This window comes from Cupressus sempervirens, chromosome 5 (assembly GCF_028749045.1).
Source record: "Cupressus sempervirens isolate cs-2001-9-10 chromosome 5, ASM2874904v1, whole genome shotgun sequence".
NCBI classification, from domain to species: Eukaryota; Viridiplantae; Streptophyta; class Pinopsida; order Cupressales; family Cupressaceae; genus Cupressus; species Cupressus sempervirens.
This window is the reverse complement of record NC_143122.1, coordinates 209,825,441-209,897,529: the sequence shown is the minus strand read 5'-3', so window position 1 is coordinate 209,897,529 and position 72,089 is coordinate 209,825,441. Positions and strand designations below refer to the sequence as shown.

The 72,089-nt window shown below is 33.5% G+C and overlaps 1 pseudogene; it reads left to right on the top strand.

The window, feature by feature from the left end:
- Nucleotides 1-26,056: 26,056 nt before the first annotated feature.
- LOC149555157 (uncharacterized) lies at nt 26,057-58,329 on the top strand (annotated as a pseudogene).
- The last annotated feature ends 13,760 nt before the right edge of the window (nt 58,330-72,089 follow it).

The following is a 72,089-nucleotide window of genomic DNA, read 5'->3' as shown; positions in this document are numbered from 1 at the left end:
GACTATCTACACTTCCTTATCACACCTAGATTAATTAGGGGGTCTAATAATATGGTTATATGCTTTTATTTTATGCATTTTGGTAGCTTGCTGTCCTAGGTTACACTCTACTTTGTCAGAGTGCACTTGGGCCCCCTAGGAGGCAGTTTTAGGGGCCTAGGAGTCACCATAACCCTTTTTTGTTGTTCCTAACTGTCCAACTATGCCTAGAAACTGCCAAATGTGCCCTTCTAAGTCCCAACTACACCATGGGTATAGTCTACACTATCTAGGCAAACTTGGGTGTATAGGTATCAAAATCTTCAGTTTCTAGGTCTTATTTAGGCACCATTTCCTCATAATTTGCCATTGACCTCCCAACTATGCCCAGAAACTACCAACTACACCCTACTAAGCCCCAAGTGCACCATGGGCATAGTTAGCACTATCTAAGCACACTTGGGGTAATTCTAAGCCATTTTGGCCTTCTAGGGTGCAATATGCTCTATCAGAGTGCACCTGGTTCACAGAGAGCACACATATCACTTAGAATTTGCATTTAGGATTTATGTTTTCCTCTAAGATGCAGCTTGAATTATTTTGTGTTACTAATGGTTTTTTTGCAGCATGTAGTGATCATTGGATGAACACTAAGCATTGAAAACTGCTAATGATTGTTTGTAGGATGTTGTTGAAGACCATTGTGTGTTTGTCAAAACCATGTGTGTGAATTTCTTAGATTAGATAACACTTCGTTTGGTGCTTAAAATGAACTTTTTCTTTTTTTCTTGGTGTGTCTATGGTTTTTAAATCCCTAGGAGTTGCATGGACATATCCTCTCCCCTTGCCATTCATGGATCTTAGGTGTAAGAGAAATCCATGTAACTTCTATAGGAAGCCTACCTTGGACCAAGATACTCGATATTGGGTATGCCAAGGGATGACTTCAGAGTGGTAATGGGTCAAAAGCTAAGTCAACATTCCAACCACTATATAAAACTCGATTACGGTAAAAGTCATGTCAATGGTATCACTGTGTGATAGCTCTCCTCCAATACCCTTGTAGTGCATCAAACCCTGATTCTTAGGACTGGGAGACCTTCTACAAAAGTTTATCATTCACTTGTTGAATGGAATGCCCTTACTAAAAACCATATTTTAGTGGTCAAAATCCTTTCTATCCACTGGCTCAAGGGGTCACCCATGCCCGTGAACACATCCTACATTCTCGTGGTCCTTAGTAGAGACAACAGTCCCTTGGGAAGTAGATCTTGGTAGCCCTGAGAAGTGAGTGCGCTATAAGGGGGAGCCTTTGGTTCCTAGATCCTAGGTTTTCCACTCTAGATAAGTGTGGTTGAACTTTGGTTCATGTACTAATTTAGTGGATACAGTCCTAAAGCCTAGGTTGTGGTGTGTTTGTTCACTTTTAACAACTATTATTGTCTTAATGTGTCTTGTGTATGTGTCAAACATTAATTAAGATAAATCCAACATTAAAATTTACACCTTGGATAACACCAAACACTATCAAAACATTGAAACTATTGTCAAGAGTTTGTGAACTTTGTCCAATACATTCAAGGCTTAGAAAATATGCCAACTTGTGATCCTAAATGTGCTTGGCATAACATAGGTTTTATCCTTGAATAGAACCCACTTGCATTCACCCTATTTTAGGCCTCATAACCAAGAGATGATGCAACATAATCTAAACAATGCACCTAGCATGAGGTTTCCTTCAAACACTTCCCCTAAACATGGGATGGTTCAATGGAGTCCTGACTTTGAACCTATATTTGTGTCAATACCACCCAGAGGTGGAAGTGTACCAACCACACTAGAGGATGAACAAACATACTCCTTTGAATTAAGAAAACCCAACACAAGTACCTTCAACTATAATATGTCAAACAAACAACAAGGTATTGTTCTCCTAAGTGATGACTCTGACACTCACTATGGCATCACTAATGAAGAAATGGCTAGGGTGTGCCAAGACAAAAATTTTTGCTAGAACTTCAAAATTTTGGCAGCCCAAGAAATTGTCAAATTTAACCCAAATGTGGAGGGACCTAAGTCCAAAAATCAAACCAATACAACAATTGAAAACATACAACCCATGATCAATTTGGACTTAGATAAGGGAAAACAACCTTTTGAGTTTTCAAATACAATAATGGCACCTATAAGGTCCCATCAAGAACCAACAATTGAAATCCTCCAAAGTATGTTTGAACACATCAACATTGATCCCTTGTTTGATGAACCACAACCAATGAAGGGAAAAAAGACTCTCCCTAAATATCCCAAGAGGACATTAAGACTTGATTTTAGTCACATGATGCAACAAAAAGACACACCGAAAGGGACTTGTGCTCTAGGGATTCTAGACATACCTCCTTTGGAGACAAATCAACAAAGTACACCTTTTCTCCTAACCCTATCGAGTGTCATGACGTCAAATGTTATGGAGCCTCCCATGAGTACACTATGTGAAACATCAACTACAACAACCCCTATTGATGTCTAAAGGAAAAGTCTTATTGACATTACACCTATTCCCAAAAGGAATGTGTTGGTGTTTGAAAATGTTGGAAGGTTTCCAATTACCCCAATGAGAATATGACACATCTAGGGGTAGCTAACTCCCATCTTTAACATGCCATTTCAAACACTAGGCCAACTATAAGGCATGACCCTTCTTCACTTCAGGCTCTACAAGACCTAGGTGGGTGGACCTTGAGGTTCTGAAGAATGGTACCAGTGCAAATTAAACATAAACCTAAACCTAATAACTATAGATGAAACCCCTTATATCTCCTAATGACTTATGCAATAACAGAGATGTACAATAGCTAAATGGAAATCTATGAAATGCAGAAGCTGAGTGAGGGTTAAACTGTTATAGCTCTTCAACATAAAATGTAATGATCATTTGAATTTGATTTGATTTTATGTGGGTGAGGAAAGCGGGTGAAAACCATGTATGAACAAAAAACTTATGACCCTGTAACAGATCAGTGCCTCATCCATTAGGAAATTCAAAAATCTCCCTCATGCATTTTGGATATCTAGAACACAATTCTTATGCCAAGACTCTAGATCTATCCATTTACCTTGTAAATTGGATATCAATGTTCCATCTAAATCTAATTCTTACCTGATATCCTCCTCAATAAACTTGCAACCCTGTTGAATCTCTAAAGCATTTACATAATTCATTGAATTACAAGCAACAATGAAGCAACATACAACCTTAAGGGACTGCAACTATGATCTAGGCTCTCTATTAAAGACCATAAAACATCACAGGTCAACCAAGAAAGGACACAAGATTTAAACTAAAACTAAACACTTGGTGTTCCTTGTATTGATTTCATTGAAATAATACATAAAAATGCATGACATTAACTCACAAAGAACCTAATAAACCAGACTATTCAATGAACAAATGCTATCATACAAGAGAGAAAATAGTGGGAATGAGAAGCTGATGGGATGGAAAGGGGTTTTACAGCCAAAGCAATAGCTTCATGGTCTGGAACTAACACATCCTAGATCTTCCATTCAGAGTTCATCAATTCTAGGGCTACTTATACTAAAGCTTCATTCCAGAGAAAAATTTCCTAATTTTCCAACCCTTACAAAAGAGAAGAAGAAAGCATAGATAGAAAGGAAGCAATTCCTCGATTAAATTTGCAACTGACATGTGTCCCTTTAGAATTCCTTCCCAAAAGATTAAAAAGCCTCTCTCTACCTCCTCTCTGTAACTGCCTATCAAATCCCCATCATTCTAGTTCTTAAAGGCACAAAAAATCTTAGATATTTGGTAGAAAAGAAAACTATTTTCTAATGTCGAATTTGAACTCAAAGTAAAAAGTGAAAAATTAGTTATATGATCTTTAGAAGCCAAGAAAACATCACAGAATTGATTTTCTTCACTTTCACATTTCACCAAGCCTTCATAACTGTCATTTAACCAATTCTAATGATCAATGTTGAAATTTGCTAGTTTTGCTGAGAACACCCCAAAATTCACAAATTGGCTTATAGCTTGAACTAGTGAACACTTGTGCAAAAATTGACCTAATATTTGGAAATTTCATCTTGCTCCAGTTTCGGTGGTATATTGGAGCACCTGTTTTGGTTAAAAATTGCTCCAATTATGGCCTTCTGAAGATCAGGCTCCCATTCCATGGCTTGGCAAATTATTTTGTAAAAATTTAAGCTTTTACTAAAGTTTAAACTATACGAAGTTCAGACTTTATTTAAAAATTCCTACACATGAATTTGAGGGAGAAATAATAAAATATTAAAAATTGAAAATTCTCAAATTTCCCACCATTTTCTATCCAAGTCAAACCTATTGACCAACCCCATGACACGTGTCAAGATGCGATTGGCTCAGACCTGCACAGCTGGCACCACAAGGCATCACCTCATTTGTCTTTATCATCACCACATCATCATGCCATCTGGATGCCATGTCATACTCACTATGTGGCTATATTAACTGGCATGCAACTTTGCCTTAGCAATAAAGTGATGACCCTTTGATCTGCCACATGGCACAATCTGGCACATTTGAGATATCTGCTCGCCACATCATGGCTTGTTTTGGAATTTGTGCCATGTGGCACCTTTTGATTGGTCCATATTTTTCTACATCATCTCCTCCTCATTGCATCTACTATCCATCTGACACTTTTCATTCAACAGTTCGCTAACTACACTGTGCAAACCCCACAACCACTTTTGCCATATTTTGAGGTTTTTCGCTAGATTTTTGACTTTTCTGGTGACCTACAAATGCTGACATCATCAGCTTGTTGTGCAAGTTCATTCAAAAGTTTTCCTTGTTCACCTCCAACTGTTCTTCATGTGCATGTCGGGTAGGCCCACCACGCAAGCCACTGCCTTTCAAAAAAGCCTTTTCTTAAGACATTACTAATATGGTGTGATTTTCTATTTAAACAACTAAAGAAGAATCTACCCACCCAATGTGGGATATATCACTTTATATTGTTCTCCCTCTACAATTTAACATGCTCTCTATGTGTGGCTTGGCTTTAGAACTTGACGCATCTGTTAGTATATGTGTGGATCTCTTCTTTATTGTTGTAGACCTTCTTGTCTTCATCGGCTTCATGTTCTTTTCATACATTTTTGTTTTGTTTTTCTTAAAGCTCTTTCTATGGCATGAATTCCTTTTAGAAGGTGTCTAAAGCTTCTTTGTTTGCTATAAAATGTCGCTTGTTTTTAATAGTCTGCATATTTCATTTGGATCCAAGGCTTTGATTGGTGTGGCTTTAAAAATTCCATGTGTCTTCTCTTTGTTACTACATGAGAGCTTTGCTATCTTAGCCATGGTTTAACCTTTTATTCAATGTGGAGACTTGCACTTGTTATTTGGCATGGAGACTTCTACTTTGAACACCCAACTCCATTCCTTTTAACCATGCGTGGAGCTTTGTATGTTTGTCACAAACTTTACAACCTTGCCTCCCCCACGAATTTGAATGCATGATGCTCCTCTATTATAATGCCAACTTCTTCTCTGTGTTGTGTGGAGTTTCTTTTATTGGTGCTTTTCTTCATTGATGTGGCTTGCTTTTTTATATTGCTACTATTTCTTTGTTCATATCTATCTAAGGCACGTAATTCATGATACAATTTAGCTATATTCTATGCAAAAGTCATCAATTAATGCATCACTACCTCCATCTCTACTCTCAGTTATTTTTGCAAAGCAAGCTCTATACCCAACTTCTCAAATAGTGGTTCAGATGATGCCATTGAGGAGACTTACACTTTAATTGGTGGCTATTGTGTTTATTGCATGAATTGTTGTCTTGGTAGACTCCTTGTTTCTTCCATGCCAATTTCAACTCTTGGTAGCCTTTCTAAACATGTGGAGCTTCAAACATAGGCTCCCTTCCTTTATTGCAACATCTTTGAAGGGTGGGTCTACTATTCCTTTTACTGGTTGCCGGCTCTTGGATCCTTTGAAGTTGCGATTTCTTCAAACATGTGTTCTTTTAATAGAATGGAACGACTTCTTGTCTACAGGTTTTCTCATTGCATGATCTCCTTTACACTGGCAACCCTGCTTACCTTTTGTACCAACTCTTACTATGATGCCTCCCCTCCTCAAATCCGCTACCTATTGTTCCTTTGAAAATAGCTCTCTTTGTGTTGATTGGTACTTTTACTTGTGTGAATTCCTTTGATGGAAGCTTTCTTTTTAATGCTTGGCTGCTCTGTCTCTACATGTCATGGGTTTCATTTAGAAGATTTTGATACCCACATAAACATATTTCCATGATATGTTTTCATCTTTATTTTTTCCCAAAGAGATTTCTTTTATGAAATGATGAATCATTTGAAGCACTGCCTTCATGTTGTATGCTGGTCTCATGAATTCATAGTTGCCAAAAGAGTGTACTCGAGCATACCATTTTTATATACTACCATGTTACTAAACATGACAAGATAGCTGAAGATCTTTAGCTTTCTTGAAGAATCCTCTACATATGCCTCTATAAGGTGATAATCACAAATTTCAACAACCTTGCAAATACCACTTAAACCTATTCCAAATTTGAAATAATCTGGGTGTCACAACAGCTTGGTGAAATTAGTTGGGCCCAGTGTGGGTCTGCCTAAAAAAAATTTTGATTTCAAACACCTAACTTCTTAAACTAGCCTATTGAACCCATCATACTGATTGGAACCAAATTTGATCCCTAATTGATCATTTAAAACTCACTTTATCACCTTCTTGCAGACTGTCAACTTTGTGCCAGGAGGTCCTTTGACTGGCCTTAAAAACTGATTCGAACACCTAACCAAGCTCTAAAAATTGGAGCATTGATTCTCTATTCCACACACTTGCACCCTGTCAAATCTCATCTCATGAAAAATTCAAGTTCAAAAGGCATTCGCTATCAAAGTTGACCTCTTGAAATTACCTGCAAGTAAACACATTAGAAAGCAATAAACTGGGTTCAAATTTGGCTTTGAAAACTAGGCAAACTGATAGTTGGGGAGACAAAAACTAGGGCATTGGTTCACTGTGATGAGGTAAGTATAAATTTGTGAATTGGGCTCATGACAAAAAATAGGGCACAAATGGTGATCAATCCAAGTTGGCTACTCAGAATTTGTAAACTGGAACCACTGACATAAAACATTTTTGGTGAATGGAATTGACCTAGGAAAGTGTGCAGATGGATTCATCAAAGCTTACAAATTGACACACTTAAAGTATTTTTGGAGGATAGTACAGTGGTACAATCTGTTTAACCTTAGTTATCGTGTATTTTGAGTTATAACATCACGAACAGGGGTTCCAACAAATCTGCAAATGTTGACACCAGTAAAACATAGAAATTGCATTTGGAATCGCATTTGAAATTGATCAAACAGATTCATCATAAGTTGAAACTCGAAACATAACAAGTCTATGGCCACTCCAATACAACACAAAAGGAATTTCAACAATTTGGTCAACTAGCTCAAAATTATTACAGGTCAAACAGGGCTTCCCAAAATTATGAACAATGTGCATCAACATGAAAGTAGTAAACTACCAACTATGAGGGATTCAAAACCTAGTCAAACGGTTTCAAAATGACTCAAAATATGAAACATAGGTTCTTTGGTATGGAAACTAAATACTCCCAAAGTGGTGGGTCATGACATATTTTTGGGTACAAGATAGTTAATGACAAACACAACCTCCTGTTGTTGTTTGACACTTAGGTGAAAATGTAGATTTTGACACTAGCTCAAAACAAGACTTTGCCAAATGACTCAGAATGTCAATTTATCATCATGGAACAAGTGGACAGGCTGAATGGAAGGTGTTAGAAACATTAAACACCTCAGCGGCCTCAAAGGTACAATCAAGTACAATCTCATTTATGGCGATCATAGGGCTCAAAATTTCAAATAGACGCTCAAAATGAGAACACAATTTTGAGTGCCAATAGAATGCACCTCATTTTCAAGTCAATATGATGTCCCAAGGAGAAACTTCTAACACAGAAAGGTGCCAAAGCAACAATACCAACATGGTGGTCAATTCTCTAGGACATAAGCAACTACCTCAACAACATCAGCCTGCAATAGTCCAAGGACTTAATGTTCCCAACAGACATTCAACATATAAACAACAACAACAAAAACCTCAAGTGGTACAAGCATCCAAAATCCCCAACACACAATCCAATGTAAACCCACTTGACTTACACAGAGTGTATCAACAACAATTCCAACAACAACAAGCTGTGTTTTTTAAACAACAAGAGTAGCTCAAGCAATAGTTAGAATATCAAAGATGACTTGAGCAACAAATTGTGTACCAAAAAAATTTGTTACAACAACATTATGTGCCACAACAACCTCAATAGATACCTCTACAACAACAATGACATACATGGTCTCACATACAACAAATAGAGGTATCCCAACAACAACCACAGCAAGTGTCACAACAACAACACATGGTACATCAATCACAGTTGATAATGCAAAAAGTATCACATCAAATACCACAACAAGTACCCCACCATGTGTCATAGTAAGGACCTTTTTTCTTTAAGGTACTAACATACCTCCACCACCTAGTGACACATCATCAAACTCATTAGACACAGAAATGTCAAAATCAAGTAGACATAGCTCCCGCCACAGCAAATGGTCAACTCATAGGCACAAAAGACTTGAAAGGAAATTTTTCATAGAAAACTCTAATGAAGAGCTATTGAAACAATTCAAAGAACTTTCCAAACAAGTTGAGGCATTAGGAGTCCAAAAGAAACAAGCTCCATATACAAAAAGGGACCTATGTCCTAATCCATTTGCCAAAAGTTTTTATATGCCTCCATTCCCAAAACACTTTGAGGCTCCAAGGTTTGAAAAATACTAAGAAAAAGGTAACCCTATTGATCACATCTAAGAATTCTATGCCTCTTGTACCAAACTTAGTGATCAGCCCACTTACCTCATGAGATTGTTCCCTCGTTCTCTAGGTGGGCCTGCACTTGAATGGTACTCCAAACTTCTTGGCACTATCAAATCTTGGTCAGAGCTAGTAGACAATTTTATCTCCCACTTTCCCTGTAACATCAGGCATGAGGTGACACTTTTTGATTTATACTCAACTAAACAAAAGATGGGAGAACCATTCATCACATTCTTACTTTACTGGAGAAGTTTAGTCAATCAATGCTCACTAGACATTCCTAAAGAACAAGAAGTTAACTTGTACATTGAAAACTTAGTCCCAGACTTAATGTATGAAATCAAAATCAAGAGTCAAGCACTATTTCTAAACTGATGAATTAAGGGGCTAGTATTGAAGATACTCTTATCCATAAGGGAATCCTCAATATAAATAAGGAAAACACAAACACCAACTCATCTAATGAAAAGGAAAAAAATTTCTCCAAAAACAAGAGTGTGACTAATGATGGCATTGTGCATGCTTGCACAATTAGCACAACACAATCTCAACTAACTTTGAAAGGTGCAAACCCTATGAATTCACAAACTCCCAATCAAAAATCAACCCCACCACAGAAAACTGAGACTCCCACATGGGACAAACCCTGAAGACATCCTAGAACCAAGGATAGGAGATTCACACCATTGGGGATACCTCTTGAGACTACACTACAATAGTTACTCAATAATAACTTCATACAATTACCCCCAATTAAGGACGAGCCATTAACTAAAGCAGATTGGTGGGATGACAAAAACTTCTATGATTACCACCACACCAAAGGACATAAAACCTCATCATGTTTGCAACTAAAGCATGCAATACAAGATCTCATTGATGATGGTATAATCACAGTTGATTCATCACTGCTAGCATCCAACTTTGATCACACTATCTTCAAAGATCCTTTGGGAAATCATGACAAAGAGAAAGCCTCCAGTTCAAACTCTAACTCACAAGGTAATGTGAACTACACGTGCACTGGATATGAATACACCATTAACTATTTCAGTGAGTCAGATTCACACATATCCACATTCACCTTAAAGGTTGAAGACACTCATTATGCTATCACTCCACGTTGTACCAAGATCACTGTCCTTGGAGCCCCATCTAGATCTACTGCTTCTACTAGACCTACACCCCCTAGTAGACCTGTTGCTCCTACTTCATCTAATTATAGCCTTGTTGAATAGCTCAGCAAGACCCATGCGCAAATATCCATCTTGGACTTACTACGTGCATCTCCCCAACATCAAAAGATCTTGGATCAAGCACTTTAAGAGTCAGTAGTCCCATATAACATCGATATTGCCCAATTCCAAGCCATGGTTGGGAACCTATCTGCATCACAACATATCACCTTTTCCCCTTAGGATATTCCTAAAGACAAACCCAACCACAATGATCCCCTCCACCTTGAATTTTTTGTCCACAATGTTAAAGTTAGACATGTCTTGATAGATGGAGGAGTAGGGCTAAATATCTGTACACTTAAAGTAGTCAAAGGTTTGGGTTATTCTAAAAATGATGTGGATTCCTCTCAAAGGATCATAATCAAAGCCTATGATGATGATGAACACTTCTCTATTGGGATCATCATCTTACCTATCAGAGTTGGTCCAACTACTAAGAATACATTATTCCATGTCCTAGATATAGTAATGAATTGCAACATGATACTAGGACACGCTTGGCTTCATACTATGCAAGTGGTACCTTCTACATATCATCAATATCTAAAGTTTTCCTATAACAACGTGGAGGTTACCATCCCTAGTGATCTAGATCCTTTCTAGTTTTGTGCTAATCTAGAGGTGCTACTACATACCAAGTCCCAAAAAACAATGAAGCACAACCCACAGACTCCTCTAACTAGGTGGATGCTAATATACTCTTCAGTAAGGCCAAGGAAAAGCTAAAGATTGAAGACAATGGGTGTGGAGAATACTTTATGTCTCAAGTATCCTACATTAGAGAGTCACCACTTTCTCCCCAATCTAATGGTAAACCACATCTATTACAAGACTAGCACTTTGGGATCAATACACAAAGTGCAACTTCTATCAATGAGAATACATCTATATGTATTGAGAAAGAAGAAGTAGAACAAAAACCCACTTTGATATCTCCTAGCAAGTATGGACTTGGGTTTACTATCATGCAAAAATAAGGCTATGATGGCTATAGTAGTCTTGGATATCATAAACAAGGAGTAATTGAACCTATAACTACAAAAGGATGACTTCCTAGTTTGGGGCTTGGATTCAAACCATTGTGAATAGGTCCTCCTAGTACTACAGTAAGATTATGGATGTTTTGAACGATGAAAAGGCATATGAGGATATCCAACCTGAAACTAGTAGTCCAACAGCTTCTAAGCATGACCCCAATTATCCCACTAAATTAGATACCCATATATCTACCTCCAATCAAAGTCCATTCAACACTGATGATGACATCCCCTCAAGTTACCATGAACTATTGGATTGGGACCAACATGGACCACCAATTTTTGATCAATTTGAAAATGATGATGCTCTTGAAATAGATTTCAAAATCTATGAAGACATTAAAATTGGTGATCATAAAGAAGGAATTTCTCCTAAAGTGAATACATTGGTATATTTAGGGGAGCCAACTCCACCTTCTAGTTGCGAAGAAAAAAGAGAAAAAAATGACAAAAGTAGGTCTCTTGGTGAAAATTGAAAGGTGCCATTAGACCATGAAAAATCAAAAGCTAAGCAATTCCCAAGGATACAAAATGAAAAATATGATGCCATGAATATCAGTGTTCCAGTGTTCAACATGCCACAAAGTCTTTTTGAGCGCTCTCAATCAACCTTCATGTGGAAGGTCATTGGTCTCAATCCTCCCAATCCTCCCTTATATCCAATTGTTTATTTTCTAATCCTACTACCTAACTTGTCCAACACCCAATATCAAACCTCTATCCAACAGCCCTTTGCACATGTCATCATCAGTGACATCCCACACAACATATCCATTGACCCATTTATCCTTAGATGCCTTGATTCGTGAGAGGTAGACATTGTCTTACATATGGTATATGATGGTATGTCTTGAGGTCTCTCCAATGGTTTGATCTTAGCTACAGACTTGGATCGAATCCTACATAGTTATGGTCAATTGTGGGTCCCAAGATTATCAACTAGTAGCACCAACAAAAAATTTCTTCTTAGCATTCATCATCAACATTTATGATTCTATCTAAAAGTCCTGAAAAAATATCAAAAAAAGGCAAAAAGTCCTTAAAAATATTTTTTAAAAGGCAAAAAGTCCTAAAAAATATCAAAAAAATAGCAAAAAAAGTCATGAAAAAAAGAAAAGAAAAAAAGTGAAAAAAAGTCATGAAAAAAGAAAAGATAAAAAGTGAAAAAAAGTCATGAAAAAAAGAAAAGAAAAAAAGTGAAAAAAATTCATGAAAAAAGAAAAGAAAAGAAGTGAAAAAAAAGTCATGAAAAAATGGACGCCTTGATGAAAAACTAGCAAATAGGTGTCTTGGTATGAAAACTTGAGTCAAGAGAAAAATTTCATCCAAAAGTGAAAACCTAGCAAACAGGCACTTTGGGCAAGTAACATGGTGAAAACCTGGCAAATAGGCACCATGTATAATCAGTTGTTGCTCCTCCATCTATCAGGATTTCATCTAGTATTTTTTCCCTTTTGTCATTCCTTGATCATATCCTTTATCTTGCAAGACATCCTTGTCTCCTTGACCATGGCTCACGAACTGGTTAATGTCCACCATTATGTTACCTAAAGTATCACCAGTCCGTACATACTCTGTCATTGGCCTTTGTACATAGTTTGCATCTTTTCCAAGGGCATATTACCTACACAGTACATGATTTTGAACTTGAACTAGGGGTATATCCCTAAGCATTTTTAACCCATTGGATTTATCGCATGATGGATTGGAGCTAACACTTGTATATGCTTATACGATCTTGAAAAAATTCTAAAAATTCAAATACGATCTTAAAAGAATCCTAAAAACTTAAATATGATCCTAAAAAAGTCATAAAAATTTGAATATGATCCTGAAAAAATTCTAAAAACCATAAAATGTCTTAAAAAAAGAACTAAAAATCATTTAATGTCCTAAAAAAACACTAAAAATCGTATAATGTCCTGAAAAATCACTAAAAATCAAAAAATGTCCTTAAATAAACCCTAAAAATTGTAAAATGTCCTAAAGAAACTAGTTAGACCAAAAAAATCAAATATCCCCAAAAAGCACTAAAAATCAGAAAACCCACCAAAAATCTATAATAAACCTTGTAAATAGTCATTGAGAATTATCACCCCTTTTGTGTGAACATTTGCACATTTGCAGACTGAAACTCAAAGCACTACACTTTCAAGACAATCACACCTATCTAAGCAATGTGAACCAACAATCAATCCAACATGTCACTATGAACCTATCAACTGAATCAACAATCACAACCATCACATGGTCAACCTATCCAACACTATCTGAAGACCTCAAACAGTCAAAAGCAAGTAATAATGGACAAGAATAGCTGTTGGCTCATGCTATTTAGTGAGTGATTTATTTTTTTTATTTTTTTCTTCGATCATGTTCCTATGTCACTCGATGATATAAACTGATCTATGAGAGTGGGTCAAATGGTTCATGGTCATCTTTTATTTTCTACCTATTAAGATGAACCTTTGAGAGTTTGGGGCATGAATATATGCCTTAGGAAGGATAAGGTCATTTTCTGTCTGCATCATGCTTGTTTATGCAAAAGGTTTTCATTTTGCACTCTGGCCCTCTATTCCATGATGCATTGCATTCCATTTTCTATATCAAAATAAAGCTCCATTTGACATATAGTGCACTTTACAAAAGCTAAATTCTTTGCATCATACTAACAATTCCTCATTTCATCTCCTCTATCTTCCATGTCTTCTTCATCTGCTACCTTGCATCTCATTATCGACAAATTGACCTATCATATGCATATCTCAGTCAATTTCTTGAGGGGGTACCCATATATATCATTCCTACTAGGGCATGTTGTTATGACCTTCTCATCATTTTTTCTTTGACACAATGCTCTAAATGACATTGTATCAAAGAGGGGCAAAATGTAGATGCTCAAAAATAGTTTGCATCTACGATTTCACCAGAATGAAGCTCCATTTGACATATAACATACCTTTTGAAAGAAAAAGTCTTTACCTCATTCTAAATAGTCCTCATCTCATCTCTTAGGTCTTCTTTCATTCATATCTTCATTCACCACCATGATCATGTGTTTCAATACACCAAATCATCTTCATCTTGCATACCTACATTCCTGCATCATCCTACACTGTCTGTCAACCTTCTAGGGCTTTCCACCTAGTCCAACCTCGGTCTGACCTTTATTTGACCAAGTTTGACCAAATGTGACCATGAGTGCACTTGGTACTATCATAGTGAACTTTGGCTTACCAAGTGTGCATTAAGTGCACTTGGGTGAGTTTTGGGTGCACTTGGGGTAGTAGGATGCCTAGAATTGCTCCTGGAGCCCCAATGTTACACTCTGGAGCTATCATTTTCATTATTTGGTCACTGTCTTGATCAATAACCCTTGAAAATACTCTTGGGCCCTTGAATCGACATCACTTGTTCATACTAATTCATCCCATTTTCTCATTCTATGAACTCTAATCTTTTGGATGAACTAATCATATCTTAACAATGTCTTTCATCATTCATATCCTCTTTCACATCAATTTCAAATCATTTTGGAACCATTTCAACATCATAAAAAATCATATGAAATCATCTCGCAATCATATCAAACCAACTTAGAATCATACCAAATCAACTCAAAACCATTTCAAATCAACTTGGAATCACACAAAATCATCCATAATCATCATGAAGCATTTCAAACATCCTAAATCAATCATCATTTGTCTGATCCTAGGGATTTTTGTGGCTTTTAGTGCCTTGGAAACCTTTCAATCTATCAAATCTTATCAATCTGGCCTTAGTACTGTCATAGCTCTAAGTGCTAGGTCGAACTATCATTCATGTCATTTGATCTTTGGTATCATTGAGTCTTTCAATGTTAGATCATGGCATTATCAACCATTTTAATAATATTGACTGCATCCATCAATATTATTATGATCAACCCTATCAACCAATCTTGATCCTATAGCATTTTACAATGTCAGTTAAATGTTACATATCTTTAGTTCATGTCATGTGTCCTTGTAATGTTATCAATTTTGATTAGTCAATTTGACCATGGCTTTGGTCTATCTATCACCATCTTATTCGATCAATATCATCATCACATTTTCATCAAAGGATACTGTCACACTTATTTAATCGAATTGGCCAATCCTCTACTAATTTTCTCTATAGGATTAAATAACCCATAATTTAATCCTATAATTCTTACTAATTATTCTTCCTAGTTGTCATCCTCAATTAATTAATTGTATTAATTAATTGGTTCATCATTTGCAAACCATGGAAATTCTCAACTTCCTAAGTCATATTTTCCTTCATTAATTCCATTTTTTACTAATTTCTATTTTCTGAAATAAAGGATTTTTAATTCAAATATTCCATAAAATATTGACATCATCATGAAATTTGGGTATGACGCCTCATGGATTCTCCTTTGACACTTGGCTCAGATATGTCATAATCCAATATTCTTATTCTCCTACGTAGATCCATATTTGGCTTCATTCATCATAGATTGTTGGCTTTAAGTGGGTTTGAGGTGTCCTATGATGCATCATAGATTCTCTTCCCTCTTTAGCCAAGTTTGACTTCCAAGCATCATAGAATCCTACACTTGGCATCTTGTGTCATATGCATAATGGATTCTCCAAGGAATCTCTTGCTATGTCGCATATCCAAGGTGACAATTTCAATGCTCTCATCCTCAGCGTTGATTATAAAATGAGCATTCTTTCTCTGATTTCGGGTCCCTAATTCTTAAGTCTTTTCAAGTCCCTATTTTTCTCATATTTTCACTCTTACTATCACATTCAAATCACAACTTCAAGTATTCTCATAGCACCATCATTATCATAGAATTTTGCTTCATAATTATGTGCATTATAGGCAATTTGGAGCTACGTCACATGGAGAAGAAAGAAGGACATGGGAGCTACAAATAAAAGAGGGAGTTTTAGATTTTCTTTCTTGTTTTGATTCATTTGGCTTTCACGGTAGACTACAGGGTGTTAACATATGATTATTGAGTTTGTGATTTGGTCATAGTATGTTAGATATTAGCCCATTTTCTAGGTCCTATAGTAGAACCTGATCTAGTTTTGTAGAACCCGATCTTGTTTCATAAAACCTGATCGAGTTTTGTTTAACTCGATTGGTTTCTAAATGTATTTTTTATTTTTATAACCCGATCGAGTTATTTGAATCCAAAAAACCCAATCAGGTTATGGCATGGTGATAGCCTAGGAAAATGATCCAAAGTCTTGGGAGACTATTTTCCCTCATTTTTTTTTTCCTTTAAACATTTTTCATCTTTTAAGATGAATTATCATCTTTTTCTTCATTGAGTACACTAAAGGTGAAGTGGGTATCTCTAAAATCACCACCATAATCTTACACGTCTGCTTAGAATTCTAACTATATAATTTTTTTCTTTTTTGGACAACATTGACATTATAAAATTTAATTACTTTTACCAATGCCTTCACATTCCTCACAAACATATATGTCTACCATTTTTTTAACAACTTTTGATATTTAATCAAATTCAAAATAAATAACATATTACTATTCTACACTTGATTATACATACATTTTTTTAAAAAGTTTCCATTTTCAATTATTTTGATGCAAGTTATGCTTAGCACATGAACACGTACCAAAATTTTAGGATGTATTCTATTCAATAATTCATAACAAAAAAATACTCATCATAAAATTACAAAAAAATACACAACTTCTAGATATGAGTCTTAACTATCATCCTACCAAAGGGATATTGAAAATATTAAATATAACTATGTATTTTGTGCTGCACACGAAAACAACTATGTTATGTTTTCTAAAAAAAATTAGCAACTATTTTTCATGTGCAAAGGGTTTGACTCACCTAATCTTATCTATTTTGTAAAAACTCTAGTATTTTAGAAAGTAGATTCATATTACTTAAATTTATATGCTTCACACATCTTGTCATTTTGAGTGGATGACCCTCAAATGTCTCATCCAAGTTTAGGTTTCTCTGATTTTAGAAATAAGGTGTCCACTCATACCCCCCCTTTTGTACACCATCTTGGTGCACTCACCCCTACAACCCATTAAAATTAGTGCAGAACATGCAATAGAAAATTATAGTTTATATAATTTTAAAGATCTTTCCAAAATGACAAACTGTAGACTCATAGTAACAAGTATGATACATTCAAAGTGTGCAAAGACTTTTCAAAGGAAAAAGGATAGAAATTCATAAAAACTATGAGAAGACACCCAAAAGACATGAACCAAAAAATAGAAAGTTACTCTAATCCCTTTCCAACTTATACTAACCATTTCCTTATGTTTTAACCATGTAACTTGAAATAGCTCATAGTTAGTTCTCATAGAATTGGTGGCTTGGAGTATGTTTCCTTGATAATGTGTATACATTTTGTTAAATTGTCAAGACTAGGTGTATGACAAGACTTTTAATTTGATCTTTAATAATTAAATTAAAATTCAAAATTTTAGAAGCCTCATCACATGCCATTTGTTTCTAGCATAGCCATCTCCTGCAAAAATGCCTTTGTAATTATCAATTTGCAAAAGGTCAAACTAAAAAAATTACCCCCACGAAGACCTTTTGACAAAATTTGACAATCCAACCATAGGGAGTAACCTACATGAGATGACACATTAGCATTTTAATTAAAAAATTATGCCTAATGGTAACATGTTTCCTTATTTAACATTTATATTGAGCACAAATCTAATGAAATCAAGGAGTCATTTTTCAATGTTAACGTGCCCATATTTAATTAACTATTTCTCACAAAATATTATGTCAAACCCTACCTCGTGTTATTGGTAAATGGGTTAATTCTTTAGGACATCAAGAAGTATGATTAAATTAGTCTACTAAGGTCATCAATGACTTAAACATCACACACAAAGACCTAATTCCTAGGATAAGAATGTTAAGAGATCAAATTTGACTTATTTTTTTGAGCTTAATTTTTCCTCAATGTGTGGTGTTTAAGGGTGGTCATAAGATCCAATGATTAAGTAACACAGTTGTAATGAGTCTCCTCAAGATTATGCCTCCCCCAACCAATGCCTCTTGTGTGAAAATATAATGAAACTCACATTTATTCATTTTTTATATATACCTATCGTTTCTTTAGTTCTTAATCATGTAAGCCAAATATTGTATTGTTTAGCTTGTCTTAATCAACTCAATTAGCCATATTAAGTTCTAGTTCATTCTAATACAAACAAATGTTCAAACACAGAACAATATTCATCACTTTCTTAGCCCATGTAATTCCAAATAATTTTTTTTAATTTTATTTTTGTGTGTGACATCATTTCAATCTCTTAATATTATGTTAATGGTTTATGATGACCAATCATGCTATTGGATTAAAATATAAAGATCGTGAGATGTGGTTCGACACATAAACCTACCTTCATAAATTTTCAAAAAGAGTTTGATAAATAAGTGATTATGGGATGTGATAGTCCAAAATATTTGATAACTGATATAATATACAAAAATTTGATTTGTTTTTGCTAAATAACAAAAATAAAAATATTTCTCTATAAATATAATCCTTATTGAATGAACCACATTAAATATCCATATCATTGAAATTTGGCATTTTCATTGTTATTAGGAAGAGAAATCTACTAGTGAGTTTAGCTAACTTCGCCCTTGTTAGGTGCCAAACAACATTAAAAAGATTAGTTTTTCTATTTCTTGTTGTTCTTGTATGCAACTTAATTTATTAAAGATAATGTTACAAGTTCTCACCAATAACATGCACTCTATAGAAGACATTATGCATGAAAGGGCCCAAAAAAATTGTTCATGATACTTGACCCCATTGCACCAATAATTTTTCATTCAATCATTGTAGTGGTTCACAAAATGTCAAGTAGTGTTTCACAAATCTCCAAGAGTGGTTCATAAATCACAAATAGTGGTGACCAAATGTACTTGAAAAATAGAACAAAAAATTAAAAACCAAAGAGATTAAACATGAAGCTTGTTATTACTCATTGGTAATAGTAATTACAATATATAGTTAGATGACTTCATCAGGATCCTCTAATTATGCTACTACAAATGACAACATGGTAATACAATTGACAAGAAACTAAGTGTGAGTGACAACTAACTTCTATTATTGACAACTAACTCAAACACATGTACAATCTAGTTTTATTAATTTTCTAACTCTCTAATTGTTAGAACATTAATTTCCAAGAAAATGAACCAATAGATAAAAAAAAGAAGAAAAAAATACAAACCATTTATATATAAATGATGAAGTGACTAGACATCTTTTAAACTCTCATTCAGTAATGAATATCTTCTCCTATCAAATAAGGGGTCAAACTAATCTCCATTCAAAATGCACTAAAGACAACAAAAAATCAAAATTATTATTTTTCCAGAGTCACCAAAACGTAGTGATTTTTTTTCCAATTTAAAAATCTATGATGTATTCAATTTTTTGGAAATTGGTCAAGGATAGCCATGTCCTCAAATAAGTCCAATCTATGAGTCCTCAAATAAGTCTAATTGACACTCCTTTTTTTCGCTCTGCTAGGGTTTCTTGCTTCATGCAAACTTTTAGTTTTCTATGTATGACTTTTCATCTGAACTTTCTTTCTACAAGCATCACTTCTCACACCACATTTATTGTGGGATTTTTTAAGGCTAGGATATAATGGCTTTGGCAAGCGGTGAACCAGTATTTTCTTGTGTCCATGTTGCTACTTCAGTTTGTCATGGCGCCGCCACAGAACAAATGCCCACACAAGTTTGTCCTGAAGGTTTCTCATGATGTAATCCTGAAATTATCCTTCCTTTGCAAGAATTTGATGATGTATGTGATTGGTTAGAACAACACACCTTGATAGGTTATTTTTTGGGTAGGACTCCTCCTGAAGCTATGCTCCGAGAATGGGTTAACAAGAGTTGGACTCCTCATGGAGTCCACCTTGACACTATGCAAAACCTTACCAAAGGTTTTTTTTAAATTTCACTTCACTAACTTGTTGCGAGCAGACACATTCTTTAACAACAGACCTTGGTATGTGTGTTCTTCTTTGCTGGATTTTCAAATATAGTCATGAGACTTCATAGTCTTAGATGATAAAAAGCTTAGGGTTCATGTGTGGGTCAAGTTCCTAGTTTTACCCCTGCCATGTTGGCCTTTCATTGAGTCCATTGCCAAAGCCCTTCAAAAAGTTGTGACCAAGGAGCCTAATAAATTTTTTAATGCCTGCCTGCAATGACACATTTGCATAGAGGTGGATCTTTCCAAGGATCTTAAGGATTCTAAGAAAATTCAAATTTGGACTTAAACCTTCTCCTAGAAGGTGCTTTACTTGAACCTCCCCAACACCTGTTATAGGTGCCAATCTGTAGAACACAAGATCAAGGACTGCCCTCTAGCTATGCCTAGGGTCAAGCCCATGCCTAAAGAGGCACCTGTTAAACAAGCCAAAGGGAATAAAGAAGAATGGGTTACTATTGGGCGTAAGGGCAAGGCTCCCTTGAATTCCTTTCCCCCCAAGCAATCCTACGCTGCGGTTTCCACAGTTCCTCCTATCCCTATAGGAGTGTCAATTCTAGCCAGTGTAGGGATGCAAGTGGCAAAAAAAGAAGCTACTCTCAAAGTTTTGTAAGTTTCAAACCCTACTAGCACATAGGGGATAGAGGCAGACATAGGGGATAAAGGTAGCTGCCAGGGCTTTTGCCTTGGCTGGGGTGCATACTACTCTTCCTGCTTCTTCCATAGCACCACCAATGATGCGACATTCTTGTAGTCCTCCTAGACATGCAGAGATACTAGAGGTGAAATGTCAAGCTATAATTTCAAAGGGATTTTCATCTGAATTCAAACATGTTTCTACCTTCTTGCAGAATAGCTACTCCTCTCTTGAGGATGAAGATGATATGGAAGAGTTCTCATGAACTTCCTATCATGAAATGTTCAAGGTCTCATAGACCTCCCTAGAAAGTACTATGTTCGGGATGTATGTCATAGACTTGGTAATTTAGATTTTCTCTATCTACATGAAGTTAAAATTTCTAGTTTCATGCTTTCTTCGGCATGCCTCGTAATTTGTCAAGATGGCATGATGTTTTCTTCCCAGCATGAAGCTGGCCGAGGATGTGTAGTTACTCTCCTATCACCTTGCCTTCATTTTGCTATTATTTTGCATGGTTCTAACCCCATGCATAGATTAATTTGGATTTTTCTTTCCATTAACAATCATTATTTTGGAGTCATTAATGTTTATGCTTCCAATGATGCTATGGAAAGATCCTAGATGTGGGCCTGGTTGGCTGACAATTTGCCTCCAGCTACTTGGGTCATGTGTGGGGACTTTAATATGGTTGAAGTGGCCTCTGAAAAAGATGACATTCTATCTTTTCACTAGACAACTGGGAAAAGACAAGCCTGGTATTACATGCATAGTAAATTGGGCCTTTTTGATCCCAATACCAACCGCTACCAGGATAGTGGGGTTTGGCACACTTGGTCCAACTTTTGAGCTAGCTCTGACTGCATATTAAAATGCCTCGATTGTGCTATGAACATTATGTAATCTTTTTTCTCTTTGTCTAAGGATCAAGATCTACTTGTCATTCCCCTACCAGATGTGATGTTATCTGACTAGTATCCCATTTATTTTGTCATTTCTTGACAAATAACTGTCCCGAAAGTGGCCAAGTCTCAGTTCTTCCTCAACACATTTGTGTTGATGCATGCTTCCACCATCTCACACATCCTAAGTGTCTAGAATTTGGATCCACATCCACATTCTCAAAGGGGATGGATTCAATGGTGGAATGATGCCATTACCAGAACTACCTGGTTCCTGCACATTTATGGGTGACAATTAGCTATGTTTAGAAAATGGTCATATGAAGCCAACATGCTTGCCTTCAAAAAAGCCTCTGAAGCCCTCACCCTCAATCCCTTTGATGTGGACTTAAAAATTCAGCTTGCCAAACTCCTCCATGGCAAACAAATTGCTGATAATTTTGCTGCTCAGGGAGCCCAGATCAAAGCCCATCTCCACTAGTTGGAGGTTGGGGACAAATCCTCGAAGGAGTTTTTTCAGGTTCTTCGTGCCCAAAAAACCAATGTTGGGATTAAAAAGATTAAACAAGGAAATGCTATTCTATTTGGTCTCCCTGCCATCCTACAAGCATTTGTTCATCACTATGAGAACATGTTTGTTTTGTAGGGAAATTCAGTTGCTCAGGAGGAAGCTCTCAAAAAGTCTATTTCTATTACTTCATACCACCTAGCAATTGAGAAACATGCTTTCTATGAGCAACTTCTTTCCCTTTGAGACCTTAAAGAGGTAGTCTATTCCATGACGAATGACAAGTCGCCTAGGTGTGATGGGTTTCCTTGTGAATTCTACAAACACCTCTAGGAGCATATGGGTCTTGATCTACACAAAGTTTATCTTGAAGCCTATCATTCTAAAAGCTTAGGAGCCATTATAAACAAAGGAAATATAAAATTCATACCTAAAGCTAGTGATCCAGAGGACATATGCAATTGGAGACCCATTACCCTTCTAAATGCGTCTTATAAGATTATTGCCAAGACACTCTCTCTCAAAATCAGGCACATGTTGCCCTTAATTGTGGGGCTAAAGCAAACTAGCTTCATCAAGTCCAAATATATTCAAGATGATAACATCATTACTATCTAGGAGGGAATGGAATGGGCTCGCAAGTCCAATAAGAAGGATATCTTTTTAACGATAGATTTTGCTAAAGCTTATGATCACATTGAATGGCCCTTCTTCTTGGCTATGCTCTAGGCTTTGGGTTTTGGCCCCAATTTCCTTCAGTCCATGGAGATGTTCTTTGGTGATGCTAATGTTTTCATTACCATCAACAATTCACAATCTGAGGCTTTTGGAATTTTTCATTCCATTAGGCAAGGTTGCCCGCTAGCTCTTGCACTTTATGTCCTTGTTGTGGAAGGTTGTGGCTATTTACTTGCACATTCTGTGTCCTCATGACTAGTTCATGACATTTCCTTACCTAAATCATCCTCCCAATTAGTCAATGGACACTTTGCTGATGATTCCTTTTTTACTCTTTTAGAGGATGATGAAAACATCAATAATACTTTAAGTTGCCTAGACACCTTTTGTCAAGCCTCTGGTTCTGCCATTCAATGGCATAAAACACTTTGCTTCCGTCAGTCATTTTTGCTAGCTCCACCTTGGCTCAGCTAGTTTGAGTGGAAATGGGTTACTCACAAGGAATTTTTCTACTTTCTTGGCATTCCTTTTGCATTCCAGGCATCGCCTATGGAACTTTGGAATGTTTTGCTGACCAAGATTAGCAAAAAGCTTGACTACTAGATCACAAAGCCACTCTCCCTCACTAGAAAATTCAAAATTTGCTCAAAGATTTTGGCGGTGACTCATGTGTATTATTCCTCTTGTTGGGCTCCATCCAAAGCTTCTTACATGAAGCTAGAAAGATTTCTCAAGGATTCTCTATGGGCCTCTAGTTCTGATCACCATGGCTTTCACAAAGTGGCTTGGGATTTTTGTTGTCTCCTAAAAGAGTCTGATGGTCTTGGCCTACTTCCCACTCAGAAACAAGGCCTTGCTCTTTATGCAAAATGCATTATTAAGGCTATTTCAGGAGATGAAGCTTGGAAGATTCTGGTTTGGCACTATATTTCTTCTGGCTTTCCTATTAATAGGCCTGCATTGAAGGGGATTGGTTTCCAAACCCTTCTCATCATGCATGATCTAGTGGCCATTCAAGGCTCATTCATCATTAAGAGCATATGGAAATCTTGGGAGGCTATTAAGCCCTAACTTTGATGGGCTGGAGATGAATTCTGCAATGGCCTCTCCTTGAATCAACAGAACATTTGGTGGTCTCCCCTATTTTTCATTCAAGGTACTCCCCTCACCAAGACTCAGGGGGCCAATGCTCTGTATTTTTTAAAACATGGCATCAGAATTCCTAAGGACCTCTTTTCAAGGGTCACCATGAGTTTCAAGACTTGGGAAGATATGCAAGTACAATACTGCCTTATCTGTTCAGATCGGTAGACTTTTGAACTTCTGCTTTCTTCCATCCCTGTTCACTTAGTTCATAAATTGGGGATTCATTTTGTTCACCCTTGGTGGCTTGATTGGAAGTGGTATCTTGCCACTCCTTTTTCTAATTACAAGCCAAGTTTGGGCTACAGGTGGCTTTCGCCTCATCTTTCGATGGTGGATATGCTAAATCACAGATGACATTTGCAATCTTCTCTTTCTCAATGGAGAAAATGCTTTGATACCATTTGGAATGCTAAAATTGAACCCAATATTGCACATTTTGCTTGGTGCCTAGCCTTCAAAGGTCTTCCCCTGGGGCCTCGGCTCAAACACATTGGGGTTCATGATCCTAGAAGTCCCTTTTGTGGACAACCAAAGTCTTTCTTGGATATTTTCTGGTTTTGTAAGTGTGCTCAAAATTATTGGCACTGGATTCATGATTTTTTAAGCCATTTAGACCTGAGTCTTTTTCATGGCACATGCTTCTACTAGGTGACTCTCTTAGATTTCCTCTGAAGTTCACCTAGATTTGGCATACCTTCAAGCTAGAAATTATGTTTTCTTTGTGGAAAGATAGGAATGTTATTCTTTTCGCACATAGTTTTTTGGATGTTAACATTGCTATGTACACTTAGGCATGCATGTGTAATAATGTAATTATGCAGATTTAGGCGCAAGCTAACAAAGTTTCCCATGAGGTAGCTCACCTACAGGAGCTGCTGAATCATTGGGGCAATGCTCCCTGCACTGTTGCTAGAGTTCCTCCTGATGCCTCAGTAAAGACCTTGATGCCTTATGGCTGCCATCCTCGGCGCCACTCCTCTGGCTGCCACTTGCACACCTCGCACTCCCAGGCTTCTTGCCACCACTCTCCCAGTGGTGGTGATGGTGGATGGAGGTGCTTCTAAACTTCTCCACCTCATGGTGGTTCTAGTTGATCCCTGGCTCCTCCTCCTAGTACTCATTGTGCGCATTCCCAGAAGTGGCCTCACTTGGACCTAGCGATCTCTCCTCCGTGGCCAAAGGTTAAAGATGCAAAGGCTGCCATTGTTACTGCTACTTTTGATGATGGTTTGTCTATTCCCAGCCTGCTCCCCAATCCCAAAGATGATTGGGGTTTTCAAGACAAAGATGATCCACCACCCTCGATTGGCACTACTTTGGCAGCCTAAGGTTGCCTTATATGTTTTTTTTTTTATGAATAGTTTCTGTTTCTAGCTGTGGCCATGTTTTTAGTCCACCTTTGGCTATGTGAACTCATTCATGAGGTGGTCTTGTATTCCCCAACACTTTTTTGTGAATTGTAATCTGAGTATATTTTAATAATAGAAAAGTACTATTCATCAAAAAAAAGAAAAAAAAGTCCAATCTATGAGAACCTTAAAAAACTTTTGAACTTTTATGCTCATCTAGATTTAATCACATTAAATTTGAATAGGATTATTAATTGGTTTCGATGGTGACTTTAGCTGGTTGGTAGGTCAGAGATAGTGTCTCAATTAATTACTTTGCAGGTCTGAACCCTCCATTAATTTTTTTTTAAAAAATCAATTACCTTGCATTGCTTATTGGCCACATATTCAGTGCTCAATTGAAGGAGATCAATGAATAGACGTGTCACACTATGCTGAATGGATTATTTGTGGTTAACATTGGATCCACTGCAAGTTTATACCATGTGTTCTATCCAAATTTGACAAACTACTTACAGTGACAAACAGTTCCCTTGTGAAGTTAGCCAAATCTCATTCAAAGCCATGCCACATGTTTTGCAACAAATCTTCTTCCAAAGCCCCCCATCTCTATATCTCAAAGCTACTAGAATCATTACTCTTGTTGCCGGGTTTAATGTTGCATTCTCGAAGGTCAGAGGTACCAATCTCACATACTCCAAATTTGTTCAGACTAGAGAAGTAAAAGAAGCCAAGAAAATATCCAGCAAAAATGGCATGCTTATTTGCTATGGCCCATCCTTGACCGCTTCATCACTGTTCTTCATTTCCAAACTGGAAAACATTGGATCAATAGGCCCACATCTGCTCACCCTTGCATCTACTTTAACTATACACTTCCTTAAAAGAGAATTGGAGGCAAGTGTGAATATGATATTGCTTCTCTTCTCTAATTAATATTGAATAGAAATTTACATCTATGTTCTAGTAGTTTAGGTTTAGATTGTGTATAGTTCTTTATTGTATTTTATTAAAATGGATTATGGAGTGTAATTGGAAATATTGATAATAATTTTTTTATATAATCTATGTCAAATGAATATAACTGCATCGCATGGATGGTAGAAATCTAATAGCATTAATAGAAAGGCACAGGCTATCCTTCACAGAGAATGCATCAAAAGTCAAACATTTGTTTTTTTCAAATCTTAGAAAATACAGTATTTTTTTTTCAATTTTTTTTGATGTTTTCAGTTACAAAACATAAGATAGTGAAGAAAAAATGGTGAAAATTTAAAGATCTATCTAATTTTGATTTTTTAAATTGTAGTCAAAGGTACATTTTGTGTAGAAGATAGCTGTATAGATTGGACATTAATATCATTATGGATGGTACCTCATTGGAAACACGTGGCTTAAACATCACACACTAAGCGTTGACCGCTTAGTGTGGTACTATGGGGTCCACTCCCTAGCTTCGTCCCCCATCTCCTCCATAATCTTCCAAGTTCCTCTGTAACGTTGTTACTCCGTAACCATGAAAGTAAACCGTAAAATCCAACATACTCCTGCCGTGATTGTTTCATTTTTAATCCACCTACTTCCACCCACTCTCATTAAACCATTTAATTGCTTCTCCATCCTATGTGCTCCACTCCATGTCTAGGTTTTTTATTTCTTTTACCATGATTTCAATTCGTTTCACAAGGGCACTGTTCAAGTTTTTTCTAGCCAATTCAAGGTATGTAATTTTAAATCCTATTCTCCATTTAAAATTCTTGTATTGCAAATGAATTGCAGTCTCATTTTTGTGTTTTCTATTAAAAACTAGAACATTTCTCGGTGTCGTAATTGATAGTTTGCATTCTATATTGAACGTTTAGCCACCTATGGCACAAATGATGTGGTGAGCCACATAATTCACTGTGTTGTGTCTATTTACATTTGCTTTTATTTTTCTCTTTGATGTGGTTTAATCTGCTCTTTAAACTCAATAAAATCATTCCACCATTTTAAATCAGGGGAAACAACTATTAAATAGCTACCAGACAACCATCAATGCTTGAAACTAGATCTTCTACTACTGCTAGCAGAGAGGAATCACATTGAATGCTACAGAATGGTATGAAGTAGTTGACGCGAGAGGGATACCAGATTTCCTCTATTATAGTAGCCAAAGAAATTATGGAAGTTGTCAACACAGCCTTAGCTTAGAACCAAGAAGAATAAAGAGCTAATGGGACAATCTAATGGAAAAATAGGGATATGAATAGTAGAAGGTTTTTGCAATAGCATTTTCTTCTGTGTATCAAAATTTGAACTATTTTCAAATTTCCCCTCAAACTGCTACAAGGTTGTCCACCTCTTTGTTTTGCTCTCTAGGAACACCCTAGATGCCAAATGCCTCAAAGTCTATATTCTATCTTTATAAAACTTGAGAAGACTATTCTTCGCTATACTTTGAGTTCTATTTGCATTCACGGATATTTCAATATCTTCAAATCACTATAGTAGATAAATATCCTCCTGTCTTGGCTCTAGATTCTCTAGACAAACATATAGCAAATATGGGGGAATTTTTATAACTGAAGTGTCTTCCAAAATAGAGGAACTTATCCAAAAGGTAAGGCTGAGATTTTGACAACTCCTACTGTCTTAACACCAGTACCATCCAAATTTACAACTCCTTTAAACACTAGTTCATACCTTATATTAGGCTAATTGGCCAAAACAATTTGGCATGATAGAACTACTAACCCTATAGTAAATCATATGATTATGAACAAGGTGATTAGAAATGACTAAGGAAATCCTCTTTTAATTGACATAGACTGATTGAAATTGCTATACTTTTGGCTGAAACATTATTTCACCAATTGAAGCTCCTTGGTGCCTGTTAAAGGAAATCCCTTTGTGCTGGCAAAGACAAAGCCTCCCACATAATGAAAGTTGTAGTCTATTCTTAAAGTAATTCATTTTAGAATTAATAACACAATTTTCCTACGTGATTCAAAACCTGAAGTATTTCCCAAATATTTGTCTTACATTCATGCAAAATTTATTATGGAAAGAGCAGGCAAAGCTAAGGCTATTGGCATTGATCTGAGGACAACTTACAACTGTGTTGGAGTGTGGCAACATGACAGAATTGAAATTATTCTGAATGACCAAGGTAACAGAACCACTCTGTCCATGGTTGCTTTCACCCCCAATGAAAGGCTTGTTGGGAATGCTGCCAAATTTTAGGTTTCAACTAATCCTACCAACATCGTGTTTGATGTCAAGAGACTTATTGGAAGAAGATATAATGATCCCTCTGTGCGGTCTGACAAACAATTGTGGCCATTCACCATTGTTCTAGGGAAGAATGACAAGCCTCTAGTTCAAGTGACTTTTAAAGGTGAGAAGAGAGTATTTGCAGTTGAAGATTGGCTTAAACTCTGAGCTTGAAGGGTCTTTCAATCTTAACTTTTTTCTCAAAATAGACATAGGTGCTGCTCTATGAATGCTTTAAAATTTCTTTATGCACTAGGCTTGATGGATTTTTCATTATTAATCAGTTTCTCAAAAGAGGTATTGGGGAGCACTATGAATCCTTGAAGATTGGCTTAATCACTAAAATTGATAGGCTATAATTGGAAAAGAGCTGAGACCATTTCAAACATAATCCATGATAGATATTGCTTCAACTCTCAAGAAGACAATCATACAATGTTGATAAGTTCCTGTAGCAACAATCAGATCATGTAAGCTCAAACTTTAATGCTTTTCAATGTAGGGACTACTATACCTGAACAATGTGATGATCACTATGATGTTCAAGGAAATAGGTGCATAATCCACCAGACATACAATCAAGGCAATACATGTTGCACTCGCTATGGTTGGAATCTCCATGAATTCTGTGAGGAATGAAGAAACTTGTTTGCAACAATGGCTTCAACCAAGGAGGCCCAATTTCATTCTCTTCCAAACTCAGCATCCTTCTAACCTGCAAGTACCCAATTCAAATATAACCCAAATTTGATTACCCATATGAACTATGATCAAATTCTTATCATCAACATTCAAAATCAGTATTCCGCCATGAATGCATATCACACAAACTAAAAGCCACCCACCATTGTTAAGGAAAACATGAAACTCAATCAGCTGCCATGAGAGTTGTGATAGTTTAAATTTGTAGAGGAGGTGCAAAAAAAAAACCAACATACATACCATGAGTTATTGGATTCTAATATTTTTTTGTTGTATATTAGATGGATGTTGATTGGTCTCACGTCATGGACAAAGGAGTTCAATGCCCATGTAGTAGAAAATATTCTTATGTGGATCTTTCATGGAAAAAATATGTACCTAAAGATTCAGAACTATTTTCAGCTTGGATTGAAGCTAATAGATTGAAAGATTTTATCGAGGGAGAATGTTCAAGGGACTCATATCCAACATGCTTTTACAAAAGTCATTCAAGTAAGCCCTCTCAAAGTTCCGATACAAAAGATAGGATTAATAGTTATCTGGAATACAACATGTAAGAGTAATATTCTAGCTAAGATTATTTATACTTTCAATTGTAAAGTAAAGAGTGTCTATAATCATTTTTTAACTATGCATATTATTAATATGAAGATTCTTCATGATTTCCATGGGTATTGGTGTACATTTGGGCCAGAGGATTTTAAAGAAAAAGATGCAACACCATTTGATCCTTCCTCTGTTCCCAAATCAAGGAAAGGTAGTAGACCTAGTCACAAACATACATGATGTGGTTGTACCTATCATTTTAGCACTCGAATCATGGTTCATAGGCCAAACCATGTATTGATATGGTACCATCAAGTTCAACATGTGGACAAGAGTGGCATACCTTGTCATGGTCAAATGAACAATGCATTTTTTGGATCAAGGTCCTTCTTTGCACCATTTATTAGTAAGAAATTACATCAATGGGTCAAATCATTGCTATTACTTGGCATACCTGCAGATGCAGTGCATAAAAAACATAAGCAAATGGTGCATGAAAAGATGACAATATTTGAGGGTCAATCTTCTAGGGATGATTTTATTACGATGGATGATATTGAAAATATTGATCGCAAAATTAAGTCATTAAAATACATGTATGATAGTAGTGATGCTCTTTCAGTGCAACAATGGGTTTTGGCAAACCCTGACAAATGGTTTGCATATCAAGAGTATAGTGCCACTATTAATGGAGATGGAGAGGTCCCATTTGTGCTAGGGATTCAATTGCCAGAGCAATTTGATTGGATGCTTCAATATGGCCATAACAATATATTGGCCATGGATTCTACATTTGGTACCAATGCAATGAAGGTATATAGTGTATTGCTTTGTAGATTTAACTTCAAAATATTTACAGTTAAAGTATAGTATTGATACATTATGCTGATGTCTTATGATAGTTTCAATTGTATACAATGCTTGCATTCGACTCAAAGCATATGGGGGTACCTATGGCATGGATTATTATGTCCAGATCTTGTGCACATGATATCACATATTGGATGCAAATTCTTCTTCAACGAGTTCACTTGACGAATATTAATCAGAAACTAAATGCATTCATGGTGGATGATGCAGCTGCCGAGATCAAAGCTATTAGGTATATTTTTTTAATCATTTATCCCTTTTTAATTTTTAAAAATATTTCAATGCCTCCTACAATATAAAATTTGACACTGAGTGAAAGTATTTATGATGTAGAGAAGTTTTTCAGTGTGATGTATATCTGTGCACTTGGCATGTTAGATGTGCTTGGCTAAAGAACTTGATTGCAAAGGTCAAAGATAATGCAATTAGACAAGAGATGTTTGATAGACTTGGATTTATCATGCATCATTCAAAAAGCAAGGATTCAGCAAAGAATGAGATTCACAATTTTATTGATGACTTTAAAGATGCACAGCCCTCATTCATTGAATATTTTAAGGGACGATGGTCTAATAGATTGAGTATGTGGGCTAGATGTTTACATACACTTAAACATGCAGGAAAAGAGACAAATGGTGCCATAGAGTCTTACTATTCACACTTAAAGAGACGATTCTTGAAAACAATTGAGTGTGCTACAAATCATCATGTTGATTGGTTGGTATATCAACTTTCAACACATGTTTATTTCTATTATTGGTGGGTACAAGTCAGTAAAAAACATGGTTTCTATAGGAACTTTGATATTGAAAAAATTGAAAATACATCTTGGGTTTGGGCTATGAAAATTTTGGATGAGCATGTTATATTCAATGACACTAATGATCACAGACAAGTGAAAGCAATCCCAATTTTCGATATGAAGTGTATAGCTCCTCACCTAGTCTATCTATGTGCTCTTGCAAATTTTCGATACAAGGATACATGTGTAAGCATGTGATGAAGGTTAACTTGATGAGAGAGAGACAAAGGCAACATCTATCTAACAACTTGGATGTAGACGTTGATAATATTTCTAATACAATTGGTTCTATAGAAGAAGGATGCTCCAACAATCTCTCTAATTATTTGGTACTTAAAAAACATTGAGTATTTTATTATATTGATATACAATTATTTGCAAACTACGTGTTTTAAATTTTTTTAATGTGTTGCAATATGAATGTAGGTAACCGATGCATTTGAAGAGATTGTAAATAATGAAAATTGCCAACCCTTGGAGGATTCTTCTGTGCCCGTACAAGTGAATTTATAACCATATCTTTGATGTTCTAATTTTGATTATTTGGTTATATAATTTCTAAAATATGTTTGCATTATTTTTGTAGACTACTAGAAATAGAGGTAAAACTGCACTAAAAGAAATGAGGCTACAAATAACACAAGAGTTGGACAAGTTACAAGAAATTTCAACTCACGCATCTGATTTGGTAACACTTACTTCCATTAATAAGAATTTAAAGGACTTGTCCAATAAGCTTGAGAGTGTGACATGTCTCATCCCAACTTGGATTAGACCATCCAAGTGCAAATCCATTTCACGTTGTACAAGATGGGTTTGGTCACACTATTCATCGACAAAGAGACTTGATTGAGTGCATGAATGTAAGGAGAAGATCAAGTATTTCAAGGAGAACGCCTATGTTTCCACCATTGCCACAAAATTGCAAGCGTCAAAATTGGTTTGATGATCTTGATAGGGAAAATGAATGAGATGAGGAACAAATGTAGATCAATGAACATAATTTTGATATGGTTACACACATGTTTGAAATCATCCAAGATACTATTATAAGAACACAAGATTTTATTTGCATCCATTTTTATTTCAATATCACCTATTTTTGTCCTATTTTCATTCCATTTCAATCAACTTTGTATACATGCAAGTAAAATAACAAAAAATAATATGTATCTTCTTGCAGAAAATGTTGATTTGTGAACCATCCAAGAAAATCTCAGCCAAAACGGCAATGCAACATCCTTATTTTGATGATCTAGACAAATCTCAATTCTGATTTTAAGCCAGATTTCTAAAAATGCCCAATTTTCATAAAAAAACTATTTAGGTATGTACATGATATGTGGGGTACATGATACTATTTTCATAGTTTGGTTGTGAGCTACATGGGATACCTATCTAAATTTCAATTTTCTCATACTTGGGAAGCATTTTTAATAATATTTAATCTTTTCTATTGAATATCTAGTGCTTGCATCTATCTCTAATAATATTTCAATCCTTTCTATTGAATATTTTATTCAACTGTCATATATGCTTTTTTCTTTTTGGGAAACCCTGTTTCATGAAAAAGATGTAGACAAACTTTTGAATATCTTGTAGAGAGAATATGTGTGGTTTTCTGCAATTTGTTTGTCTAAATGGAAGTAGTAACTTATAAATCTAAAGTTTCAATATTTGGTTGTAGGGTATATTGGATACATGGTACATGGCTGTCTGAACTGAAATTTGTTTGTCTAAACAGTGGACTAAACATGGAAATCTGAGTGCGTCATTTCAATTTTTGTATACTTTCTTATGAATTCTTTAAACTTGTAGTTATAACTAAAATATTTGATCTTTAACTTGGTCCTCTCCAACAACCAATCAGCATTCTCTTCAGTGACTGATCCATTTATCAATCCTCTTGTCATCCTTGCATAAAAGACTCAATGACACAGATAATAATGATAGTCATCCCTTCAATCAGCATTCTCTTCAGTGACTGATCCATTTATCAATCCTCTTGTCATCCTTGCATAAAAGACTCAATGACACAGATAATACATGCAATGGGATCTCCCCATAGTCACATTAATCACAGTAAGTGAGGAGGCCCTATCCATTCATGGTGTGTTCAAAGCAAAATGTTGATTGCACTTGATTCTCTATTAGGGACAGTCAAAACAAATTGACGTTCTTTGCCTTTAAATCTTCACAAAACAATGAAAATAACACATGAAATGAATAATGCTTTAAACCAAAAATGTATTACTCCATTTCTAATCAAATTCACATTCAAATGAATCATTTTCAACCACAAAAGGGTTGACTGTACCCTCACAACAACAACTATCAAGTTTGCAGAGAATTAAAGTTTATTGAATTAAAAACTGCATTACATTGCCTCTTCAACACAACAAAACCTCTTAAACTCCCTTCCACTTTCCCTACCTTCATACTCATGTGGATCCTCATTATATGGATCCTCTACACTGCCACAAATTGATAACAACCCAAATGACCAACTCCCAACTCCCTACAATAGTCTAAAACTATCTGTTTACAATTTGCAAGTTTATAAAAGTTGTCAAGTTGTTGACTACCCTTGTCAACTCAACCCATACATGGTATATTTTCATTTATTATTTAAATGCCTTCTAAATATCCTCTTAGGAATTCAATCCTCATATTTAGACCTATACTATCCCCCCAAATGCCCTTAAGACTTACATAATTGATCTTAATACAAAATTATCAAAGCACTATCAAAACATTATTAAAGGACCATTATATGGTCTTATTACATCAAATGACCCTTCAAGGTCGTGTTCATCCTTTGCTTCCTCTTAGAATCTATTCAGTGATCCCAGTTCCTTTTAGGTCTTTTTCCTCAGCCTTGGTGCTCCTGCACCATTCTCCCTGACTTCAAATGTTTCCTAGTCCCTAAGGAACTGTGCACCTAAAAAATAAGCATTAGAAAATGTATCTCCATATTTTGGAAATGTATGCTTCTTCCCTATGCATTTGTACTTGTCTTGTAGACACCTTGTATCCTCTTTTCCCTTCAAACTCTTCATGACTGTCCTCTCCTTCTTCATGTGCTAATCGATGTTTGAATCCACCTTTTTAGACTTGTTTTTCATGTTCTCATACATCTTATTGAGGTCTACATCCTTGTATTTCTTCCTAGATCTTCTTCTCTTTCTTTTAGGTATAGTACCCATAAGCCAAATCAATAGAAACAACAAACAGTAGCATATGCTTTCTAGCATGTAACCTTTACCAAACTCCAACAATTTCACCATGTTAGGCATTTCCACCATAGCGCCATGTACCTACAACAAAATCAGAATAAGAATACAAAAACAATCCATTAGATTGAAATATTTCATCTCCATATTTAGAGTACACATTCCTTGATGCATCTTCTCTTCATTCGTCATCAATATGCTACCTTCTTCATGCTTAAAAACCTCTGTTATTTTCTAAAATTTATCATCATCCTCTTTCCATTTTCCTTTGCATTCCACCTTATCCTTGGTGGTTATTTCATCAGCTTCATTCACCTGGGCCTTTGAGAAAAAAGTTTGACCCATTTTCTGCCCTGTTTTCAGTGGGCACAATATATCGCCAATCAATATCATACCTTCATCTTCAAATGTTCTTCTTTTCAGGTCTTCATCAGCAATTGTATTCTTTACCTTTGTTTGTGCTGATAGCAATAGATGAAGGAATGCAGCACCAAGAATTTGTTTTGGTTAAAGATTTGATTGGTTTTGTTTCTAACATTGTTATGACAGGTTTGCAAGAATTTTGTATTGTTCTCCATGCAAGTACTAAGGTTGTAGACATCTGTGAGATGGAGAATGCAAGAGTGTGTGCTTGGCACATGATACTTGTTTGTAGGTATAGGGTTACATTGACATAGATGATCCTCAACAAGAGGTGGAAAAAGAATGGAGGAAGAGGAAGAAAATTACCCAATCCAAAGAGACTTGGATTGATTTGATCCTTGGGAGTATGGTGCAAGGCACCTTGGCAAAAGCATGAAAGGAGAGCCATATAGACTCATGAACAACAAATGGTATTGATATATCTAGAGTTGAATGTAATTGAATCTATGATGACATTTTGTAGTTGACATATTTGGCTTGTCATAGTGGTTAAGGGTATTAAATGGTCAAAATGTACCTAAAGGGCTAAATTGTAACCAACTTATAACAGTCATTTAACTGACTATTACGGTTGGGTAGAGAATATCTAGCCTTGAAAGGCTTTATAGAGGGAATGTAGGCATGATTAGATAGTATGGAGAGATGGTGGATACCGAGAAAAGTATTGTAGTGAAGTTTTAATCAATAAAACTAAGTCTATTCTCTACAATTTACTCTTTATTCACGGTACAAGTATGAGATAGTGAGTTGAGGTAATTGTTTGCAATGTGATCTTAATGTAGGAATTATTTAGAATGTGGAATCAGTGGTATCCCACACTCCCTTTCATTCTTCTTATCATTTCATTGAGTTTTTGTTGAAGAATATTAGATTGGTGTATCAAAACCGGTGACTGATTAGACACAATCAACCTTTTATTGTTTTGAAGTTCTTAGAATGTTGAATCTCTCCCACCCTCTGTAATTCCTATGATTGGTGGGAGTGGATGAAGATGTAATATATTCTTGGTTCATACTTATCTTATGCAGGGGATTTGAGAAGAAGTGGTTGAAGAACTACAAACGGTTGTAGTGAAGTTTACTGACAGAGAACATGCTTGGATAGTGTCTAGAGAGGTTGAATAGGGTATTAGGGAGAAGGTTAGTTTGTCTCATAAAATTAAGAGTGATAGAGGAACCAATTTCTAGTTGTGATCTAAGGTCGGGTTCAAGGAAGTTGATCCATGTGAAAAGGCTACTAGCTTTAAAGGCTAAATGTGAGTCTTGGGTAGAAGATTGGTTATGCTGATCAAATGGGTTGTTGGGACATGGTAAGTAGGGCATGAGAAGACTTTTTATGAATTTAAAGTAAAGGTTGAAGTCTTGTGTAAAGATATGATGTTTGGAAGGCACTAGGTGTACTTGGGTAGCCTAGAAAGGAGGCCTTGGGGGGAATTTTGTAAAGAAGAAGTTGTTACATTTTGAAGTAGATTGTTGTCTGATATGATCAAGGAGGTTACCATCCACTACCTCTACATCAATGAGAGATATTAAAATAACATGGAAAGTAAAAACATGCATGAAAAACACTTAACACCAAATATGATCAATTCTGTGTTACTCGGCACTTGTTGATACTGATGATCGACACTACTAAAATTTAGATTGGCTTTGCACCTAAACATGCTCAACATCTATTGTTTACATGGAAAGAGACATTATAAAGGGAAAGAGACATTGTAACATCTAAACATCTTATAAACATAAGCAACATGAAGAAGAAAGAAATAAACACTCATGAAATGAAAAGAGATGCAACATATAGATATAACTATAGAGATAAAACATCATGAAATAAGAGAAAACAAGATTAAATCAAGAAGAGACAATAAAATATGCTTCCCACATAATATTTCAAAAAAATCTCATGTATAGGAAGAAGAAAGGATCTATGAGAAAGAAAAGAATAAGTGAGATTAAGTGAAATTATGTAGAAATTGGAACATCTCAAGGGTATAAGAAAAATGAAAACAATTGATAATATTGTGAGAATCATCATAGTGGAAAGGACATGAATATACAAAAATATAATCTTCAAGAGGCTAGAATTATGAATAGGATTTTTAAAACCCTACTCATTAATACCAAGGCCTAAGTTTTTATACTTTTATTTCATTATTTTTCCACATCATCTTCACATCTATTCTTTAAAGAGCTCACCCATGCAATACATAATCATTATGCAAGGACAAGAATTAAGCTCTTAGACATCTTAACATCTTAGGCCAAAGTTCTAATTTTCTCTATGTTCTCAAAATTTGCACATTTCCCACCATAATATTGAATGCAAATTCAATTTGGATAATCTTTGTTCATATCATTGATCTCAAAGTACTTATCAAAATCTTGGATCTAATTTAGGAATATATCAAGATTGAGCTCATCTTTAACATAGATTTTTGTTTGTTTGTTTAGTTAATGCTTCAAAAAGCCCATCTAAAGGGTTTGAAGCCCTAGCGACACCTAGTAAGTTCAGTAGTTCATCTTTTGACTCATAAAATAATGATTTGGCTTCAAGGTCATCTACCTTGTTAAACATTTTTTTAGCATTTCTTTTCCATAGATATATGTCTGGGGGAGTTGTAATAAGGAAGGAAACCCATGTAAAATATGTATGAAAGATGTACAAAGATGTAAATGTGTTTACAAAAGAAATTTTGAAAAATAAAAATAAAAGTAAGAAGCTACCGAGCTACATCAACAAACACCAGTCAAAACCAAGTTAAAGTCACAAATTGTTAATAGGGGGAGTTTTGACTTATATTCTGAGTATTCAAATTTTTTGTATGTTAAGTGTTTTTGTCACTAATGTTAAAGGGGAGACTGTTGACCTCATGGTCATTTCATTTGTCTATAAGTGACTTAACACTTAATCAATTGGTTACACTGCTACCAAGCTCTACAATTGCTATTGAGCTTATCGTACTATTAGTAGTGAAAACCAAGTGTTTCAGCTGATTTCAAGTCAATCAAGCAAATTACAATTCATGCCAAGATTCATAGTGTCTATCAAATATCTGAGATAGATTCCAGTGTTCTTTGAGCATTGCAATGTCTACCAAACTGCAATGGAAAAGTGTAGTGTCACCCAAGCATAGCAGAGTCTACCAAACCTTTTAGCATAAGTGATGAAGAATGTACTATTGACTGAGCCTTGTAGTGTCTACCGAACAATATAGAGCATGCACTATATTTAAGCCTTGAATTTAAAAAGGATTTAAATAGTGTATATGCACTATAGCACATCAATGATATTAATCATGTGTGCATTATAACATGCAAGCACTATTATGCACATGAGCTATCTAAATCATTCAATACCACCAAAGCCTAAGGATTGGATTTGTGTTGGGGATCCAACCCAAAGTTTTGGAGGGTCTAAACTAGTCTAAGACATGTTTTGTAGCAAGCATACAAAAAATGCTTGACTTTTGTTTTGTGATCTCCTTCAAGTTTCCTTATGGTTGAGTATTGATAAAATCAGGTTATATGATATTTTAGATCTTTGTGTTATCTATATAGAACAATATAGTTTATTTCAAATTCATACTATTTCAAGCCTTTCATCTATAATTTATGTTAATTTTCTCTCAAAAACTAATATGTACTAATTTGGGTGTTGGTTTTAGCTCATTCATCAAATTTTGCAACAAGTTAGTTTTTTAGAAACTAGACTCCATTCTACACACTTTCAAAAAAAGATATTTTGATTTTGAATTAGTTTTCACTAATTTCTAGGGGAGTACATAGATATTTCACATTTTTGGGATGTTTCCACTTACAATATTCAAAAAAGAAATACACATTATAAAATTACTTGAAAAAATTGGGGTAAATTGCACAGTGTTTGATTAGAGAGATTAAAGAGTTTCAAAACCAAAGTTAAAATTTTAGGGGGAGCACACTTTGCACTATGTTATGTTTTTCTTGAAAAATAGCACCACTTTTTATGGTCCCCTTTTTTGAGAGCCTAAAAATAAACCATTTCAAAAAAGAAAAAAAATTAGTAGTTTAGAAACTAGATTCAAAGGACTAAGTTACTTTTATTTTTGTCATATCATCAAATTTTGAGTGTAACATCTTCAAATACTTATAAAAATTTAGAAATTTCTGATTCTAGAATAAAAGAGGCCACTTGTACCCAACTTTAGGAACCACAATTTTGTATACTTACCCAAACAACCTAATAACATGCACTCTCAAGTTTTGCTGAAATTACTATATAAATTCATTTCTCCTCCTATTGTTAGAAAAAGGCTGAGAACTTCAATCTCAAGTCTCAAATTATAGACATAATAATGAATCTCCCAATCGTAGACAAATATTAAGACCCCCACCTATCATCTTGTAAATGATAGATGAAATAATGAACATAGTTTTTATGCAGCTAATCGATTTGGAGTGTTACCACAAGATGGAGATCCTACCCTTAATTTTTTTTTCATAAATTGTAATATTTTATCATGGAATGTTGGAAGATTATTTTATACTCATTCAAAGTTCAAATTGAAGGATACTTTATTTAAAACTAATTGTATTATTTCTATAATAAACTAAATGATGATTCAGAGGGTGCATAGGATATATTGCAAGTTATTAGCTAGGGACTATTTTTATTAGTTTTATTCCTCCTATGTAAATGTCAAAAATAAAAACTCAATAGTGAAACTAAAATGTTAGTTTCATAGTTTTAGTAGGCTAGCATAACTTAGTATATTGTTACTCTGTTTGTTAATTTTTCTTATATTTGGTTGTTCATGTGAAATATGTAAGTTATTCTAACTCATCCAAATAAATCATATTACTTGCTTATATAAATATATCTTTACCTCACATAGAGGCATATTGGAATGCAAGCTTTGTAATGTTATTTTGTAGAGAATATTGTAATTTAATTTTGTGTAAGTGATGCAAGAGCATCTTGGGTGTAAGAGTAATCTTGCATCACCCAAAAATATTTCATTTTCAGTTTTTTCTATTTTAATAAGGACTGGTAGACAGGGTGGTTACTATTTGTGGGAACTTGCTATTTTTAGTAAGTTTTTCATATCAACTTGGAATGTTCTCATTTTGTACATGAAGGTTCAGCTTAAGTACGAGAGATGCTATTGTAGATTTTCAGTGGAAAATTTTGCAAAAAAACCTTTAGGCTCACTGTTGGAGGCCTTCGAGTGCCAAGATTAGGTTTAAAAACAAGATGGAAGGGTGCTTGTGCCATTTTGAGCCTATAGATCAGAAGCTGGCTTTTCTGAAAATTGATTGTAATAGCCAATCAGAGCAATGGTTCAAGAGTTATGGCTTTCCGAAGTTGGGCTGCTGAAATTTCTAAAATAATTTATCAAAAATGTATTTAGCCGACTCTATATGTATTGTTAGGGTTTTTCGGCCCTAGGTATGAAGTGTGAACATCTAGAACCTTCTCGGGGGGCATAAAATTGCCTATTTAAGAAAGGCTTGAACATTGTCTATGACAACTCTAGGTGATAGTTCACAGCTTGTCTTGCAGATTTACCATAATGAAGGCACCCATGTGGGCTAGCATATTGTAGTTATGGATTTTTTAATTATGCATTTGCGACACAAATAAGAAGTCCATATTTTGTTCTGGCATTTTCTATTGTTTCTTTGTTTTTGTTATGAGTTTATGGTATTAAGGGGAGCACCCTTTATCAATAAATCTTTGTTGTTTTGTCTCCAAATCTCTTCTTAAGCTACTGATTAGATTTCTTACTTCTATATTAGTTGGTATCAAAGCATTAAATGATCATTTCCCAATTAAATTTTGATACTTAAATTTAGTTTTTTAAAGGAAAAAAAGGGAAATAAAGGAAAATTAAAATTAAAATTAAAATATCTCATCAAAAGGAGTATATTTTTGAAGTTTGTTCACTCAATTTAGAAGAGTTGGTCATTAGAAGCACTTGGAGGTGACTACTTGCAAAATTAAGCACTATTTTTTTAAAATGTGTGTGTGTGTGTGTGTGTGTGTGTGTGTGTGTTGTTAAGTGGTTTGCATAGATAGAAGTGTCTTTCTTCCAAAGAGTTTTTCAATCATTTTAAGATTTTAAATTTTGTTGAGAAATAAGAAAGATATGCCAATTTTGAAAATAACTTGTATTTGTAAAATCCAAATGGCTAAGCTATTTTGGTTCATGTTTTTGGGTAGTAGAATGTAGTTTTAGGAGCAAAATGTGGTATTTAGTTAAATAAAAAGCCTAGTTTTTATCATTTGCTAAGATTTTTCATTAACGGTTGTAGAATTTCATCTCCTCATTTCAAGAACATATTGTTTTTATCTAGGAAAATATTTCTTCTATTTGTGATCTCATTTTTGTAACATTTACTTTAGAAGAAATCCATAATGCTAAAAATTGATCTTGTTATAATAGTCAGATTCAATTTGTATAGTTTTTTCCTAGAGCATAATAGAGTGTTGACCCATACATTTCCATATTTTTTGTCAATTAAATTATTATTGGGAGGCTTAAATTATTTGATTGGCTTTAAATCATAATAATATGTTTGAATTTTTAGCTAAGAGAGTTGTTGAACTTGTCGGTGTGATGATATAGTAATTTAGTAGCTTTATGCTCCTGGAAGAGGCTTCAATAAGTTACTAAATAAAAATCCATGATGGATCTCAACATCTTATTGTGCTCCATAGTTGGGTCCTTGATATGGAGACTTGGTTTTCCTAAAATGGAATTATAGTTGAAGATAATGTTCCTTTTGCAAAATTAAAGCTCTCTCGTGTTTCTAATGTAATGGTCACTAAATGACAATATGCTCAGGACCCTATAAACCACATGAAATCAACTAGTCATGCCCTTAAAAGATACAATTTATCTTTCAAACTATGAGCATGCTTTGCACATCAAGTGGCTTCAGTTGCGATAAGGAGCTCACAAATGTTAGTGTGGGATTACATATATCAATTTAATCTCTTGAGAATACTCCTATGAGTTCAAGAATTTGTTTTTTCTTTAATCAAAATATTTAATTCTATGTTCAATCAATTCTAGATATAGAAGACATTATTTTACTCAGTTTTTTGCTCCAAAAGATTTAACTTGTCAACTACAAGAAAAAAAATCTCCAAAGATAAAATTTCTTCTTCTTTCTTTTCTTTTTAGTCCCATAGTCTTGATTCTAAGAAATGTATATTTTTTACTTATTCTAAAAACAAGGGACATGAAAAGTTTGAATGTTTTAAAATGAAGAAGAAAAAAATGTTTATTCAATCTCCTAATGAGGAAAGTAAAATTATTCCAATCAAGACATTCTGAGGATTAGAGGATTTATGATGAGTTGAACATTATACTCAATAAAGTCACAATAATGAATCATCATTTTAGCTTGAGAATGAGGCAATTTGTTTGTCACTCGTACTTATTCGACACATGATTTCTCTATAGATTGTATCATTGATAATGGCTCATACAAAAAAAGAATTCCAAAGTCCACTTTCCACAAACATCATTTATCAATGGTTTGTATCTTCATTTATATTCACTTGGGTTTAAGGATAATGATTCATCTTTACTCCCAAATTCATTGATAAGGTCATATATGATGTGATCACCACAGATTATTATTATTTTCTTGCAAAACTCTATGAATATGATAGGAAAGCTTACTAGGTACATTTAATAACACTAACACACTACAAAGGCTACATAAAGAGAATTATCTCATAAAGTATTCTAAGAGAACCAATCAATAAAAATATCTTGCCCTAATTTTCATTTGGCCACAATATTATAATTCTAAGGGAAATGCCATTATGTCTGAACCAAATTTGTTATTTTGGGAAAACTATGCCAAAAATATTCACATGTATTTTTCACGATCTTAAGATAGCTCCCCAAAATGAGAAATCGATCACTATATATATATTTCTCCTATTGATTACCAAAAAAAAAAAATTATTTTCCACTTATACCCCCCTTTTAGTTCACCATTTCAAAAATAACCACCTAATAAACCATTTATACTCAAAATATAAGAAATGTTAAAAGGATTAACAATAGTGCATGTTGAAGAAAATCTTTGTAGTGTTAATAAACATAATGTAAAGAGGTAGAATTTGGTAAAGTTATTAATGAATGATGGTAAATTAATTAAAATTTAAAAGTAGACAAATTAATGCACTGAAATTTGAGAGAGTTAGTAGTTTGAAATGAACAAAATAGTTGAAATAAATTTTTTTGCTAAAAAGTATCTTTCTTAAACATAGTAATTGATAATTAAATATGTTTCATTGTAGATAGAAGTAAATTTTATATGAACTCATTTTCCCACCTTTAATACATATAAGAATGTCCAATCTGATTGAAGACATTGTGAAAGTTGTGTGTGTGCGCGCGTGCGTGCGTATGTATGGATGTACATACGTACATAAATATATACTTATGTATATGTGTGTGTGTGTGTGAGTGTGTACATATGTATATGTGTGTATATATATACATATGTATATATATATTTGTGTGTACATATGTACACACACACACACACATCTGTGTGTATGTATGTATATACATACATATATTATATATTTGTAAATACACACACACACACACACACACACACACACACACACACACACATAGAGAGATGTGTGTGTGTGTGTGTGTGTGTGTGTGTGTGTGTGTGTGTGTGTGTGTGTGTGTGTGTGTGTGTGTGTGTGTGTTTGTGTGTGTGTGTATGTATATATACATAGATAAATATATATGTATGTATGTATGTATGTATACATACATACATACATACATATTTCAAAGATACTTTTGTAAATATGCAAGTGGACAATAGAGAGTAATGTTCTAATAGTCTAATTTCATTTTCGTTTCAAATGTTGAAACTAAAAACAAGGTGGTCATCAATAGTCCAAAAATTATTAATAACCAATTTATTACAAATCACTTTCATACTACCTACTTTAGTACATAATAATGCTAGTTTACTCAAGTACATAATAATATTAGACTGCCTACCTAGATATATAATAATTTTGGTCTACCTAGATACATAATAATATTGGTCTGAATATAATAATGATTCTATAATAATGTGGGTCTACCTACCTAGGTTTATAATGATGCTTGCCTACCTAGGTATATAATAATGTTATTTGTTAGAGTAGTAATTAGTTCTAATAGACTAAGGACAATAATACGATCCTTATATTGTAAAATATTGTTGAATATAGTATTAGAATGCCTTTAAATAATATTGAAATATTAAAATAATTTTTTAATTAAAAATAATATGAATGGTCAATACTTAATTTTGAAGTATAAACAAAGCGATTGTGAATTGGTTTATATATTTTTTGATTTAAATTATTCTAATATGCATTTGGTTTTTAATATTTATTATTATTTTATTAGTTTCTAATATATAATCAATATCATATATTACATGTTACTTAAATTGTTTTATTTGTGAAATATATATATATATATATATATATATATATATATATATTACATTAAAGTTGATCATTTTGATAATTAAAAATTGCAATGATTATATAATTTTGTATTATGATTAGAATGACATTTTTTATCTCTCTATTTATTTTTTTGGAAACACACCTCTTTAAACAATAATTAATTTAAATATAAAAAGTACTAATAAATAGTTATCTTGAAATAGTAATATAAAGGAAATAAGATAATTGTCTTATTCTCACAACATTGTTGATGTCAAACCAACCTTCCTCATTGTTGCTAAGATGTGGGTATCATCCCTTCTACTTTGTGTAATATTAAATGTGCATATTGTCCCTTTTTGTCAAGCCTTAGCTTTGGTGGTCTAACTCAGCTTCTTCAAATCATATTTTTTAGCAATCAATATATTATGTAGTAGTGTATTCTTATTCAAATTCAAGGGATTCCTCTCATCCATTTTCTTAATTCTTATTTCTTGTGATTTCAAAATATAATACTTGTACCCTTTGTGACTATTTCTTTGGATCTACTATGAATCTCTTCTTTTGGGAAGCTATCACAACTTAATTTAAGCTCTCATAGAGACATCAAGAGATATTGAAATGGTTATTTCTTCTCTACCTTTTATTATGCTACATAGCATTGGTATTTATATTGTTCAATGTTTGTTGAAGTACTAGAATTTCTCTCTTAAGATAACTTTCTATAAATATAAGATGCATTTGATCTGCCATTTACTTTCTATAAACGTTCTCATGGTTTCTTCTTTGAGTCTTCAACATTGCTAGTATTTGCAATCACCCCTATTTTTATGGAAATAATGGTCCCCAAATATATGCTTGGGTATTATTGATCCTAATCTTAATCATTTTATGTTGTAAATTCATTTTGATACTTTCCTATGGGTTTACATCTTTGGTATATGGGTATTTTGGATTGTCATCATTCTACAAGCAACTAGATTCCTTCAAACACTCTTCTAGTTTTGTTATCATCCTCAAAATTTGTGAATTTAGATACATGAAAATTTTGTTCCTTTCGACTAAAACCTTTTCCTAGTATTGGTTTCTTTTAGGGGATTGGCCTTACATCCCCTTTAAGTATACCCAAATCTAGGATGCTTTTAAGGTGGATATTAATCTTTCTTTATGGAATAATAAGATGTTATAATTTCTCAAAGTTCTATTGAAACTTACATTTCACATTTTACTACAACTTGTATTTCTAACAATTTTATGCTTTTGGGCCCATGATTAAGTCAATAATGTGGGATTAGAGGTGCTCCACCACCAAGAGCTTCTTGATCTCTAGACCATACCCATTACACTATGGGAAAGTACCCCTTGGAAAATAATTCTTCCTGCAATCTATCCATACTTTGTGTCACTAATATTGTGAATGTTCTCTAGCTCCTCTAAATCCATCTTTTCATGGTGGAATTCATTAGGTTGTGATTAAAGAAGGTATCGAATAACCAAACTCCTCTATCTAGCTCCTTGGATTGGCTCTAGAGATTCCATTTGTGTGCAAAGATGATAAAGTTAAAGAGGAGGGTGAATTAGCTATTGATAAGGGTTAGTCCATTCCCAACATTGCATTGGACCCCAAAAATTCATGGTGAGAACCAAATGACTAGAAACCCCCTTAGCCTCCCTCTAGTGTTTATCTACGACTTAGGAAGCTTTATTATTGTTTTTCTTTTCTTTTCAGGCTTTCAACATTTTACTTATGTTTTCTTTCTTTCCTAGTATTTTGTGTAGTTCTAATGAGTGTCCTCATGTCCTATTTTGGTGAAAGTGTATATGTTTTTATAAATTTATAGAAATTGACACATGTATATTAAAAAGTAGTAAATATATATGTTGGTGTAAATAAGTATTTACTTATTACACTTACTTAAGTTTTACTTAGGTTAGTGCATTATTTAATTAATTTGCATTATTTTATTATTATTTTAGGTGAGACACTTAGGAGTTTGCGAACTCTCATTGAGTTATGCAACTCTAATTAGGCACATGGTGTCTACAACATAGGAGGATGCATCATTCACTGAGTTGTTATGATGACAACATAGTTTTCCACACTCCTCATTTAGCACATGTTGTCTACTCCACTGATTTGCGTGCTACACCATTGTAGTCTTATCCTCACATCATCACACTTAATCCCGTGCTTAATGGAGGATCATCCATATCTAGTGGACATGTGCTTGGTTGTATGACATGTCATGGTGCTGACTTCTATGCATTCTAGAAGCTCTCTTGAGGCCTTTATATTCAGGTACTCCTACTGTACTCTCATGTTGGTTGTATCCATTATTGAATGAATATCATCATTTTGATCATACTCTGCCTATTTTGGTCTACTGTGTGCTTGTGTTGAGTTCTTTTGTTCTTGGGTGAATTCTGGCCTAAGCCAAATTCTTACATGGTATCAGAGCTGAGGAGGATTCTCATCACGTAGCCGTTCAAAATCGTTCATGATTCAGCACCTCAATTCTGGAGAATTCACAAAAATTGGGAGCGTCTAGAGCCAGATCTAACCTCTTTGTTGCATCCGGAGCACTGAATCGGTGAAGATTAACTATAAATTCACCTATCTTGGATGAAAGTTGATCGTGAGGCAAAAAAAATTTTGCAAACCGGCATCCGAAGACACCGATTTGCAAATTGTGTATGATTTTTTTCGAATCTGTTTAATTGTTATTTTCGGATTTGAATATTATTTTCTCTCTGCAATTTACCCATATTGGGTATATTTTAAATTTTTTAATTTCGAAATTAGCAGAGAAAATTTTTGGTCGAACCTGGCAATCACACCCCGGCCTGGCTCTGTATTTGGTGGATATTTAATTATTGCAAGGTTTTAGTATATGCGGGCCATACCTGCTCCATACGGCAATTAATTTGGCCCAACTCCAATAGAGATCACAGAGTGGCCCCCGTAGTACAAATTTGGCAGATCTGAATCCAAACTTAATTCCCCTAGACCGGCAATCACGGTCAACTGGCCAGCCTTGCGAATCCACCGGCGCAGGCTGTCTTTGCTTTTAGTTCTACAGGATGCACTTTATAAAGTGCGCAGACGCTTCAGAACCCACGAATGTGGGATAAAAATTTGAGGTTTTAGAAATAGCACTTCCGTCTCTAGCAGAGAAACTAAATTTTGGCAACAAAATTAAAAACTCCAGCAGCGACATCAAATTTGGGACCCGCAGATACAAGCCTGTACTTGCGACACGCGGCAAGGATTGATTCGCCCACCTCATCTGCCAGGCGGTGATCTTCTATTAACCTAGACACAGACACGTAGACCCTGTCCTGCATAGTCAGCAAAGGTCACTATGTCATCATACGGAAGAGTGCAATCACCGATTCCATACTTTGTTCGTACATTTCGTACTGCCACGTCATCTAGTAGGTAGAATTTTTGCTGATGTCATCATTTTACTAGCCCAAAATTGATGCCCGTCTAGATGTCAAATCAGGCCATTTAAAAGCTGCTACAATGGCCGTATGACCATCAAATTTAACCCTTACTTTTGCTAGTGCAACCCCTCACCAAATTGATTTTGGTTTTGGCAGTTCGACTTCAAGAGGCCATATCTCGCACATCCGAACTCCAAATCAGGTGCAATTTTTTTTGAAATTGGGTAAAATTTTCTTAATTTTTTAGTGGTGTAGCTATTTTCTGGTTTTACTGCACGGATTGTTCAGAATTTGCGTATTTTGGTGACTATACCTGGAGAATCCTGCATTTTGCGACTTCAAACGCTCCGTACGGGCACATCTGGTGTCGAAAATAGGTTCTATTTTTTTTGAAAGTGCATATTTTTAGTCTACTTTCCAGATCTAGCATCAGATTGTAGTTTTGTGTGGAAAAAATTTGTCACTTTCAGCAATAGGGCCTTTCTTTTCTTTGTAATGTTTTAGTATGGTAGCACATTGTAAAGTTTCAGATTTGTACTCTATTAAGAGGTTGTAAAAAGAAAAATCAGAAGTCCACAAAGGCCAAAATTGGCAAGTGGCTCATTGTAATCGCACTACTGATAAAGTGCCCAAAGATTCTATTTTTGGGGGGGGTTTCTTGATTTAGTGAAAAGGGGGGGTATTCTTGGTGTTGTGTTCTCTCATTTCTGCAATTTTTTTTCATTTTCTACATTATGGGAAACTTTAAGTTTCCTAAGTTAACTCCTCATAACTATGCTATGTGGTCTATCAAAATGTTGTATCACTTAATGCATAATGGAGTTTCACAATATGTAGATGGTACTCTTCCTAAACCAGCAGGTGATAATGTATCAACAAGTGAAATTTTTGAATGGGTAGCCATGGATAGAAAAGCCCTAGGTGATATATGTTTGGGGGTAGATGATAAGATCATGTATCAAATCATAAAATGTACTACATCTAAAGAAGCTTGGGATACCCTTGAAAGCCTTTATGGTAAAGTTTTTGAAGAGGATGTATTCAAAATTGAAGATGAGCTAGTTTCCTTAGATCCTAAGTCGTATGACTTAATACAGGACTTCATCATCAAGGTGAATGAATCAAGGCCAAAGCTTACTAATTGTGGAAATTCTATCAAAGATGACAGACTGATCTATCTCATCCATAACAAGCTGCCATCTGGATATTCCACATTTGTATCTTCTTTTAACACCTCAAAGACAACCTTAGGGTCTGCCTACAAGAAAGTCACTTTTGATGAATATGCAAAACTGTTGGATGATGAAGAAAAGAAGTTGAAAACAATGGGGATTCTCAAATCACCTCAGTCTAAAGCATTGGTGGCCAATGAGGGTTCTCAAAATTCAGCTGCACAATCTTCAAACAAAGGAAAGGGTAAGAAGAAATGGAAGAGTAAATATGAGGATGTAGAAAAGACCACACCTCAATCAAATCAACAAGGCAAGTCCTTGACTTCCAACAAGAAAGGGGACAACAATAAGGAGAAAAAGAAGTGTGCTTATTGCAAGAAATCGGGTCATGAAGAGTATGACTGCTATCTTAAAAAGATTGATGAATTGAACAACATCATGAAGAAACATAATGTTCCATTGCCTAATGCTTACAAGGAGAAGGGATCTTCTTCAAATTCTAAGGGCAAAGGGCAAGCACTCATGGCAAATGCAAACTCTTCAAAAGAATGGATATTCGACTCAGGTGCCTCATATCACATGGGCTCTTCCAAGGAGGATTTTTCTTCATTGAATCACTCAAAGGTACCACACATCTTCATGGGGAATGATAGAAAAATGGAAGTTGAAGGAAAAGGTAACGTGGAAATGGAAAATGGAGAGTTTCAAGAGGTTCTCTATGTTCCAAATCTAAGTTCGAATCTCCTATCAATCTACCAAGTCACTCACTTTGGAGATGGACATAGAGTTGAGTTCCTTCCAAACTCAATAAAAGTGCACATTCTTAAAGACAATTCCTTGGTTGCAATGGGGAAAGTGAATGATCACAAGAGGTTGTACTCTTTCTCGCATTTTGTACCCAAAGTCTCCTTCAAAGGTCTTGTTATCACAATCTCATTCAAACATGCAATCATGGCATGAGCGGTATGGTCATCTTGACTACCGCTATCTTCAACAACTTTACACATACCACATGGTCAAAGGTCTACCTCAAATCAACTTTTCTAAGGGTAAGTGTTCATCAGATTCAGTGGATATGCATCTAGAGGGGAAGTCACAAAGAGGGAAGTCTTCTAGAGCAACAAGTGTTCTTCAAATGGTTAACATGGTATTAGCAGGTCCTTTTGCATTCAGCCAGGGTCGCTACATACTTACCTTAGTTGATGACTTTTCAAGGTTTGCTTGGGTCTACTTTCTGCATAGTAAGGGTGAAGTTTTGGATGCATTACTAGACTTCAAGGCTCATGCAGAACGACAATCTAGAAAGGCCATCAAAGTACTTCGCATGGACAATGGAAACATGGATGTGAACAGAAAACTTAAGGACTTTTGCAAACAAGAGGGCATTGATCTTCAGACTCCTTTAGCACTCAGTTCGCATAAGACAGATGTTGCAGCAAGCATTGAGGATTAGAACTCTCAAGTCTGTGGCAAGTTGCATGATTCATGCCAAGTCTCTAGATCCATCATTAGAAGTCGAAGCAATCTCAAGTGCCACTCACATTCTTAATCGTTCTCCTCATCCAGCCTTAGATGGCAAAACTCCTTTTGAGGCATGGTGCAGGAGAAAACCTATTGTGACACACTTCAGAGTCTTCGGTTGTCCTGCATGGGAAAAAAAATCTTCCAGGGTTTGCAAGGCACAAACATCTCAGCCTTGTACCTTCATTGGTTATGAAGATAGTGTGAAGGCATATAGACTTCTTGATCCTGAGACACATCAGATATTTGTGGAGAAGGATGTACATTTTGAGGAAAGTTCTTCGAGCTTGTCCTCTACTCCTCTTCACACATCATACAGTGTGGATACTGATAGTGACACCAGCAATAGTCCTTCAACAGATTTAGATACGTGGAGTTCTGTCGACAAATACAGTGAGAGGTCACTTCATCAGTTTAGTCCACATGCATACATCGCCACAGTGATAGGTCCAAAACAGCAAGGTACTTTTAGTCTTCTAGATACAGGTTCAGTGACAAATTTGGGGGACAACATTAATGATCTGCCTCTTCTTCTTGATGTAGAATTTCCTTCTTCAGTTGTCACGAGGGTTCCAGACTCTCTTGTTCATTCTCTACTTGATCAATCATCACAGGTTGAAGTGAATGTAGATACTTATGATCAGCAGTTGTAGCAGGGTTCTTCATCAGTTGCAGAGACAGACAGTTCTTTGGGACAGGTTCTTCAGCCAGTTGAGCAGGTTTCAAAGATATCATTTATTCATGGGATTCTTTCCACACACAGTGCAAGTGTCTCATTTATACCCTTGGCATTGTTTCTTCCTAAGGGGAGGAACACCATTCTGTAGTCTTGGATCAGTGTCTTCACCGGAGCACTCACTATTCGGCATTCTTCTTTGGGGGGGGGGGGGGGGGGGGAGCCCATCCTGTCTCTCTTCCTCTTCTCATAATTCTCTTATGTATATATTGGATGTATGTCGTAATGGGGGGGTCTTGATTACTCCATCCATCAATGCATCCTAACTATCTCTCTTTTTGGGGGAGGGTTTTTCTCATGAGGTTTTCCCTCTTTCCCCGTTTTATGAGAGATTTGCATATCATTATGTACATGGGTACCTAACATGGCCTAGTAGCTAGGACCCATCTTGCATTTCATCCTAGATTACATAAGCTTAAGGGCATTCCCCTAACTTGCACTTAAGGGGGGGTGTTGGTGTAAATAAGTATTTACTTATTACACTTACTTAAGTTTTACTTAGGTTAATGCATTATTTAATTATTTTGCATTATTTTATTATTATTTTAGGTGAGACACTTAGGAGTTTGTGAACTCTCATTGAGTTACACAACTCTAATTAGGCACATGGTGTCTATAACACAGGAGGATGCATCATTCACTGAGTTGTCATGATGACAACATAGTTTTCCGTACTCCTCATTTAGCATATGTTGTCTACTCCACTGATTTGCGTGCTACACCATTGTAGTCTTATCCTCACATCATCTCACTTAATCCCGTGCTTAATGGAGGATAATCCATATCTAGTGGACATGTGCCTGGTTGTATGACATGTCATGGTGCTGACTTCTATGCATTCTAGAAGCTCTCTTGAGGCCTTTATATTCAGGCGCTCCTAGTGTACTCTCATGTTGGTTGTATCCATTATTGAATGAATATCATCATTCTGATCATACTCTGCCTATTTTGGTCTACTGTGTGTTTGTGTTGAGTTCTTTTGTTCTTGGGTGAATTCTAGCCTAAGCCAAATTCTTACAGTATATATATATTTCTAAAGAACAAAAACTCAAATTGGTGAATCTTTCAAAGGATGATCTATTAGTGTATTTAGTAAAGAAACTATTTTATTTCTTAAAATTCAATAAATATTTTATTCTTTTTAGAGGATCAAAAAATCATATGTAGAGTGTGTTAGATCTTATATTTCCAAGAAAATTTCTCAAGCCTTGAATGTATCTGCTTTGTAATTAAACCAACTTGAATTTCATTGGTCTTGAGAGATGCTTATTTTCTTAGCTATTTCATTTTATAATTTGTATAAATTATGGTAATTCAATTTTTACATTTATCTATGTACAGGAGATTATGTAGCATTTGAGCATTCTAAGGTGTCAATTTGACATCATCAATTATGATACCAAAACAAGTTTGAACTTAATAATTGTGCTTCAAATATTTATTTTATTGATATGTCTATGTGTCATCACATGATTTATACTTTTTTAAAAAAATCTTAGGTGAATGTGACAATTTATATATTAGTCATGCTCATTTATAAATGATATTTATGTATATTGTATCCCAATAATGGCTCATAAAAAAATTAATTGCAAAGTCTACTTTACATAAACCTCATTTGTCAATGAATCTACATCCTCATCCAAATTCAATTGGGTGGAAGGATAATGATTCATCTTTGTAGATCACAAATACTTACACTATGTTTTTGCATCTGGTTCCAAATTCCTTAATGATGTCGTATGTGATGTGGCTACCATGGATTATCATGATTTATGTTGCAAAACCCTATCAATATGATAAGAAAGCTCAGTATGGTGCATTTAATAACACTTACACACATCAAAGATATAATTAGAAATATTTCATAAAATGTACTAAGAGCACCAAAAATCTTGTACTTATTTGCAAACATGAAAGAAAAGTTGTCAATCAAGCATAATATATTGCCTTATATTTTAGAAGCCTAAGACAACTCCCCAAAATGAGAAATCAATCACTCCATTGATATTCCTTGTGATGATTTCAAAAATTAAATTGTCCACTTATACCCCTTTTTGTTCAACATTTCCAAGACAACCACCTAATAAACCATTTATATTAAAAATGTAAGAATGGTTAAAGGGACAACAATAATGCATCTTGAAGAGAATCTTCATAGTGTTAATAAAGACATTATAGAGGTAGAACTTGGTAAAGCTATTAATGCAAGATAGTAAACTAGTTAAAATTTAAGTAGAAAAAACTAAAATTTGAGAGAATTGGTCATTTAAAATGAAAAAAGAATTGAAAATATTTTTTTTATTAAAAAGTATTTCCTTTTTACAAATAAAATTTGATAAAATATTTGAAAAACCTTTTATAGTAGATAGAGGTGAATTTCAAATGAACTCAATTTTTTTTCCTTTTATACATATAAGAATGTCTAATATCATTAAAAACATTATGAAAATTTTAAAAAATAAAAATATGACATATTGCAAAGGCACTTTTATGAATATGCAAATAAATTATAAAGAGTAATGCTCTAGCAATCTAATTTCATTTTCCTTTCGAATGATAAAAATAAAAATAAGGTGGTCATCAATAGCTTGAAAAATAATTAATAGCCAATTTATTACAAGTCACTTTCATACTATCTAAACAAGTACACAATAATATTAGTCTACCTTGGTACATAATAATGTTGGTCTGTTATGTACTATAAATCTCTTTTCTTTGGAAGATATCCAATTTTATACCGACATCACGAGATATTCAAATTTCCATGTCTTCTTTTCCTTTCATTATACCACATAGTATTGGTATTTATATTGTCATTGAAGGACTAGCATTTCTCTCCCAACATGACTTTCTATAATTATAAGAAAAAATTGAGGTGCCATTTATTTTCCCTAAACCCTCTCATGGTGTCTTCTTTGAATCTTCAATCATATTTATAGTCGCCTCTATTTTTAAAGAAACAATGGTGCCCCAACATTTGGTTGGCTATTGTTGATCCTAAACTTAACCATTTAACCTAGTGAATTCATTTTGACAGTTTATTATGGGTTTTCACTGTTGGTATATGTTTATTTTGGACCCTCATCATCCTAAACGAAACTAGATTCTTTCAAACACCTCTTCTAGTTTTTTCATTGTCCTCAACACCTGTGGAGTTGGATAAATGACTATTGTCTCATTTTTTATAAAAAATATTTTTGATCATTTTATTTTTTTAGTGGGTTGTCCCCACATCCCTTTTATGTATGCCCTAATCTAGGATTCTTTCAGGATGGAGATTTATCATTCTTTATGGAAAGATACGACATTGTTAAATTTCTCAAAGTTCTATTAACATTTATATTTCACATTTTACAACAACTTGTATTTCTAATAATATTGTTGCACTATCACCAACTACTCCTTGGAAAATAATTCTTCTTGCAATCGATCCCCACTTTGTGCTTCTAATATTATGAAATCTCTCTACTTCCTTCAAAGCCATCTTTTGGTGGTGGGATTCACTATGTTGTCACTAAAAAATGGTAATGGATAACCAAACTCCTATTTTGGGCTCCTCGTATTTTCTATAGAGATTCCACTTGTGTGTAAAGAAGATAAAGACAAGAGGAAAAGTACCTAATGATGACAAGTAGTCCATTCCTAACACCACCTTGGACCCCACTAATTAATGGAGAAAATAAAATTACTAGAAACCCCATTTGCCTACCTTTATTTATTTTTTAAATTTTATTATTATTTTTATCTCATTTCTTATTGGGATTTCAACATTTCACTTATGTTTCTTTCTTTAGGTGTAACTTCAAGGACTGACCTCATGCCCTTTTTTGATGAAAACATATATATTTTTATAAATCTGTAGAAAATGATAAATGTATTTATATATTAAAAGCAGCCAGAGAGAGTATACATCTTATAATAATAAAATCAAGTGAATTTGGACAACATTTCAAAGCATGACCAATAACTTATATTTAGCAAAGAATACTTTTATTTCTTATAATTTAATAAACATAAGTATAATTATTTGAGGACCAAACAATCACATGCAAAGTGTGTTAGTCATATATTCCTAAGAAAACTTTTCTTCTTGAAATTACTTGTTTCATAATTAAACCAACTTGAATTTCATTAGTCTTGAGCAATGCTAATATTCTTGGTTATTTCAATTTGTTTTTTGTATTTGGTAATTTAATGTTGACATTTCATTATGTGGGAAAGAAAATTTAGTCTTTGAGCATTTTACAGTGTTAAGTTACCTCATGAATTGTGATGATAAAATTAAATTTCACTAATTGTTGCACTCAAATAATATTTTAATGATATGTCAATATGTTACCATACGATTTATTAAATTTTTTATGACCACGTGTATATTTTACAAATGTAAACTTCTAAAGTACAATGTATATGTATATATATGTGTGTATGTATATATATACATACATACATACATACATATGTATACATACATATATACACACATATATGTGTATACATACATATATAATCACTACTAACAGCTTTAATATCATAACTATGAGTAATATAATATAAAAAATAGAAAATTATAACTATCAAAATATAATCTAATATTGTATCCCTAATTCTCAATTCCACAAATAAAGCTAATGATTCTCAAGTCCCACCAACCATTCCACAACGTAAAATGGTTAACCAAAAACCCAAAGGCTTTCTGCAAATTGCCTACAATATGATTGTTGCACATTGCATTACATTCATTTTTGTACTTGAGGTTTGTTGTTTCTCACTTGTATAGTTTTAGGTTTTTAGTATTTTAGTTTGTTTTTTCTATTATAATTGTTTTGTAACTAATTGTTATTATTATTTTTTATTAACAAAAGAATTGTAGTTCATTCTTAATCCTTTCATCAACACTAGCTTTCAACTTAATAGAATAATTTATCTGGATTTCAATTGGATGGCAATCACTCTACTATGGAAACATGATAAGACAAAGCCCCTATTTGTTCCACGCGGCTTAAACATCTCACACTCTCAATCTAAATGAAGCCGTTGCAAGCAAACAAAGCCCACGCAGTAAAACAAATTAAACTCACGCCCTTTTTAAAAAGGAATCAATGCCAAGTGACCATCCACATTTTTTTTAAAGGAACGCACAAAAAATGTCTCATAGAGAAGATGAAATTAGTCAGAGGCATCAGCAGCAGACGTTTTATAAAGTAGATCCACATTTGCACAATGAGAAGCCACAGCCCAGGCATGAGGAATAAAAAGCAGTGCCAGTAGCCAATACGAATAGCTCATGCATTCAAGGGAGCAGCCAGTAGTTTTCAAAATAAGCTCCAATGTAAAAGGCAAGAAGCATAAAATAAATTCCACACACAAAGCAAAAAAGAGCTCTCACGCATTAGAGGAGGTCTGCGTTCTAAAAATGTGCAAAGTCATATATCCCACATTGGGTGGGTGAAGTTATATTTAGTTGTTTAAATAGAAGATTACTCACTTAACTTCGTGTCTTAAAGCAAAAGGTTTTTGAAAGCCAAGTACACGCGTGGCCCTATGGTCAGCCAGCTAGATGGAGGAAAGAAGACCAAATTTTGACCAAACATGCAATTCAAGTATGATGACATCACCAAGTTGATGCACTGGGAAGTTAGAAAATTTGGGAAGGCGCTATGGCACCATCAGAAAATGGCAAGGTTTTTCGATAGCGACATAGCGCCTTGCCAAAAAAGGTCCCGAGGTGATGTGGTGGTGTCAGAAAGTGAAAGTCTGGACACGAACCCATGCGCTGGCAGAGTATTGGGTGGTAGAGTTCAAAAATTGAATTCAAATTAAAGTGTAGCAGTGACTGTTATTCAAACTGTTTAGAGTCAATGAGGAGTCACAGAACTACTATGGAGAAGAGAATGGAAACAGAAATGTCTGAGGGCTCCACAGCAGTGCAAAAAGAAGGGCCCACATCACACCTAAGTAGTCAAAGCTTAGTGTGTGATGTTTAAGGGTGGCCCATTGGAAATGGGCTGCTCCAAATTTTTCATCTTCCCTGGGAAATCCTGAAGACTGAGTTCTATGGAAGTGGAAACAATTATTTGATGCTTAAAATTTAGTTTTTTTCATTTGGGATTTTGTTTTAAGATAGAATTTTGCTTCTACCATGCTCTAAAAATCAATGTATATATAATATCATGGGTTTTGCAGGTCTTATTTCTGCAATGTTACTCTAGTGATATGACCCTATAGACATCTTTATTGATTTTTGTTGCATATTTCTTTCAAACTGTTAATGTTTTGTACGCCCAGCAGCTCTTAGAAGGCTTGCAGCCACCGGCTTGGAACTTGATGTGGGTTGGAGTTGTGTTGTTTTGTGTTGGAATTGGGGGGAATTTTTATCACCATTATCTCTTTTCAAGGCTCAGAAAGGATGGGAAAATAGGATATGTCGTGCCTAGTGGAGGTTTGTTTGATTTGGTGTTTTGCCCACATTATCTTTTTGAGATTGTTGATTGGATGGGATTGGCCATCATCTCACTCTCTACAGCTGGGTATCTGTGTTTTGGATATTGTTGTACTTGGTTGGTAGAAGCTATGCCACCAGAAAATGGTATTTGGAGAAAATGGAAAACTTACCCAAGCAAAGAAAAGCGATTTTTCCTTTCATATTCTGAATCTTGTAATTTGATTGAAGTATTAGTTTGCTTTTTCATACACTTAATTTATGTCATTGTTATCGTCATACCATGTCTAATACTATATAGGAATTCCACTCCTATAAGGTGTAATGATTAGGCTCATAGGAAGATATACTTGTGTAAACTATTAAAGGGGGGAGAATATTTTGAGTAATAGAATAGTTATATCTTTGCACATACAATTTATTCACAAAGAAAAAGGGCATATGTCAATATTCACAAAGAACCTACTTAAAAACTTTTATGATAAAACTGAAAATGGTGGCACGCAATAGTAAAATGAACAAAAACAAAACAAGATTTAGGTTGTATTTTGATGACTTTTTGTCTCTTAATTATGGGGAAAACTATATTCTTTGTTCGACATTATTAATGATAGAATGGTTATGATAATAAGAAACATTTACACTTGCTTAAATTTTGTTGACCTCTCTTCTACTGGAGAAGAGCTAAAGAAGATGAATTTAAGAGAGATTTCTTTTTTGATAAACAAAACTCTGATTGTCATAAAGTTGTTGCTTGTCTATGGTAATCAAAAGCCTTCTAGAAATATCCTACTCAAATTTTGAGCAGATTAATACAACATAGAGGATATCTATTTGCATAATGATTTATTCTTTATAGCAATTCAAATTTTCAACTTAAATAATTTGAATCTAACTATGGAGTATGGCCAACAACTACAATCTATAGCTTTCTTCATAATCAAAATGCAAAGAAAATATTACAAAATTCAGATATCGCAATTTTCCACAATCCACAGTATCTCTATAGTTGTTCTTAAAATGATTGTGTCTTTTTCTCCTTTATCTCTCTCATCTAGATTATGGATCAAACCGTGAGATTTGAAATGTTGATGCAAATAAGAACACTTTATCATTCTAGAAACAACTATGGAAGATAATGACAACTAATTTAATATATGGGACCTATATAACCTAATATAAAAGGTCCATGGGAATGTAAGAACACTCATCTCTAGAAACTATTTCATAAATTTAAATGTCATACATGGGACAAGGTATCTAGTGTTGATGTATTGGCTACTATCATGCCCAAAACAACAATCTCTAAACAATGCCAATATCAAAAGTAAGAAAAATGTTATACTTATTGATGATTACATAAAGGACCTAAAAAGGGCTTTGGCACTATAGTGTTAAAGGATAGAACAATGTATAATACCTACTAATAGTAAAGAGAAAATAGTATAAATGCATCCTCACAACTTTGTACCATTTCTACAAGGTTCCTTAGATTCCTTACTTGCACTCCATTGAAATCCAATACTTAAAAATAGTTATCAAGAATATCTAAAGAGTATAAATCACCAACAAAGTCATACTATGTAGAGATTATTTAAACAACCAATTAAAGAGATGTTTCCAAATATAGATTTTCATTTGTCACTTTCATACCTAAGTATTGATGGTCCAATATACTCATAACTAGAATCTATGTTTTTTAGAAGTACCCATTGTTATAAAAATTCATGTCTCAAGTGATCCAAACTTTAAGATAGTAGTAAACATCCATTTGTATCACAATTTTAACAATTATCTTTTTAAAGTGGTAACTAGATAAACCACCAATAAATCTTCATCATCTACTTGGGCTACTAATGTAAAAGCATGTCCACCAATTTTATTGGTGTGTTGTAGTGATAAGCACTATCCTTAGCTTAGTAACATACTTTTATGATGGAGTATTTCTAGGATGCCTTACAATTAGGTGGCTTCCATCTTGAGGCTAGGACCTTCATTAAGGCTTGCAAAGGCTAGCAAAAGGTTCTTCTCCCCATCATCCAATGGTCCTCACAAATGCCTTCACAATGTAGGAAAAAAAATGTTTGGAATCATCTATTATTTCTTGTTGTGTCTTGCAAAATGATTGACATCAGGTGTAGTGAAGGTATATTCATAACACCAGTATCCCTTGTTACTAATACTTTTGAAAATATTAAAAATTACTTTATATCAATAAAACACATCCTAGGAAGGCTGCAATTATATTCTATATATATAGTCCTCTATGAGGTGATTATTGATGACACTATTAATGGAAATTTTGGTTTGTAATTTGGGCTACAAAAGAGTCTTTGATTTATGTTGTCAATACCCATCCTTTATAAGGATGTGGAGCATTTTATCAAATTTAAGAATCATAATAATTAAATTATTTTTATTTTTTAAAATATCATTATATATAAATAACAAATTTATATTTTGGCAATAGAACATACAAGATTGAATCTTTGTTGTGCTCAACCATGATTTTAAAATGCCTCAATTTATTTGTATTTTTAAATTAACAAATACACATCATAATGCCATGGCCCACTTAACTCCAAAAAAATGCTTTGGTGAATGTCATATCTGCCTCCACACATCTTTACTTGAGTCATATTTCATCACTTTGTCTACTACAAAAGAATATAAATCCCCTAAAGTGACCAATAAATACCTTGTATGCAATGTTTCTGTAAGCTTCATCTTATTCCATGCTCCAATCTTTGTATTAAAGACTACAAAATTGTTTAAAACATCTATCACATCAAACATCTGCAACATTTCTTAAAATGATGTTTGAGGAATACATCCACGACCACAACCTCAAACTCTTATAAAGAGGGAGAGACTCCCTCTTTTGTCCCTCTATATCATGCACTATTGTTTTCACTATGTGAAAATCTACTACACTCACATATATATGTCCATATGGAGATGTTGAACATGTGAATTCATATTTAACTTTAGGCACATCATCTACTTGAACCCAAACAATATATGTACACATAAATCAGTCTATAAACATAATAATAAGGCGATAGCAATTCTCTAACAAGTAATAATTATAAAATATGAAATACGCAAAACTATGCATGTAGAATACCTTAAACTAATTATTAGAAGAAAAATCATAACTCATAATCTCGTTTATCTACATAGAAATAAGGCTATGATTGACAACAAAAATAGCCAGAATTCTTGAACGTGTAGAAATATATAACCCATGGTCTTCCATGTTGCATCTTTTTGAGGATCATATATACACACTTCATAAGTATAACCCACCTCAAGATCTAGTGTTTTTCTAAGCACAAATATAACCTCCTCAGTTAATTTTAAATGTCTTCTCTCTCGATAAAAGAAATGACTTTCAACCATAGCCTTCCAACTTTTGGAAACTTGTCTTAGCTCATCATGATATATGAATGGCACTCTTAACAAGCATTCTCTACCTATTTCAATAGGAAGACCTGGAATAATTTGCTCCATTTTCTATGAATTTTTAACTTCTACTCCTCTTTTGTATAGAGATTGTCTTGGTGCACAAGTTTTCGATTCACTAAATATAGAGATACACACAAAATTCATTCAAAGTGATGATTAAGTATTTTATTTTTCAAGAAATAAATAATTGTCAAATTGGAATAATATTTTTTTTTGTAACTACTGCATGAGCTTTAATATTGAAAATTGTTAATTTTAAAACTTCATAAAGTAATTGTTTGTAGCTTAGTGATCAAGTAGTGGAAAGGAAAGTAATTCAAGATTAAGAATTATACCAAAATTTTATACATGCAAAGGTTAAGTTAGAAAGAAAATATTTATAAAAGAATTTAATTCAAGTCAAAATAAGATATCCATAAACATGCACAATTAGTTTAATTTAAATTATAAAGATTATTAACATTAATTCTGATTAAAAAACTATTAGAAGTTAGGAGTTCAAAGTTCACAAGAAACTATGAGCATGACTTAAAGATCACATAGTAAGCTTAGTGTGGGCCCATAAACATGGAATAATTTGTCAGAGATGGGTGCACAAGTTGTTAGCTAAATTTAATATTCTAAATGAGAAGCACAGCTTGCCAAGTAACCCATCATCATGAACTTCACCTCAGATTTAAGGCAAGTTTAGAATATTTTTTCAAAAAAAATTTCATTCATTTTATTTTCTATATTTTTAATTTAACAAAAAAATTAATTCAAACTTTTTATATTATTATTTATATCTATTCATTTTTTAATTTAATTTTTAATTCTAGTCAATCATAAATAACAATTAAATCTATTTATAAGATCAATAAAAAAATAAAACCTATTTAAAAATTTTGTTCAGCAATAATTTTATTTTATTATATAAACATCATCTATACTATTAATTTAAACAATTATTTAAAAATTTGTTAGTTTTGTTTTAACATTTTTGGTAACTTTAATCCAATATGTAATTTTGCTTTTGAATTTGATTGTATGTTGTTTTCACTGATCTATCATTAGGATGAGAGAATCTAAGAATAATAAAAATATAACTATATATATACACATGTGCGCACACACTCACTAAAAGTCTATAGATATTGAGGCTTTAATGTAAGTTATTGAAAATGTGAATTCATTCATTATATATTATTTTATTAAATAGTATCAGTCTCTATCAATATTTTTAAAAAAAAGTGTGTTATGATAAGATTTGGTTAATGGTTAGGGTGTAAAAGGATTATTTTAATGTTTTATTTGATGTGATGGTTAGGTTTAGATTATAGTTTGTCTTAACATTTAATTGTGAAAAGGGTAGACTGCATTCACCTTTTCATGTTCATATTTTTATAAGATTTGGTTTACCATTATGGTATTTTTGTAATGCTACTATATTGGAGTTGATGGCTAGGTTTAGGCTATATTTTGGCTTATTATTCAATTATGAAAAGGAATATAATTTATTTACAACAATTATGATTTTAAATCAAAATTTATGTATGAATATGTTGAATTAAGTTCAAAATTAGGGTACAATAGGGTTTATGGATAGATTTCATATTTATTTAATATTAGTGACTCTTAATGGATTTAGTCTAGTTCATTTGTTGTCCTTTATTTACCTTCTAACTATAGGTAATGTATCTCACTCTCTCCCTCTTTTCTCACTCTTTCATAGATGTCTCCTGCCTACTCTCACCATCTCTTCCTTCAATTTACCCTCTATATGTACCTCATGCCTCTCTCACACACTCTCTCATTTCCTTTAGTTTGTTTATGTTTGACTCAACGTATTTTTGATATGGTTTACTATTTTGAAAAATATTGTATTGGGTATATGATATAGGGTAAGTTAGTTTGGTTTAACGTTAATGTTAACATTGTGGGTGCATGCGTGCGTTCGTGCGTGCACGCGCGCGTGCGTGTGTGTGTGCATATATTCTCAATATGGTATCTAGTATTCAATTAACTTTACCATTGGATATTCATATTAAATATTATAAGGAATAATATTTTATTTAGTTTCAAATAAATGGCATGCTTAGTATAGATTTAGTTTAACATGAGGGCTAAAATATGGTATATTGTATTTATTAAACATAAAAATTAACAACAAAATTCAATTTTTGAAATATAGTTGTATAATATATTTTGATATTACATATATTAACATTAAAAATTATAAATATACAAAAAATTAGAATAATTTATATAATAATATTCTTGTATTAAATATTTTAAAATAGCTTATCTTATATAATAATATTTTATCTATTGCTCAATGGCTAAACAATATTGGCCATTTTTTTGACTTTTTTTATTTTAATAATTTAATTTAATTTTAATATCTATTTATATATAATAATAAAATAGTTTAATAATTAAAATATTATTTTTAAAATATTAATCATATATATGATTAAATATTACCAATTATTTTAATGTTACAAAGTAATATTTTCTATGCAAAAAAACTTAATTTTAGATCTGATTATATTAGCAAACAATCATTTTTAATCAAAAAAATGAATTATAACTAATAAAAACACATATAGTAAAGAAAAGGGGTACAATTTGCAATTGAAATAATAAGGAAAAACATATTGTGCTTGATAATATAAAAGTCTATAATAGTTTATATAATGTCAATAATTTTTTTATGCATGAATAAAATCACATATTTTATCAATAATAGCTAATTTGGTTAATGTAAAGACCTTATAAAATAATCACTGATGTGGTAAGTATTGCACAACCTTCATTTTCTTCATGGTTAGCTTTGGCTTCTTCCAAAAAATCTAGAAAATAAGCTTTTCTATTAAATGTCTCATTTCTCATTCTCAAAATTTCTTTATTGGAGACGAAATCAATTCATGTTACTACATTTTCAAAATGAAGAAGCAATTTATAGAAACTCTCCAATGTAGATTTTTCATGTTTATCAATAACAGTTTGAGGGGATCCATCAGAGCTCACTAAGCCAACTGGACTTGGCATAATGATTTCAAACTAATTGTCAAAGTGGTCCATTATATTAATATTATATCCTATAAAAAACATAAAAGGTTGTAAATAAAAAATTATTACATGTACATTATCATATATGGTGGTCATGAAATATATAGAGCATGTATACAGAAGAAAATATGACTTGCAATTAAGAGAAAATATTATATTATTATTTTTGTGTAAACAAAAAAAAAAGCATTATAGAAGTGTAATACATCAATATTCTCAATTGCTACTTATACATTGTAGAGTGTGTGTGGTAATCTAAAAGTATGAATATGTTTCATAAAATTATCTAAAAGCTTTAATTTTAAATTGTAAATTATCCAAATTTGGTAATTAAATATGAAATATACTAAGTAATTAGAATTAAGTAAAAATATTATATATATTCTAATTTGAGTTACAACATAAGTAAATGCAAATATGAATGGCAATTTATTTTTTCATTTGTAACTATTTGATTGAATATTGAAATCATCATGGAATTATTTTAAATTTGATATTGAAATTGATTACAATAGTATCAATAATCAATCATTTGAATCTAAATCACTAGATTCATTACAATGAATCATGTTTCATCGAAGTAGGTCATTTGTATCAGGATCCAACACATCAAACCAATACAAGTGCCCAAAGGTTCTTTGTCTCATATATAAAGTACCACTATTTGAATGCCTCGATATAGAAAATTCACAAATTGATTGCGTTCATGTAGGCATATGTTCTATTATGATTTTTCTTATGCTTTAATGAAATGAAAGATTTAAAAAAACACTGAGGCCCCCATCTTTGAACCACATGTAGATTCCAAGGCATATCCAGTAATCCATTAAATTGTATGCGAAAAATTTGACCATGGTAGTGAAATTTCTCTAGACCCTGAGTACCAATTTACGAAGCTTGAAGCATTATTTTCAACCAATGAGAACCATTTTCATCTGAATTTGTGGGGTAAGGAGCTTGTTCTAAATAGATCTTTGCAGGATATATCGAAACTAATTTTGGATTTTCTTCATTGAAAGGGAATACATAGTGTGTCAAATTTCACCAATACATACAAGGGTCATTTTGGTGGCATGATTCCTAGCTTATACACAATCTCATGAACATAACCTAGAGCACCATTTACAAGTCCTACTTCTATCCATAAATTGGAAGTCAACATTACTCTTGCATTCTTTGAGTTCAATAATTCCATATCTAGTTCATCTGTAGAATTGTCATATGCTCTAGTAACATTTGATGCTTTAGTTGCAATAATGCATGCAACAAGTTCTTTAAGAGAATGTAACATACGTCTATTATGAATGCCAACATTATCATTTGCCAAAAATAAATGAATATTTTTATCAAAATCATCATTTATTCCTAGAAATATATTACTCCTTATTCTTAACATCAATAAATTCCAATCAACAATTGTTAATTTTTAATCTCTAAGATTACTGAGTATCTGACAAATTTGTTTCTTCCAAGTCTTCTCCATCTTGCCTAAAAATATTTTCTAATGTGACCACCTTTTTGAATTCTTCCCATAGTAGCTTTTCTCTTCCAAAACTTGCTTATGGTACTTTGTCTTTTACTAGAGGTAGTTATCTCAGGTCGCCAACTAAAATGGTTGAAATTCCTAGGAAAAATAACAAACATATATCATTTCATTAGATTTTCAATGTAATATTTTTATATATCATGAATAATATTAATTAAACTTTAACAAATAAATATATATGAGCACCTCCAAAGTTGAGATTGGATTTATGAGGAAATGCCTGACAAAGCCTTGAGTCAATATTTTCAAGTAACTTCTCCCCAATAAAGCTCATTTCATCTATCAATATGTATTTAATATGACTCATTTCCTCCTAAAAAATTTCCAAATGTTTTCCTTCTAGTTGCATGAATTCCTTAACTAGAATTTTTAACTTTGATTGTATTGTTGATCCACCAATGTTAAATGTTGCTACTCCAATCATTGCAAGGAGTAGTAGAGGTGAGTGATTTGGCATTACAACTTGTTTTAGATATTTACTAACTCTACCAAATAAATATGACTTTTCCATACTTGCAATTCCTTGAACAATCATATACAATGGATCCACACTTTCACCTACCTGATAGTGTGTCATAATGATTTTGAATGCCTTTTTCTATATCTCACTAAAATGTTTTGTATTGATATTTTTCTCTATGGTGAAATCTGAAACCAATCCATTTTCTCTCATTCTACTGACAAAATTTATTGCCACACTACTTTCTTCATCTAAACTATATGTATTTGACCAATTATATATTTTATCTATATCCCTTCATCCCAAAATATCAATTTTAGAAACTTGCATTGCTTGTCCATGATGCAATTGTGAAATTATTTCTCATTCATGCTCTATAGTATTAACTTGACCAATAATATTATCTTCTCTTTTTGAAATATTGACATTCTTAGTATCTTTTAATTCCATTACTCATGTTACATGCCATGGAACATAGTTAAATGAATCTCAATTCAAAATGATGGTGTTACTATCTTCACCAATATAAATTACAATTTCTATGAACATTTTATACAAAAGAAACTCTAAGAAACAAAACTCAACAAAATTTTTAGATTGGGGTGTTGGAATAGTTACAAATCTTGGATATAGCTTAACATTTGCATTCTTTTGTCTTCTTTTCCAATTTTTTTCATTTTTTCTATCCGTCTTAAGTATCCACGATCTTGAGTCATCAATCAATGACAAATTTTCCGTAGAGTTGGGTCTCCTTCTATATGCATCAATAAAGGATTATGTTGGCTCCTTACTTTCACCTTCATTTTTTTTGTTATTGGTTTGAAAATTTTGCATGAAACATTTAGATTAACAAATTTTCTACTACATTCAACCAATGGAAGTTCTAATAGCATATGACATGTCCCTTAAGCTCCAACATCTCTTTCAATTATAGTTTCAGTTAAAATTTTCATGTACACCTTTTAGGAAAAGTCATCAAGATTCTCTATATTGGTCAAATGCATTAGCATTTGATGGTAGGTTTATGATTTTTTTTTTGCCTTTCATATTTTACAATGTACTTGGTACCTACATGCTCTGATAAAACTAGCTGCCAATCAATATTGGCTCTCCAAAATTGGAGTATGTAACAATTGTGTGAGTTAACTCTATCATCATTTTTAGCAAGCTCAAACTTTTTTTCACCATTTTTAATATCCTCATATAACTTTGAGCCATTCAAATTTAGAGACCGAGGGGAATTATACCTATACATTTGAAAAAATAATTTAATATTACACTAAATGGTCAATAAATTTATTTTCTATATGAAATACACCATTGAAATAATTCCTACCTCCAATCCACTTTTCCTTTATTTTTCCTAAGCCATGCACCCTTTGTAAACATTGTATGTCTTTCAATAGTATTTAGAATTTCCTCATAATCTCGATAAAATCTACATCCACAAGTTGCCTCTTGTCTCTTAATCATGGATGTTGTGAAATTTTTTGAAATGCTTGAAGAAAATCACTTCCAATTTAAAAATTGTTCAACATTAAAATTAGAAAACACTATATTAAAGATAAATAAAATTTGTAAACTTATTGTAGATATACTTGCATGTTATGTTGGCAAACATTAGCTCTTGGATTCCATGCATGAACAATCTTGTGAAAATAATTTCTAGCTTCATTTACTTATTCTTCATTATGCCAATCTATTAAATCCATATTTGGATAGCCATGAAGCCATAAAAACCATGTACATGTGGAGACCCCCTATGTTGTCATTCATATCTAGACCAAAAATCTTTAACATTCAATCCCTTTTCTAATATCTCCTTCTGAAACATCGTATGTTTGAGGTACATGTAGTGAGTAACAATGTGAAGGTAGTCAAAAACATTTTGTGTTCTCCAATTTTGTGCTTCTCTTGGGTTAGTTGGTGGAGTTCCTAGCATTAGCGCATCTAGAGTAGGCCAATACATATCAGTTGCACTTAATGTAAATAAAATTGTAGGCATCCCTAACTACCTAAGCATGTCACATTATTATCCTCAACTCTCAGTCCAATATGACCTTGTGCCTCACAAAGTTGTGCCAAATCACATCAATATATCAACAAGATGAGAATTCAATACATGTTAAATATGTTCTCTCAATTCATCTATGGTAATTGGAAATTCTTAGATATTTATTTTTGCAAATATAGATCTAAATTTTGGCCTGGGTGTCTCATTATCATGTTCATCATGTAATATCAAAATCTAGGATGTTTTCCAAATCTATTGTCTCTAAATTGAATTAGATGTGTCACATACTCATGTAGACATACTCATTTCACTTGTGGATCTAGCCAATCACATTCTCCTTTAGGAAATAATGTAGGAAAAGCCATATCCAATAATCTCAATGTTAAATATTTGTTCACTAGAGATGCACCAATTGATGGCCAATCAATCAACCTCAAAGGACCAGTATTTGGGTTTTTAACCCATGCCTAGATAAATTCCATTTCTCTTTGAAGTTTTGGTGGTTATGTTTCCATAAATGTCATGTGATTTCTATTATCACTATCTTCCTCTATTTCATGTTCTACTAACAACATATCATTTGACTTTGAGTCAAATTCAAAATGATATGTCTTTATCTTATTGAAAATATTGTAGTCTATATTTTGTTCAACATCATCCAAAGAATGATCATCCACTTTGACATTAGAATATAATTTATCATTATTAATCTTATACTTGAGTGTCTAATATACCCAATCTCTTTTGATTGTAAAGTCATAATTTTTACCTCGTTGATCCTTTTTCAAACAATAATTATTGGAAACTCTTTAATTTGACATAGAAGATTTTTATATATAATTTCTATATCTTGGGGAAAGCTTACCATATGTCCTTTGCATTTATATTGTGCCCCTATTGCATGTGTCACTTACAATATTGGACTTATACATGAAATCAACATCTCTTCTACTTGAGTTAAATTCACAAATTCACAAGTTCCTCTAGTTGCAAGCCTGGATCCATATTGTTTGATTCAAAGAATTTGTTATTTCCTTCTTCATGTTGACATCTTAAACAATCGGACATTCTCTTAAACATCTTACTTTTATGCTAGGATAACATTGTTGACACACATATCACATTTATAGGTGTACCAAACTATCAAGTTGATGCCAAAAAAGTAATTGAAGGTTATGAAAACTATTCCCAAAGAATTCATGATAATTCTCATGCATTTTCACATTACAACTATGACTTGTTTCATTATTGTTTTGAAATTTGTAATCCTTGTACTATATTTTCTACCCTTCTTTTATCACCTCTCTATCTTTCTTGTTGGTTTTAGTTCAGCCTTTGTCTTTCCCTTTCTATATCATTCATTTGTTCATGGTGCATCTTTCTATATGCCCTTTGATACTTGCTTCTATAATCTCTTCTCTCTATGGAAAATTGAATATTTATATTTCTAGTAAAATTATGTTGATTAATTTCCATTTGAGACACTATGTGTTGCTATAGAACTATTGTATGGTCCATTTCACTCATGTTTCCATCTACTGAATTATCATTATTCATTCCTATAAAATTTGTTTCTTCACTTTCTTTGTCAATTCGTTGAATAGGGTACATACTTTGAATTTCTCCTTTGGTTTCTTTACTTTTCTCTTTTTATCTTCTCTTATACTCTTCTTCATATTCCCTTATACATTTAGTTTCACATCTAGGAGAATGAGAGTCATTGTTTGCAGATGATTCCCATTTTCTTCTTTGATGGAAATCAATTTTTTGGACATATATTATTAGGCATAGCATCTATATTCCCTTGAACAATGTTTGTATCATGTAATTCTTAATGTAGTATTGAACTATTTGTCTTCTAGCATATTTTTCCCTATCTTTTTCATTACAAATGAGATGTTAGTTTTCCCTTTCTATGGCACTCATTTGTTCTTATTTTCTTCGTCTATACTCCCTTTGGTATTGTCTTCCATGTTGTCTTCATTCTTCATCATTTTGAACATGTTCAAAGATCCAAGTGTCATTACTATAAACATCAAATAACTAAATGAGAATATTTTTAATAAAAGATTAAATAATGTGATATTTAATATATATTATTTGAAAAATCAAGTTTTTTTAAAATTACTATTAGATAATTGTAGACAAATTTAGAAATTAGATGTTACCAACAACAATTAATATGACATAAGAACATAAAATCAAATTTGATACATGATTTATATTTTATTGAAATATACTTTACAACATACTACTGACTTTTCTAACCCTTGTGTCATATAAGCCATTTTAAAAGGTAGTATTATATTATTCATGCAATTAATAAATAATGATAGTTTATTAACGCCCATTTTTTAATTGAAAAAAACTTAGCATATAAAATTTAACATACAAACATGATGAATTTATTCGCATGATATACAAAATTGACATATAAACATATATAATGTACAGAAAACATATTTTTCCTTTAAGTTAAAGAAATCGTTACATTATAAAAGACATGTTTTGAATGAAATGTATTGCATTAAAATATCTTTCCAAGATAGTGTATATGAACAACATAGCTCCATCAAAGCATTTAAAAATTCTCCATAAAGAAATAAAAATGATATAACACCACTATGTCTATTTAAATTTAGCAAAATATGTACACAAGAACTACATTCTATAATTTTTGTGTAGTTTTAGCCTCATATGTCTTGATGATCTTTCATTATTTCATCTTCTTTTGGTCCTAGATGATACTTCATCTTCACCTATATAAATGTAATAGCTCTTTTCATTTTTTTGGTCATTTGCAATCTTTTTGAAATTTAGTGATAGTAATCTTCTTTTCCATCAAATTGTCAATGTCTTTTTTACATGAAAACTTTTGAATTGAGTTTGAAAATTGTTGAAAAATGTGTTCTTAAAATTGAATGTTCAATGGATATTCCCAAAAATGACACTTGAGATCTTCTCCAAACATTTGAATTAGTGACAAACTATTTTTTGGCATATCCTTAAATGCATTCATTTTCTTGTTACAGGTTTAAAATATCCTTTTCCTCATGTCAAGTGTTGTAAGTGTTGGTGTAATTAAGTATTTATTAATTACACTTTACTTAAGTTTACTTAGGTTAATGCATTATTTTATTATTGTCATGTAGACACCTAGGAGTATGCGTACTCATATGAGTTGCCTTGTTGACAACATAGGAGTTAGCACCTTATTTAAGCACATGGTGTCTATAAAATCTCTATACAAGATACACCTTGTTATAATTATCATGTCATTGTTTCATGTACATTCATGTACAATAGAGGATAATCCACTTCTAGTGGACATGTGCTTAGTTGTTGAGCTTATCTCTTCACTAACTCCTAGTCATTCCAGATGCCTTTATAAATAGGCCCTTCTAGTGTGTATGTAACACAATGATATTCTCA